Source organism: Triticum aestivum, chromosome 7A (genome assembly GCF_018294505.1).
Source record: "Triticum aestivum cultivar Chinese Spring chromosome 7A, IWGSC CS RefSeq v2.1, whole genome shotgun sequence".
NCBI classification, from domain to species: Eukaryota; Viridiplantae; Streptophyta; class Magnoliopsida; order Poales; family Poaceae; genus Triticum; species Triticum aestivum.
In genome coordinates this window covers 716,537,445-716,609,533 of record NC_057812.1, presented here as the reverse complement: position 1 = coordinate 716,609,533, position 72,089 = coordinate 716,537,445, and positions in this window count along the sequence as shown.

Sequence of the window (72,089 nt, the reverse complement as noted above, 5' to 3'; positions counted from 1 at the left end):
GAAGCGTGTCATAACAAACGGAAAGGTAGAAAGTTGCTTGGCAATATATCTCGGAATGGCTATGGAAATGCCATAATAGGTAGGTATGGTGGCTGTTTTGAGGATGGTATATGGTGGGTTTATGGTACCGGCGAAAGTTGCGCGGTACTAGAGAGGCTAGCAATGGTGTAAGGATGAGAGTGTGTATAATCCATGGACTCAACATTAGTCATAAAGAACTCATATACTCATTGCAAAAATTTATTAGTTATCGAAACAAAGTACTACGCGCATGCTCCTAGGGGGATAGATTGGTAGAAAAAGACCATCGCTCGTCCCCGACCGCCACTCATAAGGAAGACAATCAATAAATAAATCATGCTTCGACTTCATCACATAACGGTTCACCATAAGTGCATGCTACGGGAATCACAAACTTTAGAACAAGTATTTCTCAAATTCACAACTACTCAACTAGCATACTCTAATATCACCATCTCCATATCTCAAAACAACCATCAAGTATCTAACTTCTCATAGTATTCAATGCACTTTTTATGATAGTTTTTATTATACGATCTTGGATGCCTATCATATTAGGACTAAATTCACAACCAAAGCAAATTGCCATGCTGTTTTAAAGGACTCTCAAAATAATATAAGTGAAGAATTAGAGATCAATAATTTCTATAAAATAAGACTACCGCCGTGCTCTAAAACATATAAGCGAAGCACTACAGCAAAATTATCTAGCTCAAAAGATATAAGTGAAGCACATAGAGTATTCTAATAAATTCCGATTCATGTGTGTGTCTCCCAAAATGTGTGTACAAAAAGGACGATTGTGGTAAACTAAAAAGCAAAGACTCAAATCATACAAGACGCTCCATGCAAAACACATATCATGTGGTGAATAAAAATATAGCCCCAAGTAAAGTTACCGATGGACGAAGACGAAAGAGGGGATGCCTTCCGGGGCATCCCCAATCTTAGGCTTTCGGTTTTCCTTATATTTTACCTTGGGGTGCCTTGGTCATCCCCAAGCTTAGGCTCTTGCCACTCCTTGTTCCATAGTCCATCAAATCTTTACCCAAAACATGAAAACTTCACAACACAAAACTTAAAAGAAAATCTCGTGAGCTCCGTTAGTAAAAGAAAACAAACCACCACTTCAAGGTACTGTAATGAACTCATTATTTATTTATATTGGTGTTAAACCTAATGTATTACAACTTTTCTATGGTTCATAAACTCTATTACTATCCATAGATTCATCAAAATAAGCAAACAACACACGAAAAACAGAATCTGTCAAAAACAGAACCGTCTTTAGTAATCTCTAGGTTTGGAATACTTATGGAACCCCAAAAATTCTAAAATAAATTGCTGGACGTGACGAATTTTTATATTAATCATCTTCCAAAATAATTAACTAAATATCACTCTCCAGTAAAAAATGGCAGCAAATCTCGTGAGTACTAAAGTTTTTGTTTTTTACAGCAAGATCGCAAAGACTTTCCCCAAGTCTTCCCAAAGGTTCTACTTGGCACAAAAACTAATTAAAAGAATAAAACCAAATCTAAACAGAGGCTAGATGAATTATTTATTACTAAACAGAACCAAAAATCAAGGAAAAAAATTAAATAGGGTTGCCTCCCAACAAGCGATATTCTTTAACGCCCCTAGCTAGGCATAAAAGCAAGGATAGATCTAGGTATTGTCATATTTGGTATGCAACCCATATGTGGCCCTCATAATAGATTCATAAGGTAATTTAATTTTCTTTCTAGGAAAGTGTTCCATGCCCTTCCTTAATGGAAATTGGAATCTAATATTCCCTTCTTTCATGTCATTAATTGCACCAATTGTTCAAAGGAAAGGTCTACCAAGAATAATAGGACATGAAGGATTGCAATCAATATCAAGAACAATGAAATCTAAGGGCACATAATTCATATTTGCAACAATAAGAACATCATTAATTCTTCCCATAGGTTTCTTAATGGTGGAATCCGCAAGATGCAATTTTAAAGAACAATCATCAAATTCACGGAAACCTAGCAAATCAGACAAAGTTTTAGGAATCGTGGAAACACTAGCACCCAAGTCACATAAACACCATAGCCTCTCTGATGAATTGTGAGTAGTTTACCTCAGAACTTCGGGTCCATAGTTATTAGCTAGATGGCTTCTTATCTCTTTTTGGATCTCAATACAAAGTTCTCCCCCTCTCTTGTGGAGATATATTCGATGTAATCTTCTGTTTGAAGTGTGTTTGTTGAGACTGATGAATTGTGGGTTTATGATCAAGTTTATCTATGAACAATATTTGAATCTTCTATGAATTCTTTTATGTATGATTGGTTATCTTTGCAAGTCTGTTCGAATTATCAGTTTGGTTTGGCCTACTAGATTGATCTTTCTTGCAATGGGAGAAGTGCTTAGCTTTTGGTTCAATCTTGCGGTGTCCTTTCCCAGTGACAGCAGGGGAAGCAAGGCACGTATTGTATTTTTGCCATCGAGGATAACAAGTTGGGGTTTTCATCATATTGCATGAGTTTATCCCTCTACATTATGTCATCTTGCTTAAGGCGTTACTCTGTTCTTATGAACTTAATACTCATGCTGGATAGCGGTCGATGTGTGGAGTAATAGTAGTAGATGCAGGTAGGAGTCGGTCTACTTGTCTCGGACGTGATGCCTATATACATGATCATACCTAGATATTCTCATAACTATGCTCAATTCTGTCAATTGCTCAACAGTAATTTGTTCACCCACCATAAAATACCTATGCTCTTGAGAGAAGCCACTAGTGAAACCTATGGCCCCCGGGTCTATCTTCATTGTATTAAATCTTCCAATACTTTGCTTTTTTACTTTGATTTTATTTTACTTTGCATCTTTATCATAAAAATACCAAAAATATTATCTTATCATATCTATCAGATCTCACTCTCGTAAGTGACCGTGTAGGGACTAACAACCCCTTATCGCATTGGTTGTGAGGATTTATTTGTTTTGTGCAGGTGCGAGGGACTCGCGCGTAGCCTCCTACTGGATTGATACCTTGGTTCTCAAAAACTGAGGGAAATACTTACGCTACATTGTTGCACCACCCTTTCCTTTTCAAGGGAAAACCAACGCAAGTGCTCAAGAGGTAGCAAGAAGGATTTCTGGCGCCGTTGCCTGGGAGGTCTACGCAAAAGTCAACATACCAAGTACCCATCACAAACCCTTATCTCCTGCATTACATTATTTGCCATTTGACTCTCGTTTTCCTCTCCCCCACTTCACCCTTGCCGTTTTATTTGCCCTGTCTCTCTCTCTATCCTCCCTCTCTTTCTCTATTTACCTCTTTTTGCCCGTTTCTCGTTTCCTTGCGTGTTGGATTGCTTGCTTGTCGCGATGGCTCAAGATAACACTAAATTTTGTGACTTTACCAATACCAACAACAATGATTTTATTAGCACTCCGATTGCTCCTCTTACCGATGCCGAATCTTGTGAAATTAATGCTGGCTTGCTGAATCTTGTCATGAAAGATCTGTTTTCTGGCCTTCCTAGTGAAGATGCCGCTACCCATCTAAATAGCTTCGTTGATTTGTGTGATATGCAAAAGAAGAAAGATGTGGACAATGATATTGTTAAATTGAAGCTATTTCCTTTTTCGCTTAGAGATCATGCTAAACTTGGTTTTCGTCTTGATCATGAACATGTTGATTCGTGGAATAAGTGCAAAGATGCTTTTATCTCTAAGTGTTTTCCTCCTGCTAAGATCATCTCTCTTAGAAACGATATTATGAATTTTAGGCAACTTGATCATGAACATGTTGCACAAGCTTGGGAGAGGATGAAATTAATGATACATAATTGCCCAACACATGGTTTAAATTTGTGGATGATTATACAAAACATTAATGCCGGGTTGAATTTTGCTTCTGGAAATCTTTTAGATTCGGCCGCGGGAGGCACTTTTATGGAAATCACTTTAGGAGAAGCTACTAAACTCCTAGATAATATTATGGTTAATTATTCTCAATGGCACACTGAAAGATCTACTAATAAGAAAGTGCATGCGATAGAAGAAATTAATCTTTTGAGTGGAAAGATGGATGAACTTATGAAATTATTTGCTAATAAAAGTGTTTCTTCTGATACTAATGATATGCCTTTGTCTACTTTGATTGAGAATAATAATGAATCTATGGATGTGAATTTTGTTGGTAGGAACAATTTTGGTAACAACGCGTATAGAGGAAACTTTAATCCTAGGCCTTATCCTAGTAATTCCTCTAATAATTATGGTAATTCCTAGAACAATTCTTATGAAAATTTTAATAAGATTCCCTCTGATTTTGAATCTAATATTAAATAATTTATTACTTCTCAAAAGAATTTCAATGCTTTGATTGAAGAAAAATTGCTTAAGATTGATGAGTTGGCTAGGAACGTTGATAGAATTTCTCTTGATGTTTATTCTTTGAAACTTAGATCTATTACACCTAAGCATGATATCAATGAGTCTCTCAAATCCATGAGAATTTCCATTGATGAGTGCAAAGAAAGAACCGCTAGGATGCGTGCTAAGAAAGATTCCTTTATAAGAGCGTGTTCTTCTAGTTTCCATGATAATAAAGATGAAGATCTAAAAGTTATTGAAGTGTCCCCTATTAAATCTTTCTTTTGCAATATGAATCTTGATAATGATGGGACTGAATATGATCCAACTTTACCTATAAGGCATTCCAAAAATTCAGAGTTTTTAGATCTTGATGCTAAATTTGATAAAAGTGGGATTGAAGAGATCAAAACTCTAGATGTTAATGAACCTACTATTATGGATTTAGAGGAATTTAATTATGATAATTGATCTTTGATAGATTGTATTTTCTTGTTGCAATCCGTGTTAAATTCTCCTCATGCTTATAGTCAAAATAAAGCTTTTACCAAACATATCGTTGATGCTTTGATGCAATCTTATGAAGAAAAACTTGAGTTGGAAGTTTCTGTCCCTACAAAACTTTATGATGAGTGGGAACCAACTATTAAAATTAAAATTAAAGATCATGAATTCTATGCTTTGTGTGATTTGGGTGCTAGTGTTTCCACGATTCCAAAAACTTTGTGTGATTTGTTAGGTTTCCGTGATTTTGATGATTGCTCTCTAAACTTGCACCTTGTGGATTCCACTATTAAGAAACCTATGGGAAGAATTAATGATGTTCTTATTGTTGCAAATAGGAATTATGTGCACGTAGATTTTATTTTTCTTGACATAGATTGCAATCCTTCATGTCCTATTATTTTTGGCAGACCTTTCCTTAGAACGATTGGTGCAATTATTGATATGAAGGAAGGAAATATTAGATTCCAATTTCCGTTAAGGAAAGGCATGGAACACTTTCCTAGAAATAAAATTAGATAACCTTATGAATATATTATGAGAGGCACTTATGGATTGCCTACCAAAGATGGCAACACCTAGATCTATCCTTGCTTTTTATGCCTAGCTAGCGGCGTTAAACGATAGCGCTTGTTGGGAGGCAACCCAATTTTATTTTTATTCCTTGATTTTTGATCCTGTTTAGTAATAAATAATTTATCTAGCCTCTGTTTTGGTTGTGTTTTCTGTGTTAATTAGTGTTTGCGGCAAGTAGAACTGTTGGGAAGACTTGGGGAAAGTCTTGTTAATCTTGCTTTAAAAAACAGAAACTTTAGCGCTCACGAGAACTGCTGCCATTATTATTTGTAAAGTGATATTTAGTTAATTATTTTTTCAGATGATTAATAGATAAATTCCTCACGTCCAGAAATTTATTTTAGAATTTTTGGGGTTCCAGATCTGGCGCTAGCTACAGATTACTACAGACTGTTCTGTTTTTGACAGATTCTGTTTTTCGTGTGTTGTTTGCTTATTTTGATGAATCTGTGTCTAGTAAAATAGTTTATAAACCATAGAGAAGTTGGAATACAGTAGGTTTAACACCAATATAAATAAATAATGAGTTCATTACAGCACCTTCAAGTGGTGTTTTGTTTCCTTTCGCTAACGGAGCTCACGAGATTTTCTACTTTAAGTTTTGTGTTGTGAAGTTTTCAAGTTTTGGGTAAAGATTTGATGGATTATGGAACAAGGAGTGGCAAGAGCCTAAGCTTGGGCATGCCCATGGCACCCCCAATATAATCTAAGGACACCTAAAAGCCAAAGCTTGGGGATGCCCCGGAAGGCATCCCCTCTTTCGTCTACTTCTATCGGTAACTTTATTTGGAGCTATATTTTTATTCACCACATGATATGTGTTTTGCTTGGAGCATCTTGTATGATTTCAGTCTTTGATTTTTAGTTTACCACAATCATCTTTGCTGTACACACCTTGTAAGAGAGACACACATGATTCAGAAATTATTAGAATACTCTATGTGCTTCACTTATATCTTTTGAGTTATATAGTTTTGCTCTAGTACTTCACTTATATCTTTTAGAGCACGGTGGTGGATTTGTTTTATAGAAACTATTGATCTCTCATGCTTCACTTGGATTATTTTAAGAGTCTTAAATAGCATGGCAATTTTCTTAAATAATCCTAATATGCTAGGTATACAAGATTAATAATAAATTGAATACTATGAGAAGTTTGATACTTGATAATTGTTTTGAGATATGGAGATGGTGATATTAAAGTGGTGCTAGTTGAGTAGTTGTGAATTTGAGAAATACTTTTGTTAAAGTTTGTGATTCCCGTAGCATGCACGTATGGTGAACCGTTATGTGATGAAGTCGGAGCATGATTTATTTATTGATTGTCTTCCTTATGAGTGGCGGTCGGGGACGAGCGATGGTCTTTTCCTACCAATCTATCCCCCTAGGAGCATGCGCGTAATATTATGCTTTGATACCTTGTAGATTTTTGCAATAAGTATATGAGTTCTTTATGACTAATGTTGAGTCCATATTATACGCACTCTCACCCTTCCACCATTGCTAGCCTCTCTAATACAGCGCACCTTTCACCGGTATCATACACCCACCATACACCTTCCTCAAAACAGTCACCATACCTACCTATCATGGCATTTCCATAGCCATTCCGAGATATATTGCCATGCAACTTTCCACCGTTCCGTTTACTATGACACGCTCCATCATTGTCATATTGCTTTGCATGATCATGTAGTTGACATTGTATTTGTGGCAAAGCCACCGTTCATAATTCTTTCATACCTGTCACTCTTGAGTCATTGCATATCCCGGTACACCACCAGAGGCATTCATATAGAGTCATATCTTGTTCTAAGTATCGAGTTGTAATTCTTGAGTTGTAAGAAAATAAAAGTGTGATGATCATCATTATTAGAGCATTGTCCCAGTAAGGAAAGGATGATGGAGACTATGATTCCCCCACAAGTCGGGATGAGACTCCGGACGAAAAATAAAAAAATAGAAAATAAAAAGAGTCCATAAAAAAGAGAAAAGGCCCAAATAAAAAGTGAGAGAAAAAGAGAGAAGGAACAATGCTACTATCCTTTTACCACACTTGTGCTTCAAAGTAGCACCATGATCTTCATGATAGAGAGTCTCCTTTGTTATCACTTTCATATACTAGTGGGAATTTTTCATTATAGAACTTGGCTTGCATATTCCAATGATGGGCTTCCTCAAAATGCCCTAGGTATTCGTGAGCAAGAAATTTGGATGCACACCCACTTAGTTTCTTTTTGAGCTTTCATATACTTATAGCTCTGGTGCATCCGTTGCATGGCAATCCCTATGTCGGTGTCAAAACCGGCAGATCTCGGGTAGGGGGTCCCAAACTATGCGTCTAAGGATCGATGGTAACATGAGACAGGGGACACGATGTTTACCCAGGTTCGGGCCCTTAGGTAATATCCTACGTCCTTCTTGATTGATATTGATGGATATGAGTGTTACAAGAGTTGATCTACCTCGAGATCGTATGTTGTGGTCTAAACCCTACAACTATGATGAGTAATGTCATAATCCTCTATTGACTAGCCTGGCCTCGGCTTATATAACATACCAGAGGCGTAGGATAACCGGAGTCCTAGTCGAATACGTCGGTGGAGAGGAGTCCTTGTCTTGATTAGCAAGTCTTGTGGAATCTTCCTCGTATATGTCTTCGGCTGTCTGAACTGGCCCATGAGTAAACGGCCATGGGGGTCCTCGGCCCAATCCAACTGATCGGGAGACGATGTGGTGAGTACCCCCTAGTACAGGACACCGTCAGTAGCCCCCTGAACCCGTCTTCAAGTCGGGGACGCTCCTCGGTTCTTCCGAACTATTCTTCATCTTCGGTCGTCGGTCTTGAAAACTGGTTCAACAAATCTTCACATCTTCTATCTTGAGGATTGCCGAGCTAAATCTGAAGATCTCACATGTCGGGTATCCGAGGAGCCCTTTAATTCTTCGGCCTTTATCAATGCCTTGTTATTTTTATGCCACACCTCGGGTTTGAAGTTGTTCCAGGCGGTAGTGTCCTCTTGCGTCCGAGCTCCAACGCCAGACTATATTCGAGGTATCTTTTGCAGACGAGCACCAACGCCGGACCGCTTCCGAGCTCCAACGCCGGAATGTATCCGAGCTCCAACGCCGGACTATATCCGAGGTGTCATAGATCACCTTGGTTCAAAAAAGTTGAAAGAGTTTAGCCGAGCTTAATATCGGGAATGCCCTCTATGGAGCCAGCCACTGGCGCCCGAGCTTTATGCCGGACTGCTTCCAAGGTGGTGCACCATCCCGACCGTGGGCCGATTTTTTGTCAATATTTTTGATTGGTGCAATTTATTCTCTGCCGGGATATATAGCCAGTAGCCCTCAAGGTGTGTATCGGTCTAAAACCCGAGATGCGCCTGAAGGATGACATGAGACCGCTGATCCCAGTAGCTGTTGAGACTCAGGTTGATTTGCAAAATCGGTCTGAGGATCAACTCCTAGCTCGGCAGAATACTTCGGAACACAAAAAGCGGTGTGCAGAGTCCTCGAGACTCAGGTTGGGTGTGGCCGACCAACCTGAGGATCACAATCTCCTCGAAAATTATATTGCACTGAAATTTTCTGCACTGGATTGCCAATGCAGTAGCCCCCGAGACACTGGTCGGGTGGCAACACCAGATCAATGTGCCCCTTTAATATTAGTAAATGATAAGCCCAGAGCCCAGTAGCCCCCGAGCCTTAATGCGGCCACGGGTGGCCGAATTAAGCATCGATATCCAGAGTAAAATCACAAATTATGTGTAATGATTCTATGTATCCAAGTACTTTACATCATTAATGCTCGGATCCGCATTGTACAAAACTTTGTTGACCGACCATCGGCTTCCACCTCCTCGGCCAGTAGCCAAGGAGTGTTTGTCCTACTTTATAAAGCCTTTATGAGTGCAAAGATTTACGACAAACAAGGCAATCTGGCCATACGGTTTTATAAGCAAAGGTATGCACAGAGATATGTTATATTATTGTTTAACATAAGAAATGTCTTCCGAAGAAAATAGTCCCGCTATCGGTTCCTTTCTTTGGGTTGTCATGCTAAGCATGATCATGAAACCTCAGCTCTAATGTAAGGGAAAAATACTGAGGATTTTGTTTGGGAGGCCACTTACTAGCCCCCGGTAGTGTTCGGCGACAGTCGAGGTCGAGCCGTAAACACTTCGGCCAATGTTATGGCCCGTCATTTAACACAGTCATCGGATCGCTGACCAGTTTACGCTTATTGTGACAGTCAGTTTTCGGCTTTCTCCACTGAGGTGCTTAACCATGTGAGCTGGAAGCACAATCGCAGTGGTTCTCCCTTTGCACACCTAGCCGAACAAAGCGGAACGTAGGAGGCAAGCGCAGGAGCCGGGCAACCCAACTATTGACCGAAGACACAATTCGAAACCGATGCATATATAGCAATATCCGAGAATGTTTTTGCCGAATCTCTAAAGGTGACCGGCGTTGCACTGTGAGACTTGTGCTGAAAACACACAAATAGTTTGAAAGTGCCATAAGCTTGGAAAACCAAAAAACGTCAGTAAAAACTTGACGTCCGAACAAGATCAAGTGTCCGGTGCCAATCCAAAAATTGGAAAAAAAAATTGTGCTTCTGTCGTGCTTTAACATGACACATCCGATCTCAAGACTTCACGCGGGTCAGCCTACGGCTTCAAGCTCCTCATCCCAAAGGCGGAGTACTTCTCCGAGGTCAGATTAGCAAACTAAACTCAAGCGGCTTTCAGAGAGAAGACATCCTATCCGGCTATTGACCATAAACTCGAGTCAAAAAAGGAGCGGTAGAAAAAGACTTTGCAACGACCAAGAAGAAAACACATTTACTATAAAACAGCTCATATAAATTTTAAGAGCCCCCAAGTGACTTGGGTAAAAGAATTTTATGTATAATGATTGTATGTACCGAAGTACTTATATCATATATGTGTTCACCCGAACTTTAAACGCGTCTTAACCGACCGTCGGCTTCTCCCTCTTCAGCCAAGGGCCGAAAAGTGTCATGTACTCCACCTGTCGAGAGTATTGACGGTGTTTCCGATGACCAGGCAATCAGGCCATAAGGCTGTAACAGACAAAGCGCGCTCAGGGAACTTATGCTATATTACTGACGAAGTGTAAGAAGCATCTTCGAAGAAAATAGTACCCCCACCGATACCTTTCTTTGGTGCTCATTATTACTATGAGACTTGTGCAATAGATTTTTTATACTCATGAGTTCCGTTGTGTGCCGACCATGATTGAAAACAATAAGAGCGCTAGCTTTCGGCTTCACCAAGTTTGAGGTCAGAGCACGGATGACCCGGTCGTGACAATCATAGAGGTTCTCCCTTTACTCCCTAGCCGAACAATCGGGAACGTAGGGGCAAACACAGGAGCGAGGCAACCTAGCTTGCAGATCACTTAGGTCAATATGGTGCATATTGTGGCGTAATACACGAATAAGGAACGAAGCCGTGCAAGTATAATCATATGCAAGAGGAAAAGCTCCATCAAGGGAGCCCCCAAATAAACGGGGTATTTGAATATGCCCGTCACAAACAAAGTTTTGACAAGGAACTTTGTCACAAACAACTTTGTGCCGAAAAGTATAATGCCTGGTCGAACCGAACAAAATTCAAAACTAAAAGTTTTTGAGCATGAAAGCAACTTAGCTGGTTAATGTGCTCGGTGTTGATGACGCGATTCGGGCTTGTGGCGGGACGAAGACGCCCATTGATCTGTGACAGATCCGACAAGGTTTGCAGTCCTCGGCATGGCCGAGGTCCCAGCCCCTGGGCCTGAGGTGTCCAGGCAAGGAGATCGGCACTCCGGAGTAGTGACCACCTAATGGAGTCAAAATCGATTACCTGCACACATAAAACAGTGCGGTCCACTAAATAATAATAATATATATATAATCCTTGCATAATTGCTTTACGCCAAAATAATTTATTTAAAGAAATGTGGCATGGCACCGAAGCAATGTCGATGCAGGGTGTCAGCGTGACGCAGTGAAGGCGTGAGAAAGCCTGAATTTGCAGGGCGGTCCGGGCCCCCAATGCGGCGTTTGCCGAACTATGTATGGAAACCGACCAGACCACCACGCGACCGTTTTTAATGTGGCCGCCATTTGATAGACCTGTGTACAGATGATGGAACAAACCAGAGTAATAATTTCTTAAGAAAAATAAACCCAACAAGAAAAAATTGTTAGGATTAATAGCACCTGGTTTATTTGTTGTAGCATTCCGAAGAAAAGCGACTCCCAACATTGGGAATCGATCCGCACACCCATTGTCTGATGGGCGATAGAGCGATGGCCTAGTGATGCTGGCAAAGCTTGGCTTGCCGAGGCGAAGCCCTCGGCCCAACTAACGTGACGAAGTTGGTCGGCTGGTGACGCCGAAGTCACCGGAGTATGTTGATGAAGAAATAGCCAAGTCCCCGGTCTAGCCGAGGTGACGGAGCAGGCCGGTGAGGAGTTGTTGTAGCTGCTATGTCAGCCGAGGTATTGAAGTAGTTCGGCGTGATGGACATTGGCTCGAAGAAGCAACAGTGCGGCCATGCCGACCCAGGTCGTAACTTGTGACGCAACCAACGCTGATTTGATGAAGTGACCATGCGGCGATGCCGGTGTGCCTGCTCCGTGTAATCCGTGGGGCAGTGATGTTGGTGATGATTTATCCTTGGCGATTCCGAACTCTTATTCGGCTTGCCGAGGCGAGGATCCAAAGAAGTTGAGCTCAGCTTAAAAAGCGACGAAATGTCTAGCGCAGGTCGGCAGTCGTGGAGCTATATTGCCGGACTGGTTTGACACCAGCGTGATGGCGAAGATTACCTCAGAGGAGGATTAAAATTTTATGGGCGCGTGTTAAAAACAATGCACAATACCTTAGAAGAAAATTCATTTTAAAAAGGTTTTCAAATATCACGTTCATAAAGAAACGTGAATTGGGGTCGGATCTGTATTCGCGCAGGAAACACATATGAAAAGTGATGCACTCATCGGAAGGTTCCCAGAGTTTGGATGGTCGGATCGAGCTGAAATTTTGAAGGGTGGTAGATATGGGAATTCTGCAGCAGATGAACGGTTGGATCTTCCAAAGGACTTCCGAGCTGGGCTCTGGACACCACGCCCTAAACTCATCCAGATTCCCATCTTAATTTGACAGGGCTCCAGTATATCGTAGATTGTCAGAGATTCCTCCATCGGAACTCGACGAAATTTTCCAGGGTTGTTGTAGACTCGATTCCGCACAATTCGACCAAAGTGATCGTTAAAACCACACTCGAGGAGGCGGTGGCGGAGGATACGCGTTCATTGTCCAGAAAAACAGCACGGTCGCCCGAGGGTAATGTTGACGTTGAGCCTCCGAGCTCTATGGACGATTCCTCCATGATCTTGATAGAGATCGGAGTTGGTGTTGATGAAGTCCCTCGTCCGAACATGACGATCGGAGGTAGGGCACAGTCCTCGGTCAAGCCAAGGTGACCAGTCGAGCCGGTGATGAAGATGTCAACGTCGCAGTTAATCTGCGGACGAGCCATCGATCCTTTTGCCGATCACACAGCAGAACTCTCAATGAAAGCACCATTATCGGTGTCAAAACCGGTAGATCTCGGGTAGGGAGTCTCGAACTATGTGTTTAAGGATCGATGGTAACAGGAGACAGGGGATAGGGGACACGATGTTTACCCAGGTTCGGGCCCTCTTGATGGAGGTAATACCCTACGTCCTTCTTGATTGATATTGATGAATATGAGTGTTACAAGAGTTGATCTACCTTGAGATCATATGTTGTCGTCTAAACCCTATAACTATGATGAGTAATGTCATAATCCTCTATTGACTAGCCTGGCCTCGGCTTATATAACATACCAGAGGCCTAGGATAACAAGAGTCCTAGTCGAATACGTCGGTGGAGAGGAGTCCTTATCTTGATCACCAAGTCTTGTGGAATCTTCCTCGTATGTCTTCGGCTATCCGAACTGTTGGGGAACGTTGCAGAAAATTAAAACTTTTCCTACGGTTTCACCAAGATCCATCTATGAGTTCATCTAAGCAACGAGTCAAGGGAGAGAGTTTGCATCTACATACCACTTGTAGATCACGAGCGGAAGCTAGCCAAGGGAATGGTGATGATGGAGTCGTACTCGAACGTGATTCGGATCACCGATGTCCAAGTGCTGAACGGACAGCACCTCCGCGTTCAACACACGTACGGGACGGGAGACGTCTCCTCCTTCTTGATCCAGCAAGGGGGAAGGAGAGGTTCAGGAAGATTGCTCCAACGGCAGCACGACGGCGTGGTGTAGTTGGTGCAGCAGTACTCCGACAGGGCTTCGCCAAGCATATACGGAGGAGGAGAGGTGTTAGGGAGGGGAGGGGCTGCGCCTTGGCTTGTGTTAAGCTCCCATGCGCCTCCCCACTACATATAGGGGTGGAGGGGCTGGTTTCTTGCCCTCCAAGTCCATTGGGGCGTTGGCCAAGGTGGGAGGAAAGAAATCCCATCATTTCCTTCCCCACCGATTGTTATCCCCCCTTTTTAGGGATCTTGATCTTATCCCTTCGGGATATGATCTTATTCCTTCTAAGGGGGGATCTTGGTGCGCCTTGACCAGGGGTGTGGGGCCTTTCCCCCACTACTCACGTTCATGTGGGTCCCCCCATGCAGGTGGGCCCCACTCCAGAACCTTCTAGAACCTTCCCGGTACAATACCGAAAAATCCTGAACATTTTCCGGTGGCCAAAATAGGACTTCCCATATATAAATCTTTACCTCCGGACCATTCCGGAACTCCTCGTGACGTCCGGGATCTCATCCGGGACTCCGAACAACATTCGGTAACCACATACAAACTTCCTTTATAACCCTAGCGTCATCGAACCTTAAGTGTGTAGACCCTACGGGTTCGGGAGACATGTAGACATGACCGAGACGTTCTCCGGTCAATAACCAACAGCGGGATCTGGATACCCATGTTGGCTCCCACATGCTTCTAGATGTTGTCATCGGATGAACCACGATGTCGAGGATTCGATCAAACCCTGTATACAATTCCCTTTGTCAATCGGTACGTTACTTGCCCGAGACTCGATCGTCGGTATCCCAATACCTTGTTCAGTCTCGTTACCGGCAAGTCACTTTACTCGTACCGTAATGCATGATCTCGTGGCCAACACTTTGGTCACCTTGAGCTCATTATGATGATGCATTACCGAGTGGGCCCAGAGATACCTCTCCGTCATACGGAGTGACAAATCCCAGTCTCGATCCGTGTCAACCCAACAGCTACTTTCGGAGATACCTGTAATGCACCTTTATAGTCACCCAGTTACGTTGTGACGTTTGATACACCCAAGGCACTCCTACGGTATCCGGGAGTTACACGATCTCATGGTCTAAGGAAGAGATACTTGACATTGGCAAAGCTCTAGCAAACGAACTAAACGACCTTTGTGCTATGCTTAGGATTGGGTCTTGTCCATCACATCATTCTCCTAATGATGTGATCCCGTTATCAACGACATCCAATGTCCATAGCCAGGAAATCATGACTATTTGTTGATCACAACGAGCTAGTCAACTAGAGGCTCACTAGGGACATATTGAGGTCTATGTATTCACACATGTATTACGATTTCCGGATAATACAGTTATAGCATGAATAAAAGACAATTATCATGAACAATGAAATATAATAATACTTTTATTATTGCCTCTAGGGCATATTTCCAACAATCTCCCACTTTCACTAGAGTCACCAATCTAGTTACATTGTGATGAATCGAACACCCATATAGTTCTGGTGTTGATCATGTTTAGCTCGCGAGAGAGGTTTAGTCAACGGATCTGCGACATTCAGATCCGTATGTACTTTGCAAATTTCTATGTCTCCATCTTGAACATTTTCACGGATGGAGTTGAAACGACGCTTGATGTGCCTGGTCTTCTTGTGAAACCTGGGCTCCTTGGCAAGGGCAATAGCTCCAGTGTTGTCACAGAAGAGTTTGATTGGCCCCGCTGATGAACTCCTTCACCCAAATCGCTTCATGCGCTGCCTCCGAGGCTGCCATGTACTCCGCTTCACACGTAGATCCCGCCACGACGCTCTGCTTGCAGCTGCACCAACTTACTGCTCCACCGTTCAACATATACACGTATCCGGTTTGTGACTTAGAGTCATCCGGATCTGAGTCGAAGCTAGCGTCGACGTAACCCTTTACGACAAGCTCTTCGTCTCCTCCATAAACGAGAAACATGTCCTTTGTCCTTTTCAGGTACTTCAGGATATTCTTGACTGCTGTCTAGTGTTCCTTGCCGGGATTACTTTGGTATCTAGCTACCAAACTCACGGCAAGGTTTACGTCAGGTCTGGTACACAGCATGGCATACATAATAGATCCTATGGCTGAAGCATAGGGGATGACACTCATCTCTTCTTTATCTTTTGCCGTGGTCGGTGACTGAGCCGAGCTCAATCTCACACCTTGTAACATAGGCAATAACCCCTTCTTGGACTGATCCATTTTGAACCTCTTCAAAATCTTATCAAGGTATGTGCTTTGTGAAAGACCTATGAGGCGTCTCGATCTATCTCTATAGATCTTGATGCCTAATATGTAAGCAGCTTCTCCAAGGTCCTTCATTGAAAAACACTTATTCAAGTAGGCCTTAATGCTGTCCAGAAATTCTATATTATTTCCCATCAAGAGTATGTCATCTACATATAATATGAGAAATGCTACAAAGCTCCCACTCACTTTCTTGTAAACGCAGGCTTCTCCATAAGTCTGCATAAACCCAAACGCTTTGATCATCTCATCAAATCGAATGTTCCAACTCCGAGATGCTTGCACCAGCCCATAAATGGATCGCTGGAGCTTGCATACTATGTTAGCGTTCTTAGGATCGACAAAACCTTCTGGCTGCATCATATACAGTTCTTCCTTAAGATGCCCGTTAAGGAATGCTGTTTTGACGTCCATCTGCCATATCTCATAATCATAGTATGCGGCAATTGCTAACATGATTCGGACGGACTTTAGCTTCGCTACGGGAGAGAATGTCTCGTCGTAGTCAATCCCTTGAACCTGTCGATAACCCTTAGCAACAAGTCGAGCTTTATAGATGGTGACATTACCATCCGCGTCTGTCTTCTTCTTAAAGATCCATTTGTTTTCTATCGCTCGCCGATCATCGAGAAAGTCTGTCAAAGTCCATACTTTGTTTTCATACATGGATTCTATCTCGGATTTCATGGCTTCAAGCCATTTGTTGGAATCTGGGCCCGCCATCGCTTCTTCATAGTTCGAAGGTTCACCGTTGTCTAACAACATGATTTCCAGGACGGGGTTGCCGTACCACTCTGGTGCGGAACGTGTCCTTGTGGACCTACGAAGTTCAGTAGCAACCTGATCCGAAGTACCTTGATCATCATCATTGGTTTCCTCTTCAGTTGGTGTGGGCATCACAGGAACATTTTCCTGAGCTGCACCACTTTCCCGTTCGAGAGGTAGTACTTCATCGAGTTCTACTTTCCTCCCACTTACTTCTTTCGAGAGAAACTCTTTTTCCAGAAAGCATCCGTTCTTGGCAACAAAGATTTTTCCCTCGGATCTTAAGTAGAAGGTATACCCGACAGTTTCCTTAGGGTATCCTATGAAGACGCATTTTTCCGACTTGGGTTCGAGCTTTTCAGGTTGAAGTTTCTTGACATAAGCATCGCATCCCCAAACTTTTAGAAACGACAGCTTAGGTTTCTTCCCAAACCATAATTCATACGGCGTCGTCTCAACGGATTTAGACGGTGCCCTATTTAAAGTGAATGTAGCTGTCTCTAGAGCGTATCCCCAAAATGATAGCGGTAAATCAGTAAGAGACATCATAGACCGCACCATATCCAATAGAGTGCGATTACGACGTTCGGACACACCGTTTCGCTGAGGTGTTCCAGGCGGCGTGAGTTGTGAAACGATTCCACATTTCCTTAAGTGTGTGCCAAATTCGTGACTTAAATATTCTCCTCCACGATCTGATCGTAGGCACTTTATCTTTCGGTCACGTTGATTCTCCACCTCATTCTGAAATTCCTTGAACTTTTCAAAGGTCTCAGACTTGTGTTTCATTAAGTAGACATACCCATATCTACTTAAGTCATCAGTGAGAGTGAGAACATAACGATATCCTCCGCGAGCCTCAACGCTCATTGGACCGCACACATCGGTATGTATGATTTCCAATAAGTTGGTTGCTCGCTCCATTGTTCCGGAGAATGGAGTCTTGGTCATCTTGCCCATGAGGCATGGTTCGCACATGTCAAACGATTCATAATCAAGAGACTCTAAAAGTCCATCGGCATGGAGCTTCTTCATGCGCTTGACACCAATGTGACCAAGGCGGCAGTGCCACAAGTATGTGGGACTATCGTTATCAACTTTACATCTTTTGGCATCTACACTATGAACATGTGTAATATTACGCTCGAGATTCATTAGGAATAAACCATTGACCATCGGAGCATGACCATAAAACATATCTCTCATATAAATCGAACAACCATTATTCTCAGACTTAAATGAGTAGCCATCTCGTATTAAACGAGATCTAGATACAATGTTCATGCTCAAACTTGGCACTAAATAACAATTATTAAGGTTCAAAACTAATCCTGTAGGTAAATGTAGAGGCAGCGTGCCGACGGCGATCACATCGACTCTGGAACCATTCCCGACGCGCATCGTCACCTCGTCCTTCGCCAGTCTCCGTTTATTCCGCAGCTCCTGCTGTGAGTTACAAATATGAGCAACGGCACCGGTATCAAATACCCAGGAGTTACTACGAGTACTGGTAAGGTACACATCAATTACATGTATATCAAATATACCTTTGGTTTTGCCGGCCTTCTTATCTGCTAAGTATTTGGGGCAGTTCCGCTTCCAGTGACCCTTCCCCTTGCAATAAAAGCACTCAGTCTCAGGCTTAGGTCCATTCTTTGACTTCTTCCCGGTAACTGGCTTACCAGGCGTGGCAACCTCCTTGCCGTCCTTCTTGAAGTTCTTCTTACCCTTGCCCTTCTTGAACTTAGTGGTCTTATTGACCATCAACACTTGATGTTCTTTCTTGATTTCAGCCTCTGCTGACTTCAGCATCGAGAACACTTCAGGAATGGTCTTTTCCATCCCCTGCATGTTGTAGTTCATCACAAAGCTCTTGTAGCTTGGTGGGAGCGACTGGAGGATTCTGTCAATGACCGCCTCATCTGGGAGGTTAATGTTCAGCTGGGTCATACGGTTGTGCAACCCAGACATCTTCAGGATGTGCTCACTGACAGAACTGTTTTCCTCCATCTTACAACTGGAGAACTTGTCGGAGACATCATATCTCTCGACCCGGGCATGAGCTTGGAAAACTAGTTTCAGCTCTTCGAACATCTCATATGCTCCGTGATGCTCAAAACGCTTTTGGAGCCCCGGTTCTAAGCTGTAAAGCATGCCGCACTGAACGAGGGAGTAATCATCAGCGCGAGTTTGCCAAGCATTCATAATGTCTTGGTTCTCTGGGACGGGAGCGTCACCTAGCGGTCCTTCTAGGACATATTGTTTCCTGGCAGCTATGAGGATGATCCTCAGGTTCCGGACCCAGTCTGTATAGTTGCTGCCATCATCTTTCAGCTTGGTTTTCTCTAGGAACGCGTTGAAGTTCATGTTGACATGAGCGTTGGCCATTTGATCTACAAGACATATTTGCAAAGGTTTTAGACTAAGTTCATGATAATTAAGTTCTAATAAAATTATGAACTCCCACTCAGATTAGACATCCCTTTAGTCATCTAAGTGTTACACGATCCGAGTCGACTAGGCCGTCCCCGATCAACACGTGAGACGGACTAGTCATCGTCGGTGAACATTCTCATGTTGATCGTATCTTCCATACGACTCGTGTTCGACCTTTCGGTCTCCGTGTTCCGAGGCCATGTCTGCACATGCTAGGCTCGTCAAGTTAACCCTAAGTGTTTTCGCTGTGTAAAACTGTCTTACACCCGTTGTATGTGAACGTAAGAATCCATCACACCCGATCATCACGTGGTGCTTAGAAGCGATGAACTGTAGCAACGGTGCACAGTTAGGGGAGAACACTTCTTGAAATTTTTGTAAGGGATCATCTTATTTACTACCGTCGTCCTAAGTAAACAAGATGCATAAACATAATAAACATCACATGCAATTATATAGTTGTGACATGATATGGCCAATATCATATAGCTCCATTGATCTTCATCTTCGGGGCTCCATGATCATTCTGTCACCGGCTTGACACCATGATCTCCATCATCATGATCTCCATCATCGTGTCTTCATGAAGTTGTCACGCCAACGACTACTTCTACTTCTGTGGCTAACACGTTTAGCAATAAAGTAAAGTGAGTTACATGGCGTTCTTCAATGACACGCAGGTCATACAAAAAATAAAGACAACTCCTATGGCTCATGCCGGTTGTCATACTCATCGACATGCAAGTCGTGAATCCTATTACAAAGAACATGATCTCATACATCACAATTCATCATTCATCACAACTTCTGGCCATATCACATCACATGATCAATCGCTGCAAAAACAAGTTAGACGTCCTCTAATTGTTGTTGCATCTTTTACGTGGCTGCAATTGGGTTCTAGCAAGAATGTTTTCTTACCTACGAATAACCACAACGTGATTTTGTCAACTTCTATTTACCCTTCATAAGGGCCCTTTTCATCGAATCCGCGCCAACTAAAGTGGGAGAGACAGACACCCGCCAGCCACCTTATGCAACTAGTGCATGTCAGTCGGTGGAACCGGTCTCACGTAAGCGTACGTGTAAGGTTGGTCCGGGCCGCTTCATCCCACAATACCGCCGAAGCAATAAAAGACTAGTAGAGGCAAGTAAGATGACAAAATCCACGCCCACAACAAAATTGTGTTCTACTCGTGCAAAGAGAACTACGCATAGACCTAGCTCATGATGCCACTGTTGGGGAACGTTGCAGAAAATTAAATTTTTTCCTACGGTTTCACCAAGATCCATCTATGAGTTCATCTAAGCAACGAGTCAAGGGAGAGAGTTTGCATCTACATACCACTTGTAGATCACGAGCGGAAGCTAGCCAAGGGAATGGTGATGATGGAGTCGTACTCGAACGTGATTCGGATCACCGATGTCCAAGTGCTGAACGGACAGCACCTCCGCGTTCAACACACGTACGGGACGGGAGACGTCTCCTCCTTCTTGATCCAGCAAGGGGGAAGGAGAGGTTGAGGAAGATTGCTCCAGCGGCAGCATGACGACGTGGTGTAGTTGGTGCAATAGTACTCCGACAGGGCTTCGCCAAGCATATACGGAGCAGGAGAGGTGTTGGGGAGGGGAGGGGCTGCGCCTTGGCTTGTGTTAAGCTCCCATGCGCCTCCCCACTATATATAGGGGTGGAGGGGCTGGTTTCTTGCCCTCCAAGTCCATTGGGGCGTTGGCCAAGGTGGGAGGAAAGAAATCCCATCATTTCCTTCCCCACCGATTGTTATCCCCCCTTTTTAGGGATCTTGATCTTATCCCTTCGGGATATGATCTTATTCCTTCTAAGGGGGGATCTTGGTGCGCCTTGACCAAGGGTGTGGGGCCTTTCCCCCACTACTCACGTTCATGTGGGTCCCCCCATGCAGGTGGGCCCCACTCCGGAACCTTCTAGAACCTTCCCGGTACAATACCGAAAAATCCCGAACATTTTCCGGTGGCCAAAATAGGACTTCCCATATATAAATCTTTACCTCCGGACCATTCCGGAACTCCTCATGACGTCCGGGATCTCATCCGGGACTCCGAACAACATTCGGTAACCACATACAAACTTCCTTTATAACCCTAGCGTCATCGAACCTTAAGTGTGTAGACCCTACGGGTTCGGGAGACATGTAGACATGACCGAGACGTTCTCCGGTCAATAACCAACAGCGGGATCTGGATACCCATGTTGGCTCCCACATGCTTCTCGATGTTGTCATCGGATGAACCACGATGTCGAGGATTCGATCAAACCCTGTATACAATTCCCTTTGTCAATCGGTACGTTACTTGCCCGAGACTCGATCGTCGGTATCCCAATACCTTGTTCAGTCTCGTTACCGGCAAGTCACTTTACTCGTACCGTAATGCATGATCTCGTGGCCAACACTTTGGTCACCTTGAGCTCATTATGATGATGCATTACCGAGTGGGCCCAGAGATACCTCTCCGTCATACGGAGTGACAAATCCCAGTCTCGATCCGTGTCAACCCAACAGCTACTTTCGGAGATACTTGTAATGCACCTTTATAGTCACACAGTTACATTGTGACGTTTGATACACCCAAGGCACTCCTACGGTATCCGGGAGTTACACGATCTCATGGTCTAAGGAAGAGATACTTGACATTGGCAAAGCTCTAGCAAACGAACTAAACGACCTTTGTGCTATGCTTAGGATTGGGTCTTGTCCATCACATCATTCTCCTAATGATGTGATCCCGTTATCAACGACATCCAATGTCCATAGCCAGGAAATCATGACTATCTGTTGATCACAACGAGCTAGTCAACTAGAGGCTCACTAGGGACATATTGAGGTCTATGTATTCACATGTGTATTACGATTTTCGGATAATACAGTTATAGCATGAATAAAAGACAATTATCATGAACAATGAAATATAATAATACTTTTATTATTGCCTCTAGGGCATATTTCCAACACGAACTGGCCCATGAGTAAACGGCCATGGGGGTCCTCGGCCCAATCCAACTGATCGGGAGACGATGTGGTGAGTACCCCCTAGTCCAGGACATCGTCACCCTACTCACTCACATTGATATCTATTGATGGGCATCTCCATAGCCCGTTGATACGCCTAGTTGATGTGAGACTATCTTCTCCCTTTTTTGTCTTCTCGACAACCACCATTCTATTCCACCTAAAGTGATATGTCCATGGCTTACGCTCATGTATTGCGTGAAGATTGAAAAAGTTTTGAGAATGTCAAAAGTATGAAACAATTGCTTGTCTTGTCATCAGGGTTGTGTATGATTTAAATATTTTGTGTGGTGAAGATAGAGCATATCCAGACTATATGATTTTGTAGGGAAAACTTTCTTTGGCCATGTTATTTTGAGAAGACATAATTGCTTAGTTAGTATGCTTGAGGTATTATTATTTTTATGTCAATATTAAACTTTTTTCTCGAATCATTCGGATATGAATATTCATACCACAATTACGAAAAATTACATTGAAATTATGCCAAGTAGCATTACACATGAAAAATTCTGTTTTTATCATTTACCTACTCGAGGACGAGCAGGAATTAAGCTTTCGGATGCTTGATACATCTCCAATGTATCTATAATTTTTTATTGCTCCATGCTATATTATCTTCTATTTTGGAAATTATTGGGCGTTATTATCCACTTTTATATTATTTTTGGGACTAACCTACTAACCGGAGGCCCAGCCCAGAATTGTTGTTTTTTTGCCTATTTTAGGGTTTCAAAGAAAAGGAATATCAAACAGAGTCCAAACAAAATGAAACCTTTGGGAACGTAATTTTTGGAACGAACAAGATCCAGGAGACTTGGACCCTATGTCAAGCAACCAACAGGGAGGCCACGAGGTAGGGGGCGCAACTACCCCCCTAGGCGCGCCCTCCACACTTGTGGGTCAACTGTTGCTCCACTGACGTACTTTTTCCTCCTATATATACCTACATACCCCCAAATGATCAGATACGGAGCCAAAACCCTAATTCCACCGCCATAACTTTCTGTATCCACGAGATCCCATCTTGGGGCCTGTTCCGGAGCTCCGCCGGAGGGGGCATCGATCACGGAGGGCTTCTACATCAACACCATAGCCTCTCCGATGAAGTGTGAGTAGTTTACCTCAGACCTTCAGATCCATAGTTATTAGCTAGATGGTTTCTTCTCTCTTTTTGGATCTCAATACAAAGTTCTCCCCCTCTCTTGTGGAGATCTATTCGATGTAATCTTCTTTTTGTGGTGTGTTTTTTGAGACCTATAAATTGTGGGTTCATGATCAAGTTTATCTATGAACAATATTTGAATCTTCTCTGAATTCTTTTATGTATGATTGGTTATCTTTGCAAGTCTCTTCGAATTATCAGTTTGGTTTGGCCTACTAGATCGAGGATAACAAGTTGGAGTTTTCATCATATTGCATGAGTTTATCCCTCTACATCATGTCATCTTGCTTAAGGCGTTACTCTGTTCTTATGAACTTAATACTCTAGATGCATGCTGGATAGCGGTCGATGTATGGAGTAATAGTAGTAGATACAGGCAGGAGTCGATCTACTTTTCTCGGACATGATGCCTATATACATGATCATACCTAGATATTCTCATAACTATGCTCAATTCTGTGAATTACTCAACAGTAATTTGTTCACCCACCGTAAAATACCTATGCTTTTGAGAGAAGCCACTAGTGAAACCTATGGCCCCCGGGTCTATATTCATCATATTAAACCTTCCAATACTTTGCTTTTATTTACTTTGCATCTTTATCATAAAAATAACAAAAATATTATCTTATCATATCTATCAGATCTCACTCTCGTAAGTGACCATGTAGGGATTGACAACCCCTTATCGCGTTGGTTGTGAGGATTTATTTGTTTTGTGTAGGTGCGAGGGACTCGCGCGTAGCCTCCTACTGGATTGATACCTTGGTTCTCCAAAACTGAGGGAAATACTTACGCTACTTTGCTGCACCACCCTTTCCTCTTCAAGGGAAAACCAACGCAAGTGCTCAAGAGGTAGCATTTGACACTGTGAAAATGACCATTTTGCCCTTGCACGTAAACAGCCCCTCCGAGAGAGAACTGTTTCCGGCAAATCTTTCCACGGCTTCACCGCACTTCTCCCAGTGCCTTCTTCATCCCCAGGCAAGCCACAATACTCACTTGCATGATAGTCATGCAGTAGCCATGGTTTTCAACTTCAATATTTATTAAATGATTGCTTGTTTAAAATATGGTTATCGTTGTTTCAGTAATGCTTCTAGGTTAGTGCTTACTTTCTTGCTATGTTGTTATGCACCTTGTTATCATGCCCTGCTAGTTGCTAGTATTCCTTTCATATGCTTATGCTTGCTAGTAGTACATGTTGATATTGGTGATGGTCTTCGGTGCATGACTGCCGTCTGTCCCGAGTACCATTGTTATGCATGATCCATTGCATCCAGTTGGTTAAATGATTGCATGGTAGCATTGTTGATATATCTTGCATGATATTTATTATTGATGCTAGTGGTCATGCTAGGTTGCAATGAGTAGTGTTGTACTTGTGATCTTCATGCTCGTCATTATACTATGTTCAGTTGGATATGATTCATTGTGGATATGGTGGATAATTATGTTGCACCCCGTGCTTATGTTGATATCATGTTTATGCATTATCGCATCATGTTATTTTATCATGGATTAGCATATTGCATTCAAGTTTAACCGGATTAAATTGAACTTGAACAACTGTTGGCTGAGTCATAGTGCCACCATATCGAAACTGACCAGTGCAACCACGCTTACCTTTATAAGAAGGTCCTAACTGGGTCTATTGTCGTGTCTCTCACCGGTGCCTCCAACTAGGGAAGGTTATGGGCGTGCTTACCCGGATCAGGTAGGCAGACATAACCTTGTGTGCCTGTAGATTTGATGATAAGCGCTTTTGTCCCTGTTTGGGACGGGCCACGACAGTGGCCGTTGTGTCTTTGGTGGACACGGGGCCACCCATGACTTAGCCCAAAGGGGAGTTGGTCGGAGTGGCCGAGAGAGTGTCATGACAGTAGATCGGTTTTGTCGGAACGCCGTTGGTCCACCCGAATGGGAGTGCGAGGCCATGGGTTTCATGGTGTGGGTACAGTGTACTAAGCTCTGTAGAGTGTATATTAAATCTATCGATAGCCGCGCCCACGGATAAGGGCCCAGTTCATAGTTGGTCACACTATGTGTCAACAGTATAATAATAACTTTATTAATGACAACCCCGGTTCGATGATGAGATAAGTTGGTTGTGATCGTCGGAATGATCACCGTTTGAGACCAAGTGTTGGTCATGGTTGTGATCGCCGGAATGATCACCGTGGTATCGAGGATACCGAGTTGTTGGATATTCGTGATGTTGTGTGAGAATCGTGGGTAAAGATCAAGCTCCTTGTGGTCATTTAATGATTACTAGGGTATTGTTTATAACAAGCTTGATTTGATCCTGAGATAATCGTGTGATGTCCGAGGTTGGTAAGTGATGCATGTGATGGTTACGTAGTAACCCGAGCGGAATAAATAGTGCATATAGTGTCATCATGTTGCATGCTAGTATCGTCAGATTCATATGTTCATGCCATGCTCATGTTGTTCTAGCTGTATAATGTTCAGGTTGCTCATGTCATGTTGTCATGAGGATCTCATGTTAATTCCTGCTTAACCTATAAATTGCCATGCTATTGTTTGTCTTGAATGCTTCTGGTTATTGTGAGCTTGCAAGTACATTCAATGTATTGACCTGGCGTGTCATGCCAGTTTGCAGGTCGTGCAAGGATTGCTTGCTTGTTTGGTGTTGTTCCTGTGTTCGCGAGCTAGGATAAGCGTTCTAGCCAGAGTCCCTGCGGAGTGGAGTTCACCACTGTCGTCGTTGTTCCGCTGCTAGAAGTTTTTCCGCTGCTTCGAGTTGTTTTGCTGCTTGCATAGAGCAACTGAGGATGGCGTAGTGTCGCTGTGTCGATGTTATTCATTGTAATATCGGAGACCTTGTATTCCTATACGTGTAATAATAGAAAGCTGGTTTGTTCTATGCTAAGCAGTGCCGTATTCCAGAAGACTTCTCCTTGATCTCTGGGCTGGAATACGGGGCATTCCGGTTTATCTGAGCCGGGGTGCCACACACACAAACGAGTAAAAGGCAAACAAAAAGAGACGGACTAGAAAAGGGAAGGGGAACGGAAAGAGAGGGCGAATAAAACGGAAAGGGTGAAGTGGGGGAGTGGAAAACGAGAGGCAAATGGCAAATAATGTAATGCGAGGGATAAGAGTTTGTGATGGGTACTTGGTATGTCTTGACTTGTGCGTAGACTCCCCGGCAACGGCGCCAGAAATCCTTCTTGCTACCTCTTGAGCATAGCGTTGGTTTTCCCTTGAAGAGGAAAGGATGATGCAGCAAAGTAGCGTAAGTATTTCCCTCAGTTTTTGAGAACCAAAGTATCAATCTAGTAGGAGGCCACACGCAAGTCCCTCGTACCTAAACAAACAAATAAGAACCTCACAACCAACGCGATAAAGGGGTTGTCAATCCCTTCACGGTCACTTACGAGAGTGAGATCTGATAGAGATGATAAGATAATATTTTTGGTATTTTTATGATAAATATTGAAAGTGAAGATTGCAAAATAAAATAGATTGGAAACTTATATGATAAAAGATAGACCCGGGGGCCATAGGTTTCACTACTGGCTTCTCTCAAGATAACATAAGTATTACGGTGGGTGAACAAATTACTATCGAGCAATTGATAGAAAAGCGAATAATTATGAGAATATCTAGGCATGATCATGTATATAGGCATCACGTCCGTGACAAGTAGACCGACTCATGCCTACATCTACTACTATTAATCCACACATCCACCGCTATCTAGCATGCATCTAGAGTATTAAATTCATAAGAACAGAGTAATGCATTAGGTAAGATGACATGATGTAGAGGGATAAACTCAAGCAATATGATATAAACCCATCTTTTTTATCCTCGATGGCAACAATACAATACGTGTTGTTTCCCTTTCTGTCACTGGGATCGAGCACTGCAAGATTGAACCCAACGCTAAGCATTTCTCCCATTGCAAGAAAGAGCAATCTAGTAGGCCAAACCAAACTGATAAGTCGAACAGACTTGCAAAGATAACCAATCATACATAAAAGATTTCAGAGAAGAATCAAATATTGTTCATCGATATACTTGATCATAAACCCACAATTCATCAGATCTCAACAAACACACCGCAAAAAGAGTTACATCGAATAGATCTCCAAGAAGATCGAGGAGAACTTTGTATTGAGATCCAAAGAGAGAGAAGAAGCCATCTAGCTAATAACTATGGACCCGAAGGTCTGAAGGAAACTACTCACACATCACCGGAGAGGCCATGGAGTTGATGTAGAGGCCCTCCATGATCGATGCCCTCTCCGGCGGAGCTCTGGAAAAGGGCCCAAGATGGGATCTCTTGGGTACAGAAGGTTGTGGCGGTGGAAATAGGGTTTCGTGGTGCTCCTGGTATTTTTCAGGGTATATCTATACCTACTATTAAAGGGAATAGGTATTCTTGGTTTGGTTCAGTCCAACTATTAAAGGGAATAGATATTCTTGGTTTGGTTCAGTCATTTTCAATTCGATGGGCCTTTTATGGGCTTCATGGAGTCCGCGAAAAATAATTAGGTCAAAACAAATTAACATTATGGGAATTTAAACAGGACCTCCTGTCTGGATCTTCGATGCAACAACCTATGCGTCATTCACATTTACTAAATCCCAACTCGCTCTAAATATATGAGTGGCCGTCCTCGTGTTTAAACGAATGAGCTAATTAAAGAAAGAATTTTGGACTTAAATAAAATATTTAAATGGATGTGGTTAATTAAAAAAAGGACTATGGGTAAACTGGTGGACTAATTAAAAGAAAGATTGTGGTCTTAATAAATAGAATTTTCAAATAGATGAGGCTAATTAAAGGAAGGACTTGAGGTAAAAAGGTAGGATAGTTAAAAAGAAGGCTATGTATGCTTGAATGTGTTGGGATATTAAATTAGAGAAGGAAGGATTTGATTCCCGACTAAAACGGGTGAGGACGTCACGGTAACTAAAGGAAGGATTATACTTAGATGGAACCAGTGGGAGATTATGCCCAAAAAAGAAAATATGAACACGAGTAAATTGCGTCGTATTTTTTATGTTCATTTGTAGAAGGAGTGTCGAAACAATTTTTTTTCATAGTGAATCCGGTGCTGTGGGACATTATACTTGCACAAAACATCAATTTTTCCCGTTGCAACGCACGGGCATATGTGCTAGTGAGTATATATAGGAGGAAGAAGTAGGTCGGTTGAGCCACGAGGGGGGAGGGCGTGCCCAGGGGGTAGGCGTGCCCCCTACCTCGTCGACTCCTCGTTTGTTTGTTGACGTCCACTCCAAGTCCTCTGGATCACGTTTGTTCCAAAAATAACTCTCCCGAAGGTTTCATTTCGTTTGGATTCCGTTTGATATTCCTTTTCTGTGAAACACTAAAATAGGCAAAAAAATAGCAATTTGCACTGGGCCTTGGGTTCGTAGGTTAGTCCCAAAAATAATATAAAAGTGTATAATAAAGCCCATTAACATCCAAAACAGATAATATAATAGCATGGAACAATCAAAACTTATAGATACGTTGGACACGTATCAAAGTACTATTGTTTTTTATGTCAATATTAAACTTTTGTTTTGAATCTTATGGATCAGAACATTCATACCACAATAAAGAAAATTACATTGATAAATATGTTAGGTAGCATTCCACATCAAAAATTCTGTTTTTATCATTTACCTACTCGAGAACGAGTAGGAATTAAGCTTGGGGGTGCTTGATACGTCTCCAACGTATCTATAATTTTTATTGTTCCATGCTATTATATTATCTATTTTGGATGTTTTATATGAATTAATATTCTATTTTATATTATTTTTGAGAATATCTTGTCAACCTAGAGCCAAGTGCCAGTTTCTAATTTTTCCTTATTTTTGAGCTTCGCAGAAAAGGAATACCAAACGGAGTCCAAACGGAATAAAATCTTCACGATGATTTTTCTTGGACCAGAAGACACCAAGGTACTTGGAGTCCAAGTCAGAAGAGCCGCGAGGCGGCGGCTAGGGTGGGAGGCATGCCCTAGGGGAGCGCGCGCCCCTAACTTGCCACCTCCTCAGGACTCCTCTGACCTAGCCCTTCCTCCTATATATTCACATATATTCCAGAAACACCTGAAGCATCCATGAAAACATTTTTCACCGCCGCAACCTTCTGTTCCCATGAGATCCCATCTTGGGGCCTTTTCCGGCATACTGCCGGAGGGGGATTCGATCACGGAGGCCTACATCAACTCTATTGCCCTTCCGATGAAGCATGAGTAGTTTATCATAGACCTACGGGTCCATAGCTAGTAGCTAGATGGCTTCTTCTCTCGCTTTGATTCTCAATACCATGTTCTCCTCGATGTTCTTGGACATCTGTCCGATGTAATCTTTTTTTGCGGTGTGTTTGTCGAGATCCGATGAATTGTGGATTTATGATCATCTTATCTATGAATGTTATTTGAATCTTCTCTAAATTCTTATATGCATGGTTTTGTATCTTTGTATTTCTCTTCGAATTACCGGTTTGGTTTGGCCAACTAGATTGGGTTTTTCTTGCAATGGTAGAGGTGCTTAGCTTTGGGCTCAATCTTGCGTGATTTCACCCAGTGAGAAAGTAGGGGTAGCAAGACACGTATTGAATTGTTGCCATCGAGGATAAAAAGATGGGGTTTATATCATATTGCATGAGTTTATTCCTCTACATCATGTCATCTTACTTAAGGCGTTACTCTGTTCTTTATGAACTTAATACTCTAGATGCATGCTGGATAGCGGTCGATGTGTCGAGTAATAGTAGTAGATGCAGGCAGGAGTCGGTCTACTTGACACGGACGTGATGCCTATATTGCATAATCATTGCCTTGGATATCGTCATAACTTTGCGCTTTTCTATCAATTGCTCGATAGTAATTTGTTCACCCACTGTATTATTTGCCTTCATGAGAGAAGCCTCTAGTGAAACCTATGGCCCCCGGGTCTATTTTCCATCATATTAGTTTCTGATCTACTATTTTGCAATATGTTATTTTCAGATCTATAAAGCAAAATACCCAAAAATATTTTATCTTTTGTTTAGTTTTATTTATCTATCTCTATCAGATCTCACCTTTGCAAGTGACCGTGAAGGGAATGAAAACCCCTTTATCGCGTTGGGTGCAAGTGTTTGTTTGTTTGTGTAGGTATTGGTGATTTGCGCGTTCTTCTCCTACTAGATTGATACCTTGGTTCTTAACTGAGGGAACTACTTATCTCTACTTTGCTGCATCACCCTTTCCTCTTCAAGGGAAAAACAACGCAAGCTCAAGAAGTAGCAAGACAGAACAAATCCAGGGATCAAATTCAACAAAACATCATAAAACCAACAAAATCACAAAAAAATTGGGGCTCTTTTTGGTGGGGATTTTTGAAATTTAGGACGAAATCAAACAAAACTAGGCTAGAAAACGGTGGGGGGGCTCCAAATTCGTGATCAACGTGGCTCATGGTACCAAGATGATGTAGGGTGGAACCCTAGGGGCTGATCTTTCACGAAATGGAGGGAATCCCGCGAAGAACATGAATAACCCGAGGGAAATCACGAGAGGAACACTCAAGAACATGTCCAATCACACATCAACTAGACAATCAAGCACACAAGATCCACAAGGGTACATGGACAACAAAGAGAAAGATATAAGGTAGAGTTCATCCCAATCCTTGGAGGAGTTGAGGTCTTGAATCCTAGAAGGATCTTCCCTAGATGGGGTCTTGAATTCACTAGGGATCTTCTAACATGGAGGTCTTGATCTCCATGGGAGTGGTCTCTCTCTCTCTCTCTCTCTCTCTCTCTCTCAAGTGGAGGAGGTAGGAACAAAGCTCACATACAAATGAGCTATCATGTTTGCTCCCCTAGAAAGGAAAAGGTGGAGTTCTATTTATAGTCTAAGCCACGAAGGGGTAAGTGGGAGTGGAATACTAGGCCAAAGGCCCGGCTGTGCACTGGCAGGCGTTGGACGTCCGAGGGACGTCGGTCGTCCGGTCGCTCACGGGCTCCGGTTGTCCGAAGGGCGTCGGACTTCCGACATTTCTTCTCTGGACTGGTGGCACCGGATGTCCGGTTGGCGTCGGTCGCCCAGTAGCAAGCCCAAGGACACCAGTACCGTTCTCACAGTCTTCGAGACTTTCGCATCAAACAATGTGCGAAAAAGAACACTCCGCAGCCTCGCCGAAGTCTATCAAGTTGCAACGATACATCCATGGAGCGACACTGCCATTACCTTCAACGCAAGTGATGAACCTAGATTCCGAACAGCCCGAGCACCAGCCACATTGGTCCTCAGTCCCATAGTGGACGGCTTTCGCCTCACCAAGGTGCTCATGGATGGAGGCAGCGGACTGAACCTCATTTATGAGGAAACCCTTCAAAAAAATGGAAATAGACTGGAACCGCGTCGAGCGAAGCAGCACAACCTTTAGAGGAATAATCCCCAGTCGGGAAGCGCGCTGCACAGGAAAAATCACACTAGATGTGGTGTTCGGCACGCCGGATAATTACAGGTGCGAAAAAGTCACGTTTCAGGTGGCCCCGTTCAAAAGCGGATATCACGCTTTACTAGGGAGGGAAGCATTCACAATCTTCCAAGGAATACCCCATTACGGGTACATGAAGCTTAAGATGCCCGGGCCGAACGGAATTATCACTCTAGCTAGTGATCCGGACATAGCACTCCGCGCCGAAAACAAGACGGCTGCATTAGCCCTTGAGGCACTATCTGAAGCCTTAGCGGCCGAGGAACTGACTGCACTGCGCTCCACAGTTAACAGGGATGATGTGATACTCAACAAGTGATCCAAATCCACATCCTTCAAGCCAGCTGACGAAATAGTCAAATTCCAGGTCCATCCAACGGACCCCAATAAAAAAGCTTCCATTGGGGCACGACTGAACCCTGATGTAGACGCCGCACTGTGAGAGTTCCTACGAGAGAACTGGGACATTTTCGCCTGGCACCCTTCAGACATGCCAGGGATCCCACGCAGGCTGGCCAAACACAGCTTAAATATCCTAAAAGGATTCAAACCTGTCAAACAAGCCCTTCGGCATTTTTCCGAACCCAAGAGACAGGCTATGGGAGAGGAGCTAGCCAAGTTATTGGAGGCCGGATTCATTAGAGACATAAAACATCCGGACTGGCTAGCAAACCTGGTGATGGTACCAAATAAGGACAAATCCTGGCGCCTGTGTGTCGATTTTAAAGACCTTAACAAGGCTTGCCCAAAGGATCCCTTCCCCCTCCCCCGTATTGATCAAATTATCGATGCCACCGCAGGACACAACTCGTTGTGTTTCCTCGACGCATACTCCGGTTACCATCAAATCAAGATGGCAGAATCAGACCAAGCCGCAACAGCATTCATCACACCATACGGCCCATTCTGCTTCAACACAATGCCCTTCGGGCTGAAAAACGCCGGCGCAACATATCAGCGCATGATCCAGACATATCTGGCAAACAAGATCAGCAAAACAGTGGAGGCATATGTGGATGATGTGGTCGTCAAATCAAGACATGTCGAATCTCTAGTAGACGACTTGAGGCTTGCATTCGATAACCTCCAAAAATATGACATCAAGCTCAACCCGGAAAAATGCGTCTTCAGCATTCCAGCCGAAAAGCTCTTGGGCTTCATTGTATCTGGTAGAGGAATTGAAGAAAATCCAGCCAAAATCCGAGCTTTGTTACAATTGGATATCCCAAAGGACCTCAAACAAATACAAAAATTACCGGATGCGTGGCGGCTTTAAGCCGCTTCATCTCCCGCTTGGGAGAAAAGGCACTACCCCTCTATCGCCTCCTTCGGCGCACCGAACACTTCGAGTGGACGGATGCCTCCACGGCCGGACTTGATGAAATAAAAGCCATATTGTCAACAAACCCAGTCCTGGCCGCGCCAAACACCGGCGAACCTATGTTATTGTACATTGCAGCAACACATCAAGTTGTCAGTGCAGTGCTCGTTGTCGAGCGGGAAACGGATGGACACAAATTCCCCCTTCAAAGGCCGGTCTACTACGTATCCACTGTCCTCACTCCATGCAAATCAAGGTACCCGCATTATCAAAAGATTGCATACGCGGTATTCATGGCATCCCGGAAGCTACGACACTACTTTCAAGAGTGTTCCATAACAGTAGCCTCGGAAGTACCACTCAACAATATTATCAACAACCGCAATGCAACGGGCCGGATTGCAAAATGGGCCATCGAGCTTCTCCCGTTCGATATAACCTATAAGCCACGACGAGCTATTAAATCGCAAGTTTTGGCTGACTTTATCGCAGAATGGACGGAGGCCGAGCTCCCTAAAGAGTACGACACATATTCAAACTGGATTATGCATTTCGACGGCTCCAAAATGTTGGCCAGACTGGGGGCTGGCGTCGTCCTGACGTCCCCCACAGGAGACACAGTCCAATATGTGCTCCAGATCATGTACACGGATTCCAACAATGCAGCCGAATATGAGGCCCTCCTACATGGTCTCCAGATAGCAGTATCCATGGGTATCCAACGCCTAGAGGTACGCGGGGATTCAAACCTTGCGATATCCCAAATAAATGGAGACTTTGATGCCAAGGACCCAAAAATGGCAGCTTACCGCAACGCTGTCCTAAAAATGTCAGCTCGGTTCGAAGGGCTGGAGTTTCACCATATAGCCCGAGAAAACAATCAAGCAGCGGACGTCCTGGCACGCATTGGAGCGAAGCGCGATGCAGTCCCCCCCAACATATTTTTGGAAAGATTGTTCAAGCCATCCGTAGCATGGGAGGGGGAACCCGCAAATAATAGCCCGGACCTAGCCGCACCACTCGACGCGGAACAATCTGACACAATTGGAGGCTCTGCCAGTGAAATTACACCTTCAGCCCACGTAATCATGGCGGTTATCGCCCCGTGGACAGAACCATTCCTAGCCAACCTTACTAGGCAGGAACTCCCGGAGGACCAAAACTAGGCCCGCTGCATAGTGCGGCGATCTAAAGCCTATAGAGTCCATGAGGGAGAGCTTTATAAGAAAAGCACTACCGGAGTCCTTCAAAGGTGCATCTCCGAAGAGGAAGGGCGGAACCTTCTGGCTGAAATTCATGCCGGACTTGGTGGTCACCATGCCGCTGCTCGGTGCCTTGTTAGCAAGGCTTTCCGTACAGGCTTTTATTGGCCGACGGCCCGGGCAGACGCTCAGGACCTCCAACGATGCGCTGGTTGCCAACTTTTTGCCAACCAAAGCCATATGCCACCCACCGCACACCAAACTATACCCATCACCTGGCCTTTTACGGTCTGGGGGCTTGACATGGTCGGACCCCTTAAAGGTGGGACCGATAGGAAAAAATACTTACTGGTCATGGTGGATATATTCACCAAATGGATAGAAGCCAAGCCTGTTAAAAGGGCCGAATCCGGACTTGTGATAGACTTCATATCTGGGGTTGTACACCGTTATGGCGTCCCCCACAGCATCATAACCGATAACGGTACAAACTTTACCGCCGACGAGGTAAAACTCTGGTGCAAAAACATGGGCATCAAGCTCGATTATGGTTCCGTCTATCACCCACAAACCAACGGCCAGGTCGAACGTGCAAATGGTCTTATCATGAGCGGCATTAAACCCAGACTGGTGCGGTCCCTCAAGGAATCTAACACGCACTGGGTAGAGGAGCTCGACTCCGTGCTATGGGGGCTGCGGACCACGCCAAATCGCACCACCGGATACACACCATTTTTTATGGTGTACGGCGCAGAGGCAGTTCTGCCCTGCGACATAATTCATGACTCACCTAGAGTGCGCATGTACGAAGAAAGAGAAGCCGAGCTCGATCGGCAGGACAACTTGGACGCCTTGGAGGAGGAGCGTGACGTGGCAAAAGCCCGTTCCGCATTTTATCAACAGCAGGCCCGAAGATATCAAAGCAGAGAAGTACGGGCCAAAAATTACAATGTTGGCGAACTAGTTCTACGCCTGCCGGATAAGAAAAAGGACAAACTCAAGCCCAAGTGGGAAGGTCCATTCATAATCGACCAAGTCCTGACTGGTGGGGCGTACCGCCTGCGAGATGCGTCGGATAACCGACTCGAGCCGAACCCGTGGAACGCCACCCGTCTCCGAAGATTCTATGCCTAGCGCCGGACTCTGTGTTCGTCTCCTTCCTCTGTCCATTTTTTGCATTTTTCTGTCTTACATTTCTCTCCTTCCCCTCTTTTCTTTTATAGCCCTTAAAGGCTCATCTAGTGACGCGCCACTCGCGCTCATTAAACCTGGGGGCTTCTTTAACAGAAGCTTATTTATACGGGCTTCACGCCCAACACATGCGTCAAACTTCCGCATGTACCCTTTTCTTCACCATTATATGCATCGATATGACTTAAGTTTTGGCCAAGCTGGGTTGCCTGGCTCCTGTGCTTACCCCTACGTTCCCGATTGTTCGGCTAGGCGGTAAAGGGAGCACCTCTGCGATTGTTACTGTCGGGTCAGCCGGATGTGTACCTCAGACTGGGTGAAGCCGAAAGCTAGCGTTCTTAAGGGAATATTCGGTCGGTGAAATAAAAGATGATCTTTTTACTCATTTTATGCGCCCCCAGATGCTTTTTTTCTGCGTCTTTTCACGCAGTCCGGACATGCACTTTAGGGCATGCCTCCCAGCGAAAGGAACCCCTAACGGAACTATTCTCTCTGGAAGATGTTTCTTACTAACCATGTAATATAACATAACTAGTTGGGCACTTGTCTGATAAAGCACTAATGACCCCTACGCCTGGTCTCCACGCATACCCCAGTTCTTATATAACCGCTATGGTATTCGGACACACTCCGGACCGTCAGGTCCCGAGGTTGAAGCGAAAAGGTCGGCAACGACAAACGATCTACAATCCGGCTAGAAGGCATTACACATGTCAATTCAAAATTACATAGTCATTCTGACTGATTGTATTCCTCTTCTATACCATCTAACAGGCTGTCTAATTTACAGTCCTGCTGGGAATACTTCGCGGCCAACTCTACTTGGCCGTATACTAAGCTCACAGGGATCTCCTTCCCGTCAGGCCCCACTGGTCCGACCTCGGCCATGTGGTTTGGGTCAGACTTCGTAAAACGGGTCTTCACCATGGCCCAGGCCTCCCTAGCGCCTTGTCGGCAGGCCGATATCTTCCACAACCGGAAGCGCCGCCGAGCTCCCTTCAGCTTCTCCGCAAGCTCTCCAAGGCCCTCGGGCACGGAGTGGGCAGGCCATAAGGCTTGGGCAATACCCCGCATCGCCTGCCGAATTCGCTCGTGCAGTTGCAAGAGTTCGGGAAGAAGGTCACCCGTAGAACCGGGCATCTCCTCTGCAGGACGACCTGTGAGCATACCTACAGACATTACTCTGTTAGTCGACTTCCTCGCCGAACTTTTTTTCGAAGTTCGTTCAAGCACTTACTAAAAATGCCGCGTCGAAGCCGCTGATTCTCCTTCGTGGAGTCCGACAGCTGGCCACGAACATCTTTAAGTTCGACGTCCAGCTTGGTGTTGGCATCCTGAAGATCATTCTTCTCTCGCCTCACCTTTGTCAACGTACTCTCACCGGCCTTTAGCCGGCGTAAGAGTTGTTGCTTGTCCGGATCGAGTCCGGCGCCATCTGCAATATGATTTGTCAGATTTGCACCCACACCGCACAATACTAATCTTTCGAAGTGTATCTTACCTGAGGGGGTCTCTTTGGGCTCCCCTGCTGCGGCTAGTGCGGCCTCTAGTTGGGCCTTGCACTTTTCCAGCTCCTGGGACAGTACGGTATTCTTCTCTGTAAGAACCTGCATATTAAATGATCCTTAAATCAGTTGCTCTAACTGCTTCAAGTCTCGGGGGCTACTGGCATATATATTTTAACCAAAATTTTCTTACCCGTATGTCTTTTACATACTGCTCCGTGGCTCTGGCTAAACCATTTTGAGCGGCACGGAGGTACGCATCTCCCGAATTAAAGGCATCTAAAGCCTCTTGGGAGAAACAAGCGTCGCGTAGAACTGTCCGGCGACGCCTGTGGTTCATGGCACTCTCCACTTCAGAATTTGTGGCAGACAGCCTGTCCGCATCCTCTGTCGGAGGAGCGTCCGGTGCGCGCCTTGTGCTCGCCTCCGCTTCCTGGCCAGACGTTGGAGCCTGGCTGGTGGAGGCGCGATTGGCAACCTCTCCGGATGTAGTCCGGCGAGGTCTCTTCGTTCTGAAGATAGCACGAACGTTAATATGCCCTGACAGAATAACACCAGGGAAACAGAGGGTGCGCTATACCTTTGCGCCGGCATCTCAGTCCGGACTGCATTCCTTTTTGTCCCACGGGGCCCTGCGGCCCCTCGTTGGCTAGCCGCCGCAGGTTCGGCCTCCTGCCTCGGAAATCTCCCCTGCAAAACACGGTTGTCGTCAGAAACACCGGAATACGTGAGAGTGGAATCTCTCTCAAGGGAATGAGACTCCGGTTTCTGTCACCTGGGAGGCCGGGATTAACCCTGGGTAATCAGCCGTGATGGCTACCAAGGTATTGTCCTTGCTTAGCTGATAGAACACCCCGTCGATAAGCTCCACCGATATGTCCGGATCCTCTTCGGAGTCCGGATCGAGGGACCGTTCTGGGTCCTCGGGCTGTGGAGGGCGGCTGTTTATATCCTTTACCTCCTGTCGCAGTTCCTGCACTGAAGTCGTTAGACTACATATCTAACCGTGGGAGTATAAAACAAACGGGCAAGCGCAATTGTTCACTTACCCAACTTGGAGGATCGTACATAGTAAATCCGGCCTGCGGGTTGACGCGGAGGAATTCCTCCTTTTCTCCCTTGTACAAAGAGGATAAGATCTTTACTAGAGCGGCAGCTGAGGCCGGCCCCTTACGACCGTAACGGGTGGCGTCATCCTCCCCGTTGAAATCCCACATGGGGTGGCCTCTATATTGAAGCGGCTGCACCCCCCGCATAATGCATGCGGCCATGACTCCAATCATGGTTAGTCCGGAATGAGCCAACAGTCTTATCCGGCCCATCAGGTAAAGGACGTCTCTGTCGCTTTCTCTCTGAGAGCTCCGCGGACGCCAGCTCAAGCGTTTCTTCAATGGAGCACTGTTGAACTCAGGGAGACCGACCCGGATAGGGTCCGGTAGCGGGACGTCATCTATGTAAAACCATTCCGAAGGCCAGTCCTCGGACGCCTTCTTTGGGGTTCCGGATAGGTATCCGGTCCCGGCGATGCGCCATACTTCGGCTCCGCCCACTTGGTATATAGACCCCTCTTGAGAACGGGGCACCAGGCAGAATAACCTCTTCCACAGCGCGAAATGAGCCTCAACGCCTAAAAATAGCTCGCAAAGGGCGACGAAACCCGCAATATGCAATACGGAGGCGGGCGTGAGATTGTGCAGCTGGAGGCCGTAGAACTCCAGAAGCCCGCGGAGAAATGGATGAATTGGAAATCCCAGTCCCCTTATTAGATAGGGGACGAGGCACACCCGCTCTCCTTTAGAAGGATTGGGGGTGCTCTCCGCTTGTTTTCCGCCATTGTAGGTGGCGAGACCGGCTCGGACCGGGACCATGTATGCCTGAGGGAGAAATCCCTTGGCTTGAAGCGACACTAACTCGCTATGCGGGATGCTGCAACTCTCCTAGTCCCCGGGCTTGGGACCAGAGGGGCGAGGGGAGGAGCTGCGACGGCTAGTCGTGTTGGAATGGACCTTTGCTGGAAGCGCTCTGATGATAACTCGCGGAAAGGAGAAGATGTGGTTTGGACCTAAATCCCCATCCCGTTAAATAGGCGGCTCGTTTATACGGCTAGGGGTGTGGATGTAAAAACGCCTCGGCTTTTCGCATTCGTTTGACATGTGGAAGACAGCCATTATTGGGCGTGGAAGCCGAGGAGCACTACATTACAAAAATCGGACATTATTCCTACAGGTACACAAGATTTGGAGAGGAACCCGCCTTGCAATGCCGAACAATCTGCGCGCCGGACTCGTCGTCATTGAAGCCTGGTTCGGGGGCTACTGAGGGAGTCCTGGATTAGGGGGTGTTCGGGTAGCCGGACTATACCTTCAGCCGGACTCCAGGACTATGAAGATACAAGATTGAAGACTTCGTCCCGTGTCCGGATGGGACTTTCCTTGGCGTGGAAGGCAAGCTTGGCGATGCGGATATTCAAGATCTCCTACCATTGTAACCGACTCTATGTAACCCTAACCCTATCCGGTGTCTATATAAACCGGAGGGTTGTAGTCCGTAGGCAATCAACTCCATACACAACAATCATACCATAGGCTAACTTCTAGGGTTTAGCCTCCTTGATCTCATGGTAGATCTACTCTTGTACTACCCATATCATCAATATTAATCAAGCAGGACGTAGGGTTTTACCTCCATCAAGAGGGCCCGAACCTGGGTAAAACATCGTGTTCCCTGCCTCCTGTTACCATCCGACCTAGACGCACAGTTTGGGACCCCCTACCCAAGATCCGCCGGTTTTGACACCGACAACAGGCCTACAGGCGGGGCCCACCACTACCGTGCCTCGGCATGCGAACGGATCCGTTGCGGCCGCGTGTACGGTTGGGGTTCTCGCGCGGTTATTGCACGTGGTAACTTCGTGTGGTAAATCGTGGGGGTTGTGGGGTCCCGGGCGGAGTTAATCCCACGTCCGCCCCTCGACTTCTCAACCCACGAGCCTACAAGTAGGCGGGGGGAGGGGGGCGGCGAAGCGCGCGCGCCCATTCTACCCACTTCCTTTTGCTCCTTCTTGCTTCTTCTTCTTCTTGCCGCTGCTGCTCCGAACCACACCGTGCTTGCAGCGATGAGCTCCACCGCCGCTGCCGTGCCTCCTGCTGTTCGCTCTGGAGTGTGGGACGGCTCTGAGGTTGACGATGACGACATCGAGATCCTCCGCCAGACACGGCGGCTGCCTGGCAGGGACTTAGTGTGGGCCCGCCTCGCGCCGGAGGGAGAGATATTGCCGGCGCCGGAGGAGGGCGAGCGGGTCATATTCCACTCGCACCTCATGCGTGGCCTGGGACTACCGGCGAGCGGCTTCTTCCACTCCTTCTTGGAGTTCCACGGGCTCTAGCCGCACCACCTTACTCCGAACACGGTGGTGCTGCTGGCTGCCTTCGCCACCCTGTGCGAAGGCTTCCTCGGCGTTCTTCCCACCATCGAGCTCTGGGGGGAGTTCTTCCAATCCAAGCTTGGCACACACGTTGCCGGCGTGTCGGCCCAGTGCGGTGCATTCATCGCGATGCGGAGATCAGTGGCCGACAATCCGTTTCCCACCATCGCACTGATTAAGTCGGTGAAGATGTGGCAGCGGTCATATTTTTATATGAAGAACGTCGCCCAGAAGGTGACTGGGTCAACCTGCCGGCTTATGAAGCCGGAGCGCCGCCTGGAAGGCTCCCCAGCTGGTCACACCGAGCCAGGACGCTGTCTCCCGCAGGTGCCGCCGCCGTCACGCGACTCCGAGTGCTGACGCAGTTGGAGGGCCTGACCGAGACCGACTTGCTGGCCGCCTTCGTGGCGCGCCGAGTCCTCCCACTCCAAGGCCGACCTCACCTGATCTGCCAGATGAGCGGTCATCGGGACCCGAGTCGGATGTGCTCCAAGGACATGCCTCACACGGAGGTGGCGAACACGGTGAACTACATTACGAACTGCGGTCTCTCGGTGGACTGGCAGTTCGGCAAGGAGCCGTATTCGCGCGCCAACCCCCCGCCTCTTGTAAGTCGTTTTCCTTCTTCTTCTGTTTCTTTTGCTGCCGAGTTCGACTTGTGAAGTCTGACTGTTTTTTTGAATCAGAATCCTCTCGTCCCTCCCTCGGCCGGCACCGCGGGGCCGGCTCGTCAGTTTGTCCCCGATCGGGCGGAGAGCGATGTCGACGATCCCGACTTGGGGGCGGTAGCCATGGAAGCCGACGCCAAGGGAGGAGGGGTAGAGGCAGGCGGCTCCAGGCCTTCGGCCACTTTCGCCGACTGGCCTGACGACAAGGCCGAGGGAGAAGTCGCCCCGCGTCGCCAGCCAAAAGCTAGCCAGCCAAGCGCGAGTTCCTCCGCCGGCTTGGACGCTCAAGGCGGTGCGAAGAAGCGCCGGGCCGGGCCGAGTATGCTTGGTGGCCGGTCCAAGAAGTTCAAGGGAGCGGCCGCCGTGACCAAGCGGGAAGAGGCGGCCGCGAAAGCCAACCGCTTCCGCAAGGATGTGAAGAAGCCGCCGCTGGTCTCTACGTAAGCGCCTCCGTCCCTTATCTTTATTTTCTCTTTGTTAATCTTGTCTGAGTTTTTCATATGCTTTTCTCGCCTCAGGGCTCCCCTCACTCTTGAGAGGGTTGCCGCCGCCTCCATCATGGGGTCGGTGGAGACGTCTGCCACCACTCAGCGGATTGACCCCGCCGCCAACCTTCGGGAGGCGACGGAGCGGAACGTGCGGGAGAAGCGCAAGGAGGACGAGGCCACCCGCTGGGAGAAAGCGGAGGACGAGAAGGCGGAGGCCTCCGCCCTGAAGAAGCTGGAGGTGGCCGAGGCCGCCGTTGCGGCAAAGCAGCCGGCTAAGGAAGTCGCGCCCCGGCGGTCGGCGGTGTTCGTCACCCCTTTGAACTCCGCGCCGCTGCCCCAGAGTTCACGGGGCAGTCGGGGGAAGCCGGCGGCAAGTTCCCGATCGTGGAGAGAGGCGGCGGCGACGCCCCCGTGCCGGACATGGTCGCTGAGGGAGTCCTGGATTAGGGCGTGTTCGGATAGCCGAACTATACCTTCAAGCCGGACTCCTGGACTATGAAGATACAAGATTGAAGACTCCGTCCCGTGTCCGGAAGGGACTTTCCTTGGCGTGGAAGGCAAGCTTGGCGATACGGATGTTCAGATCTCCTACCATTGTAACCGACTCTATGTAACCCTAACCCTATCCGGTGTCTATATAAACCGAAGGGTTTTAGTCCGTAGGACAACATACACATCAACAATCATACCATAGGCTAGCTTCTAGGGTTTAGCCTCTCTGATCTCGTGGTAGATCAACTCTTGTAATACCCATACAATCAATATCAATCAAGCAGGACGTAGGGTTTTACCTCCATCGAGAGGGCCCGAACCTGGGTAAAACTTCGTGTCCCCTGCCTCCTGTTACCATCCGGCCTAGACGCACAGTTCGGGATCCCCTACCCGAGATCCGCCGGTTTTGACACCAACATTGGTGCTTTCATTGAAAGTACTGTGTGATGGAAAGCGCCCGGAAAACCGAAACAAAATTTTGGGACAATCCGCCCCTTAATGCAAGCCCAGTCCGAAACAAGAGGGTGCATCATCGCCAGACACCCGGGTCAAACACCAAAAAGCAAAAACCCTCTCCAGGGCATGGAACCGTACTGGAAGGATGGCTTAATGGACCCTGTAAAATTCATAGCACAAAGGACTCCATACCAACTCACAGCCTTAGAGCATGTTGGATACTCCAGCAGGTGGCCAAGATCGGCGAGAACCTCCTAATCACGGAGACCACAGAAAGCCACCACAGAGACTCCAATACGGTACTAACAGTCTTCGAGACCTTCGCATCAAATAATATGCGAAAAAGGACACTCCGCAGCCTTGCTGAAGTCTACCAAGTAGCAACAGTAAACCCGTGGAGTGACACGGCCATTACCTTCAACGCCAATGATGAACCTAAATTCCAAACAGCCCGAGCACCAGCCGCATTGGTCCTCAGTCCAATAGTGGACGGCTTTCGTCTCACCAAGGTACTCATGGACGGCGGCAGCGGATTGAACCTCATCTATGAGGAAACCCTCCAAAAAATGGATATAGACTGGAACCGCGTCACGCAAAGCAGCACAACCTTCAGAGGAATAATCCCCAGTCGGGAAGCGCGCTGTATAGGAAAAATCACACTGGATGTGGTGTTCGGCACGCCGGACAATTACAGGTCCGAAGAAGTCACGTTCCACGTGGCCCCATTCAGCAGTGGTTATCACACTTTGCTAGGGCGGGAAGCATTCACAATCTTCCAAGCAATACCCCATTACAGGTACATGAAGCTCAAGATGCCCGGGCCTAATGGGATCATCACTCTCGCTAGTGATCCGGATGTAGCACTCCGCGTCGAAAACAAGATAGCCGCACTGGCCCTTGAGGCACTATCCAAAGCCCTAGCAGCCGAGGAACTGACTGCGCTGCGCTCTACCGTGAATAGGGACGACATGGTACTCGACAAAAGATCCAAGTCCACCTCCTTTAAACCAGCGGACGAAATAGTCAAATTCCAAGACCATCCAACGAACCCCAACAAAACAGCTTCCATCGGGGCACAGTTAAACCCTGATGTCGACGCCGCATTGCGAGAGTTCCTACGGGAGAACTGGGACATTTTCGCCTACCATCCTTCGTACATGCCAGGAATCCCACGCAGGCTGGCCGAGCCCAGCTTAAATATCCAAACAGGATTCAAACCTATCAAACAGGCTCTTCGGCGTTTTTTCGAACCTAAGAGACATGCTATGGGAGAGTTGCTAGCAAAGCTATTGGAAGCCGGATTCATCAGAGATATAAAACATCTGGACTGGCTAGCAAACCTGGTGATGGTACCAAAGAAGGACAAATCATGGCGCCTGTGTGTCGATTTTAAAGACCTCAACAAGGCTTGCCCAAAGGATCCCTTCCCTCTCCCCGCATCGATCAAATTATCGATGCCACCGTAGGACACGATTCGTTGTGTTTCCTCAACGCATATTCTGGCTACCATCAAATCAAGATGGCAGAATCAGACCAAGCCTCAACGGCATTTATCACACAATATGGGCCATTCTGCTTCAACACAATGCCCTTCCGGCTCAAAAACGCCAGCGCAACATATCAGCGCATGATTCAGACATGTCTGGCAAGCCAGATCGGTAAAACAGTGGAGGCATACGTAGATGATGTGGTCGTCAAAACAAGACATGTTGAATCTCTAGTAGATGACTTGAGGCTCACATTTGATAATCTCCGAACATACGACATCAAGCTCAACCCGGAAACATGTGTTTTCGGCGTTCCAGCCGGAAAGCTCTTGGGCTTCATTGTATCCAGTAGAGGAATTGAAGCCAATCCAGCCAAGATCCGAGCTCTGTCGCAATTGGATATCCCAAAGGACCTCAAACAAATACAAAAGTTAACCGGATGTGTGGCGGCTCTAAGCCGCTTTATCTCCCGCCTGGGAGAAAAGGCCCTCCCCTTTACCGCCTCCTTTGGCGCACCGAACACTTCAAATGGACGGACGCAGCCACGGCCGGACTCGACGAAATAAAAGCCATACTGGCAACAAACCCAGTCCTAGCCGCGCCAAACATCGGCGAACCAATGCTATTGTACATCACAACAACACATCAGGTTGTAAGCGTAGTGCTCATCGTCGAACAAGAAGCGGACTGACACAAATTCCCCCTTCAAAGGCCTGTCTATTATGTGTCAACTGTTCTCACTCCCTGCAAATCACGATACCTGCATTATCAAAAGATTGCGTGCGTGTTATTCATGGCATCCCGGAAGCTACGACACTACTTCCAAGAGTGTTCAATAATAGTAGCCTCGGAAGTACCACTTAATGACATTATTAACAACCGTGACACAATGGGCTGGATCGCGAAATGGGCCATCGAGCTCCTCCCATCCGACATAACTTATAAGCCACGACGAGCCATCAAGTCACAAGTTTTGGCCGATTTCGTCGCAGAATGGACGGAGGCCGAACTCCCTAAAGAGTACGGCACATATTCAAATTGGATCATGCATTTCGACGGCTCCAGGATGTTGGCCGGACTGGGGGCTGGTGTCGTTTTGACATCCCCCACAGGAGACACAGTTCAATACGTACTACAGATTATGTGCACAGACTCCAACAATGCAGCCGAATATGAGGCCCTTTTACATGGTCTTCGGATGGCAGTATCCATGGGCATTCAACGCCTAGAGGTGCGTGGGGACTCAAACCTCGCAATATCCCAAATAAATGGAGACTTCGACGCCAAAGATCCAAAGATGGCAGCTTACCGTAACGTCGTCCTAAAAATGTTAGCTCGGTTCAAAGGGCTTGAATTTCACCACATAGCCCGGGAAAATAATCAGGCGGCAGATGTCCTGGCATGCATCGGCGCAAAACGCGATGTAGTCCCCCCCAACATCTTCTTGGAAAGGCTATTCAAGCCATCCGTAGTATGGGAAGGGGAGCCGCACAACAATAGCCCGGACCCAACCGCACTGCCCGACATCGAACATTCTGACACAATCGGCGGCTCTGCCAATGAAATAACACCCTCAGCCCACGTAATAATGGCCGTCATAGCCCCGTGGACAGAACCATTCCTCGCCTACCTTACTAGGCAGGAACTCCCCGAGGACAAAAATGAGGCACGCTGCATAGTGCAGCGATCCAAAGCCTACAAACACTAGTAGAAAACAGGGCTATGGTCCAGGCCGACTCAGCCCATTAGTCTCGGTTCAGTGTAGAACCGGGACCAATGTGGGCATTGGTCCTGGTTCGTGAGCCCAGGGGGCCGGCCAGGCCACGTGGGCCATTGGTCCCGGTTCGTCTGGACCTTTTGGTCCCGGTTGGTGGAACGAACCGGGACCAATGGGCCTCGCTCCTGGCCCACCACCATTGGTCCCGGTTGGTGGCTTGAACCGGGACCAAAGGCTTCCCTTTAGTCCCGGTTCATGTTATCAACCGGGACCAATGAGGTGTCTATATATACCCCCTCGCGCAAGAGCACAGCACAGTGCTGTGTTTTTTCTGGCCGAGGGGGAGAGGGCTTTGTGGTGCTCTAGCTCACCTCCTATGCACATGAGGTGTTCGATGGAATGCCCGAGCCACACTACTTAAGCTTTCTCCTCTCGATGATGATGAACTTCTATTAATTTGGACACTTAATTATATATAATGCACGCAGATGAACCGGCAATGGATGTACGGTGACAGACACACCCGCGAGTACATTAAGGGCGTGCATGAGTTTCTCGGTGCGGCTAAGGCAAACAAGCAGAATGGTTTTATGTGTTGTCCATGCACTGAATGTGGGAATACGAGGTCTTACTCTAACCGGAAAATCCTTCACTCCCACCTGCTTTACAAGGGTTTCATGCCACACTATAATGTTTGGACGAGGCACGGAGAAATAGGGGTTATGATGGAAGACGGCGAAGAAGAAGAGTACGATGACAACTATGTGCCCCCTGAATACGGTGATGCTGCAACGGGGGGAGCTGGTGAAGATCAAGAGGAACCAGATGATGTGCCCAATGATGTTGCCATGGATGAAGCTGCTGAAGATCAAGAGGAACCAGACGATGTGCCCGATGATGATGATCTCCGCCGGGTCATTGTCGATGCAAGGACGCAATGCATTAGTCAAAAGGAGAAGCTGAAGTTCGATCGCATGTTAGAGGATCACAAAAAAGGGTTATACCCCAATTGTGAAGATGGCAACACAAAGCTCGGTACCGTACTGGAATTGCTGCAGTGGAAGGCAGAGAATGCTGTGGCTGACAAAGGATTTGAGAAGCTACTGAAAATATTGAAGAAGAAGCTTCCAAAGGATAATGAATTGCCCGACAGTACATACGCAGCAAAGAAGGTCGTATGCCCTCTAGGATTGGAGGTGGAGAAGGTACATGCATGCCCTAATGACTGCATCCTCTACCGCGGTGCATACAAGGATCTGAACGCATGCCCGGTATGCGGTGCGTTGCGGTATAAGATTAGACGAGATGACCCTGGTGATGTTGACGGCGAGCCCCTCAGGAAGAGGGTTCCTGCGAAGGTGATGTGGTATGCTCCTATAATACCACGGTTGAAACGTCTGTTCAGAAACGAAGAGCATGCCAAGTTGATGCGATGGCACAGTGAGAACCGAAAGAAAGATGGGAAGTTGAGAGCACCCGCTGATGGGTCGCAGTGGAGAAAACTCGAGAGAAAGTACTGGGATGAGTTTGCAAAGGACCCAAGGAATGTATGGTTTGCTTTAAGCGCGGATGGCATTAATCCTTTCGGGGAGCAGAGCAGCAATCACAGCACCTGGCCCATGAGTCTATGTATGTATAACCTTCCTCCTTGGATGTGCATGAAGCGGAAGTTCATTATGATGCCAGTTCTCATCCAAGGCCCTAAGCAACCCGGCAACGAAATTGATGTGTACCTAAGGCCATTAGTTGAAGAACTTTTACAGCTGTGGAATGGAAACGGTGTACGTACGTGGGATGAGCACAGACAGGAGGAATTTAACCTTAAGGCGTTGCTGTTCGTGACCATCAACGATTGGCCCGCTCTCAGTAACCTTTCAGGACAGACAAACAAAGGATACCACGCATGCACGCACTGTTTAAATGACACTGAAAGTATATACCTGGACAAATGCAGGAAGAATGTGTACCTGGGCCATCGTCAATTTCTTCCGACCAACCATCAATGTCGAAAGAAAGGAAAGCATTTCAAAGGCGAGGCAGATCACCGGAAGAAGCCCGCCATGCGCACCGGTGATCACGTGCTTGCTATGGTCAATGATTTACACTGCGTCATCTTTGGAAAGGGTCCCGGTGGATTAGCTGTTCCGAATGACGCTGAGGGACACGCACCCATGTGGAAGAAGAAATCTATATTTTGGGACCTACCCTACTGGAAAGACCTAGAGGTCCGCTCCTCAATCGACGTGATGCACGTGACGAAGAACCTTTGCGTGAACCTGCTAGGCTTCTTGGGCGTGTATGGGAAGACAAAAGATACACCTGAGGCACGAGAGGACCTGCAACATTTACACAAAAAAGACGGCATGCCTCCGAAGCAGTATAAAGGTCCTGCCAGCTACGCTCTTACGAAAGAAGAGAAAGAAATCTTCTTTGAATGCCTGCTCAGAATGAAGGTCACGACTGGCTTCTCGTCGAATATAAAGGGAATAATAAATATGCCAGAGAAAAAGTTTCAGAACCTAAAGTCTCATGACTGCCACGTGATTATGACGCAACTGCTTCCGGTTGCATTGAGGGGGCTTCTACCGGAAAACGTCCGATTAGCCATTGTGAAGCTATGTGCATTCCTCAATGCAATCTCTCAGAAGGTGATCGATCCAGAAATCGTACCAAGGCTAAGGAGTGATGTGGCGCAATGTCTTGTCAGTTTCGAGCTGGTGTTCCCACCATCCTTCTTCAATATCATGACGCACGTCCTAGTTCATCTAGTCGATGAGATTGTCATCCTGGGGCCCGTATTTCTACACAATATGTTCCCCTTTGAGAGGTTCATGGGAGTCCTAAAGAAATATGTCCGTAACCGCGCTAGGCCAGAAGGAAGCATCTCCATGGGCCATCAAATAGAGGATGTTATCGGGTTTTGTGTTGACTTCATTCCTGGCCTTAACAAGATAGGTCTCCCTAAATCGTGGTATGAGGGGAGACTGACTGGAAAAGGCACTCTTGGAAGAGACTCAATAATATGCAGGGACGGATATTCTTGGTCTCAAGCACACTACACAGTTCTGCAGAACTCTACCTTGGTGACCCCGTATGTCGATGAACACAAGAACAGTTTGCACTCCAAACACCCGGAGCAGTGCGACGACTGGATTACATGTGAACACATCAGGACTTTCAGCAGTTGGTTGGAAACACGTCTCAGAGGTGACAACATTGTTTGTGATGAGTTGTACTTGTTGTCAAGGGGACCATCTTTGACTGTATTGACTTACAAAGGATACGAGATAAATGGGAATACATTTTACACGATCGCCCAAGATCAAAAGAGCACCAACCAAAACAGCGGTGTCCACTTTGATGCAGCAACCAAGAGCGGAAAGGACACATATTATGGTTACATAGTGGACATATGGGAACTTGACTACGGACCTGATTTTAAGGTCCCTTTGTTTAAGTGCAAATGGTTCAATCTGTTAGGCGGCGGGGTACAGGTAGACCCACAGTACGGAATGACAACAGTGGATCTGAAAAATCTTGGGTACACTGACGAACCGTTCGTCCTAGCCAATGATGTGGCACAGGTTATCTATGTGAAGGACATGTCTACCAAACCGAGAAAAAGAAAATATAAGGAAGCCAATGCATCATATGATGAGCCAAAGCGCCACATAGTTCTTTCAGGAAAAAGGGACATCTTGGGAGTGGACGGCAAGACAGACATGTCTGAAGATTATGAAAAGTTTCATGAAATTCCTCCCTTCAATGTCAAGGCTGACCCAAGCATCCTGATAAACAATGAAGATTATCCATGGTTACGGTGCAATAAGCAAATGACACAAGCGAAGAAAAAGTGAAGACTTTCTCCTGCAACTATTATGATGATACCATGCCAAATTTGTAACAGACGAACATGCTACCATTGTCCATTTTGTACATGCACATGCTATGTGGGTGAAATTATGATACCATCCCAACTTTCAACTTTTTTAGAGTTCATTTGAAATGCTTTCATGTCTTATGGTTCGAAACTTTGATACTTCGAAAGTGATTGTCCATTTTGTACACGAAATGCATCAAGTTTTTGTCGTAACCCTCTCTACTTTTTGGAACATGCTATGTGGGTGAAATGATGATACCATGCCAACTTTCAACCTTTTCAGAGTTCATTTTCAAATGCTTCCCAATTTCAGAGTCATTTAGCTCAAAGAATGAATTAATAGCAAACAGAATGAACTACAAAACTTTTATGAAAATAAAAACAATCAATTAAAATATTATGTTATGATCAACTAAAATAAAACTATAATATTCTTCAATAGCAAAAAGAATATAATTTTTGTGACCTAAAATCAAACTATAAGTATTTAATTGTAAGTATAAATAAAAAATAAATAGCAAAGAAGAAAAAAAATTCTATTTTTATAGTAAAGTTATTCATAAACTAGTGATTCACACAAATTTTTAAAAATTCAAATTTAAACTATTCAAAATTTAAAACTAATGGCACTAACAGAAAGTTTATAATTTTTGTGACCTAAAATCAAAAAGAAAACACTAAAAACTATAAGTATTTAGTTGTAAGTATAAATAAAAAATAAATAGAAAAAAAATTCTATTTTTATAGTAAAGTTATTCATAAACTAGTGATTCACACAAATTTTTAAAAATTCAAATTTAAACTATTCAAAATTTAAAACTAATGGCACTAACAGAAAGTTTATAATTTTTGTGACCTAAAAGCAAAAAGAAATCACTAAAAAACTGTAAGTATTTAGTTGTAAGTAGAAATAAAAAAGAAAAAACCAAAAAAAATGCCTCCTACTGGGCCTCCACGGCCTGAATATGACTAGAAACCCTACATGGGCCAGGATTCAGGCCCGCAGAAGGCCCAATAGGCCCACAGGCAGTAGCAAGTTTAGGCCCGAAAGCCTGCATTAGAGAGGAGCTCGAATGGGGAGGCACACCAGCGCTTATAAACCGGTGCCGGCGCCCTTCAGCTAGCGATGTGGGACTAAACTTTTGGGCGCGGGGCAGCAAAGGCCATTGGTCCCGGTTGGTAGAACCAACCGGGACTAAAGGGGGCATTGGTCCCGGTTCGTGGCAGCAACCGGGACCAAAGTGTGCCATTAGTCCCGGTTGGTGCCACCAACCGGGACCAAAGGCCGCCGCTTCCCGCCCTTTGGGCTGCCGAAAATTGGCCTTTGGTCCCGGTTGGTGGCACCAACCTGGACTAATGCACACCTTTGGTCCCGGTTGCTGCCACGAACCGGGACTAAAGGCTCTGCTATATAAGCCCACACTTTGGACATTTTCGCCAACTGCTCCATTCCCCATCGCCGACTCCGCCAGGCTGCTCGTCCTCCTCGTCGCCGTCGCCGCGCCCTGCCCCATCGCCGTCGCTGCGCCCTGCCCCATCGCCGTCGCCGCGCCCTGTCGCTGTCGTTGTCGTCGCGCCCTCCTGCCCGTCGCCGGCCGCCCTGCCCCGAGCTTGCTGCCGTCCGCGCGCCCTGCCCCGAGCCCCGCCTCCTCGATCGTCCCCGTCGCCGTGTGCCGCCCCGAGCCCGCGGCTGTCCCCGTCGCCGTGTGCCACCCCGAGCCCGTCGTCCCCGTCGCCGTGTGCCGCCCCGAGCCCGCGGCCGTCCCCGTCGCCGTGTGCCACCCCGAGCCCGTCGTACCCGAGCCCCGCGCACGCCGTCCCCGAGCCCGCCGTCCTCCTTCCCGTTGCTGGCCTCCTCTCCCCGTCGCCACCCGCCCCCAGTGAGCTCCCCCCTTTCCCATCCCCGTCGCCGACGATGCCACCCATTGCCGCCGCTGCTCTCCTGTTCATATATGCAAAAGTTACATTTTTAGAAAATCATCTATATATGTTCAGAAAAGTTTATATGAATGTGGCTATATATATGTGTGGCTATGTATGTGTATATGAATGTTCAGAAAAGTTTATATGAATGTTCAGAAAAGTTCTATATGTATGTGTGGCTATGTATGTGTATGTGGCTATGTGTATGTGTGGCTATATATGTTCAGAAAAGTTCGAACATGAGAGGGGGGATGATAGATGATGATGAGGGGGGGAGGGGGAGGGGGACGTTGGACATTCATGAGAGAGGCGGGGAAGAAGGGGAAGAAGAAGAGGGGGTCGAGAGGGGGTCTAGGGTCGCCGAGGGGTCGAGGGTCGTCGAACATGAGAGGAGGAAGAGGATAAAAAAAGAAGAGGAATAAGAAAAGAAAAAAGAGGAGAAGAAAGAATAGAGGAGAAGATCTCCTCTATTCTTTCTTCTCCTCATTTTTTTCTTCTTCTTCCTCTTTTTTTTATCGGGAACGAGGGTCGTCGAGGGTCGCCGAGCGGTAGAGGAAGAAGAGGATAAAAAAGAAGAGGAAGAAAAAAAGAGAGGGGTCGACGGTCGCCTAGGGGTCGAGGGTCGAGAGGGGGTCTAGGGTCGCCGAGAGGGGAGAGGAAGACGAGGAGAAATAAATAAGAAGAAGAAAAAAGAAGAAAAAGAAGAGGAGAAGAAGAAAGGAATAGAGGATAAGAAGAGAAAAATAGAATATATATTCTATTTTCTCTTTTCTCCTCTATTCCTTTCTTCTTCTCCTATTTTTTTCTTGTTTTTTTCTTCGACATGTGGGGGGGGGGGTTGAGAACGTCGGACATTCATGAGAGAAGCAAGGAAGAAGGGGAAGAAGAGGAAGAAGAAGAGGAGAGGAAGAAGAGGAAGTCTTCTCCTCTATTCTTTCTTCTCTTCTTTTTTTTTCTTCTTCTTCCTCTTTATTTTATCGGGAACGAGGGTCGTCGAGAGGGTCGCCGAGCGGTAGAGGAGAAACCCTAAATAGAAAGTATCGTCGGTGTGAGATACATGTACCGTCGGTGTCGGACACTACACCCACATCCCATAAGTGGCGCGGGCTTCGACGCCCACGTCACTTGTGGGACGTGGATGTAGTGTCCGACACCGAAGGCCACATGTATCTCACACCCACGATACTTGCTAGCTATTTAGGGTTTCCTCTACCGAAAAGAAGAGGAGAAATAAATAAGAAGAAGAAAAAAGAAGAAAAAGAAGAGGAGAAGAAGAAAGGAATAGTGGAGAAGAAGAAAAGAATATTCTATTTTCTCTTCTTCTCCACTATTCCTTTCTTCTTCTCCTCTTTTTTTCTTCTTTTTTTCCTATAGGGTCGAGGGTTCCAGCAGGGTCGTCTAGGGGTCGAGGGTTCCAGGGTCGTCGAGGGTTCGAGTGGTCGAGGATCGCCGAGGGGTCGAGAGAGGTTTCCTAGTGTCAAAGTATTGAACAAATCCATGCCTTCATCATTAGCCGGAAGTAACCAGGGCATGTTGGTACGAAGTTCTGCAAAGTTGTTCCGGAATGGAGTCCCGGATAGAATAATCCGCCTTTTGGTACGAATTCAGCAAAGGCCTTCCAAATAGCGATATTCGGAAGGCTCTGGCTAAACTTTGTACCAAAAAAGCGAATTATCCTATCTGGGACTCCGTTCCAGAACAACTTTGAAGAGCTTCGTACCATCATGCACATGTTACTTTCGCCTAATGATGAAGACATGGTTTTGTTGAATCCTTTGACACTAGGCAACCTCCCGACCCCTCAGCGATCCTCTCGAACATGAGAGGAAGAAGAGGGTCGTCTAGGGGTCGAGGGTTCCAGGGTTCTTCTCCTCTATTCTCGATATATACCCCCTCCCGATAGCTTACTATGATTAGGTAGCTAGTTCTACGTTTGGCACTAATATATCCATCTGTCATGTTTGAATAATAATTGCCATGTTGTAAATATTTGTAGAAACTATGGACACCGCCCTAGACGAAGCAACAAAAGAAGCGTTGTTGAGGGACATAATCGCAGAAGGAAGTGATGACATCTCGTTGTTTCTCAACGAAACCGATGGTCTGGAAGGAGAGGGTGAACAAGCTGGCTACGGTGACCTAATGCCGGTGCAAGAAGAAGAACATGAGGACGACTCCGGTGACCGAACCGAGTCCGGCCAGGTATATATATTAGTTAAGCCTATGCTGACTAGCTGATTGATGCATTCATTGTTTTGGTATGTACAAATATTAATTAAGTCTTTATTCTTTTTTCTAGCCCTCTGGATCTAGCACAACTTCGGTAAAGAGACGAGGACCGAAGAAAAAGTTGAGCTCGGATGAAAAGTTTGAGATCATAGCAATCGCGCCCGACGGCCAACCTATTGAACCCCTCCGAACAAAGAGCGCATTTGTTGCTCAGTGCGGGGTTCTAGTTAGGGACAAGATCCCGATAAGCATCCAGCAATGGTTTAAGCCGGCTACAGAAGACCCTGAGGTCTCTTATGTCAATGATATGCAGAAAAATGATCTTTGGACTGAGCTGAAGTCAAATTTCACCCTACCGCCTGAGGATAATCCAGAGAACTCAGTTAAAGAGAAATTAATCAAGTCTTTTGCTCTGAAGAGGATGGCAGAATTATTCAGGAGGTGGAAGAAAGAGATGAATAAGTTTGTCGAAAATAATGAGACACCAGAATTCAAGGGCAGATATGAGAAGATCAGAGATCACTGGCCCGCATTTGTGGCCCACAAGACATCGGAAAAGAGTCAGAAGATGTCGGCGACAAACAAGCAAAATGCTGCGAAGAAGAAGCTTCACCATCGCACGGGGTCAGGTGGCTACCTCGTAGCCCGGCCTAAGTGGTCCAAGACTGAGAATGATCTGGTTCATAAAGGGATCGAACCAGAGACAATTAACTGGCCAGACCGTTGCCGGACTTGGTTCTTCGGGGCTGGCGGAACCCTGGACCCTGTAACAGGGAAGTGCATTTGGACGAACGATCAAATGGACATACCAGTCAGTAAGCTTAAGCAGTATATCGAAGCAGCGCAGGAAGGGACGTTCTTTCCAGACAGAGAGAACGACGAGCTCACAATGGCCCTCGGGAATCCTGAGCACCCTGGACGGACACGAGGCACGCCAGGCTCCATTCCGTGGAAGGTTGGGTTTCCGGACGCAGGCGGTTACAAATCCCATGAGAGGAGGAAAAAAGTGCAGCAGACCCAAATGCAGGCGCTGCAAGCAAGGGTAGACGCGATAGAGGAACGAGAAGCAAATCGCAGCAAACGTACTGCCGAAGCCTCCCCCGAAGCTACCCCGCCATCTCAGCGCAGAAGCAGCGTGGCTTCCACCGAGCTGCTTCAGCCAGAGCATGCCTTGACGGCTCCTGCCAGCTATCCCGTGGATGCTATAACGGAGTCTCAAAATTGCCACCTTATGACGCAATGGATGAATTTGAAGGTCAAGGCGGCTGTTGGCTCTGTTTATCCTACTGAACCCGGCGCAACTTTTCACTGCCGGCCGATTCCAGAAGGATATGCTAGGGTGATGGTGGATGAGATAACGGAGGGATTTGAGGACCTCCAGCTTGACCACCCTACCGGTGAAGGGGAGACTCGGCTGGGGTCTGCTCTAAAGACTACATGCCTATGGCGGAAGGAGCTCATCAACCTTCCGAACTGGACGCCACCGCCTCCTCCTCCTCCTCCGGCGAGTCAGGGCACTCCGCCTCCACCGCCTCCTCCTCCGGCGAGTGACGATCAGGGCCCTCGGCCGGCTCCTTCTCCGGCGCGTGGCGGCACTCCGCCTCCTTCTCCGCCTGCGCCGACGCGCCCGAGCAGCCAACCTCCTCCTTCTCCGCCTCGTCAGCAAGGGCGGAAGAGACCTGCCGCCGCTCCAGCTGCTCCGGCGCGTCGTAGTCCTTCTCCTCCGCCTCTTAAGCAAGTAAAGAAGACAACCGCTACGTCTGCTCGGTCGGCGTCTAGCAGTACAACCAGAGGCGGGAGGACATACAGATTCGGTCCTTCTCTGAAGACTCCAGAGAAGTTACCATATGAGAGGACCCTGGAGGAGAACGCCGAGATCGCGCGAGAAGAAGTGAGGAACTTCTTTGAAGGGGTGAAAGCAAAGAAACATCCACCTCCGGAGGAGAAGGTAGATCGGGTGAAAGTGAAGCGCACTCTGGCTGCCCTGACAAAACCACCGAAGTCTGATCCGCCGAAAGGAAACTATGACCGCATTATTGGAAAGGAATTTGCCGAAGCGGAGCGGTCGGGAAGTACTGTCAGTGATCAAAGGCTGAAAGAACGACGAGCTGGGAAACAAATTGCCCAGCTCGGCGAACAAGCGAAGCAATCGTGCCCCCCGCTCAAGGTGCCTAGCCACAACGTCGCTAATGATCCGAGGATGGTGCCCGGTTATAGCAATCTTGCAGATTACCTGCCCGACGAAGTACATTATGAACCCATGGACGTGCAGATACAAAGATACGAGTACGGGAAGCCTCTCGTCAAAGATGAAAGATCTCTATCAACGATGATGCGAAGATTGCATGATTGGTACTTGAAAATCTGCAGAGACTCTGGGGGGAGGAGTACTTTGTATGTGAAAGTTAAAAAGGAGCATGACCTCGTTGGAATTGATCTGTTGCCTGTTCCATTTGAGGAGTTCTATCAGTTTTTCAATCAATTGGCCCTCGATAAAACAACGGTCGCCTGCTACTGTCTGTAAGTAGTACTACTTCTGTCATTAAGTTTCTCTATATAGCTTAGCTCTTTCATTGCATGTATTTATAATCATCCTCACTATATTATGCAGATTGAAGATCGCCGAATTGAAGAAAAGACAAGTCGGTGATATTGGGTTCATTAACACATATCTCATAGATGCAACTGAGGTTAAACTTCATGCCGCAGCTACCGAGGCCAACTTGCTACGATCGTTCGTAATAAATCAAAACAAAGATATAATACTCTTTCCTTACAACTTCAGGTGAGTGTTACTGTCTTGTGCGTATTCGGTTTCCCTTATATATTAGTCAAGGTTATAGTAATGTAATTGATGAGTTATGCATGTGTGTGCAGTTTCCACTATATTCTCCTAGAGATTAAGCTTGAGCAGGGAGTAGTAACCGTCTTAGACTCTAAACGAAAAGATCCCCAGGACTATGCAGACATGACTCAAATACTCCAGAAGTAAGTTAAATCGATCATTATCCACCATATCAGCAACTTTGTTCATTTCCTGATATCAAGTAATTGTTTTCTTTGTCCGGCAGGGTTTGGAGAAAATTCACCAAAACAGTTCCGGGACTGCCGAAGGAGCTGGAATTTAGACACCCGAAAGTAAGTACTATAGTAGCATGTTCCGCGCATCTCCTAGTGATTCAAGCGCTAGTTTCATCAATACCATTTAGCATTCTTGCTTATCAGTTTGATTGACCTCTATTTCTTGTAAAGTGGTTGTGGCAGGAACAAGGGAATGATTTCTGTGGATACTACATCTGCGAGTCCATCCGCCACACGACCTGTGAGCGGGGCGGGTACTCTAACGAACAATATGAAGTACGTAAATAACAACATTCACAATTTTATTTTATTACCATCATTTGTGTTGAGTTTCATTCATTCATATATATATGTATTGACCCCCTTCTTCAAATTAGATGTTTCGGAAGCGGGATGAACTCCTAGCACCAGCTCGCATGCGAGCAATTCAAGAGGAATTGGCGGCATTCTTTCTTGACCACGTGATCCCTGAAGACGGAGAATTCTATGTGGACCCTGAGTCTGTATGATTATATTTGTAAGAGATAATTATTGTATATATGTAGCCGGTAGTGTCAGATAGATATACGAGAACTTGTTGTTCGACCAATCTCTCGGAGAAGGAGAGGTGGTCGATATCACTTCTCTCTGTATGCATATATGTTCATGACGATCTTCTGTTTCCTTCGTTTGCTTACTAGCTAGCCAGCGTGTCTAGTCCTCTCTATACGTATGTATAGTACGTAGCGTCGACCAAGCACGGACATAAGAGAGGACACTTCTCTCTATTAATTATAGCTAGCTAACGCAATATATGAAACACCTAAATTAACCCCCCAAAACCCCCAACCCCCCCCCCTTTCAAAAAAAACAAAAACCCCAGCCACAGAAATGCTGACGCGTGGATGCCTATTGGTCCCGGTTGGTGCCACCAACCGGGACCAAAGGGTCTCCTGACTGGGCTCTGCGCACTGCCCACGTGGAGGGCCTTTAGTCCCGGTTCTGGATTGAACCGGGACTAAAGGGGGGAGGTATTAGTACCGACACTTTAGTCCCGGTTCCGGAACTGGGACTAAAGGCCCTTACGAACCGGGACTATAGGCCCTTTTTCTACCGGTGAAAGTCCATGAAGGAGAGATTTATAAGAAAAGCACTACCGAAGTCCTTCAAAGGTGCATCTCCAAAGAGGAAGGGCGGGACCTCCTGGCTGAAATTCATGCCGGACTCAGTGGTCATCACACTACAGCTCGGTCCCTTGTAAGCAAGGCCTTCCGTACAGGCTTTTATTGGCCGACGGCTCGGGCAGATGCCCAGGACTTAGTCCAAAAATGCACCGGTTGCCAGCTCTTTGCAAACCAAAGCCATATGCCACCTACTGCCCTCCAAACAATCTCCATCACTTGGCCTTTCGCGGTCTGGGGGCTTGACATGGTTGGACCGCTTAAAGGCGGAACCCACAAGCACAAATACTTACTGGTCATGGTGGATAAGTTCACCAAATGGATAGAAGCCAAGCCTGTTAAGACGGCCGAATCCGGACCTGTGATAGACTTTATATCCGGGGTTGTACACCGTTACGGCGTCCCCCACAGCATCATCACTGATAACGGCACGAACTTCATGGCCGAGAAGGTAAAACTCTGGTGCAAAAACATGGGCATGAAGCTCAATTATGCTTCCGTCTATCACCCACAAACCAACGGCCAGGTCGAACGTGCAAATGGTCTTATCATGAGCGGCATCAAACCTAGGTTAGTGCGGTCCCTCAAGGAATCTAACACGCACTGGGTAGAGGAGCTTGACTCCGTACTCTGGGGGCTGCGGACCACGCCGAATCGCACCACCGGATACACACCATTCTTCATGGTGTACGGCGCTGAGGCAGTTTTGCCTTGCGACATAATTCATGACTCACCTCGAGTGCGCATGTACAAAGAAAGAGAAGCCGAGCTCGATCGGCAGGACAGTTTGGACGCCTTAGAGGAGGAGCGTGATGTGGCAAAGGCCCGCTCCGCATTTTATCAACAGCAGGCTTGAAGATATCAAAGCAGAGAAGTACGGGCCAAAAATTACAACATTGGTGAACTAGTTCTACGCCTGCCGGACAAGAAAAAGGACAAACTCAAGCCCAAGTGGGAAGGTCCCTTCATCATCGACCAAGTCCTGACTGGTGGTGTGTACCGCCTGCGAAGTGCATCGGATAACCGACTCGAGCCGAACCCATGGAACGTCGCCCGCCTCCGAAGATTCTATGCCTAGCACCGGATCCCGTGTTCGTCTCCTTACTCTGTCCATTTTTTATATATACCTTCTGCCGTACATTTCTCTCCTTCTCTATCTCTTCCCCTCTTATAGCCTTTAGAGGCTCACAAAGTGACGCGCTACCCGCGCTCGGCAAACCTGGGGGCTTCTTTCGACAGAAGCTTATTTCTACGGGCTTCACGCCCAACACATGTGTCAAACTTCCGCATGTACCTTTTATTCACCACTATATGCATTGATATGACTTAAGTTTTGGCCAATCTGGGTTGCCTGGCTCCTGTGCTTACCCCTATGTTCCAGATTGTTCGGCTAGGCGGTAAAGGGAGCACCTCTGCGATTGTTACTGCCAGGTCAGCCGGACGTGTACCTCAGACTGGGTGAAGCCGAAAGCTAGCGTTCTTAAGGGAATATTCGGTCGGTGAACTAAAGACGATCTTTTTTATTTTTTCCACGTGCCCCCAGATGTTTTTTCTGCGTTTCTCTTTGCAGCATGGACATGCACTTTAGGGCATGCCTCCTAGGGAAAGGAACCCCTAACGAAACTATTCTCCCTTGAAGATGTTTCTTACTAACCATGTAATATAACATAACTTGTCGGGCACTTGTCTGTTCACGCCACAATGACCCCTACGCCTGGTCTCCATGCATTCCCCGGTTCCTATATAACCGCATGGGAATTTAGACACACTCCGGACCGTCAGGTCCCGAGGCTAAAGCGAAAAGGTCGGCCATGACAAATGATCTACAATCTGGCTAGAAGGCATTATAAATGTCAATTAAAATTACATAGTCATTTTGACTGACTGTACTCCTCCTCAATACCATCTAATAGGCTGTCTAATTTATAGTCCTGCTGGGAATACTTTGCAGCCAACTCCACTTGGCCGTATACTAAGCTCACAGGGATCTCCTTTCCATCGGGCCCTACAGGACCAACCTCGGCCATATGGTTGGGGTCGGCCTGTGAATATCGCGTCTTCACCATAGCCCAGGCCTCCCTAGCGCCTTGACGGCAGGCTGATATCTTCCACAACTGGAATCGCCGCCGTGCTCCCCTCAGCTTCTCCGCAAGCTCTCCAAGACCCTTGGGTGTGGAAACGGATGGCCACAGGACTTGGGCGATGCCTCGCATCGCCTGCCGAACTCGGTCGAGCAATTGCAAGAGCTCGAGAAGAAGGTCACCCGTAGAACCGGGCATCTCCTCTGCAGGACGACCTGTTAACATACCTACGGATATTGCTCTGTTAATCAATGGCACCGCCGAACTTTCTTTTAAAAGGTTCACTCAAGCACTTACTAAATATGCCGCGCTGAAGCCGCTGATTCTCCTTCACGGAGTCTGACAGCTGGGCACAAACATCTTTTAGCTCAACGCCCAGCCGGGTGTTGGCATCTTGGAGAACGTTCTTCTCCCCCATCACCTTTAACAGCACCCTCTCACCAGCCTTTAGTTGGCGTTCGAGGTGTTGCCTTTCCGGATTCAATCCGGCGCCATCTGCGATTTTATTTGTCAGATTCACACACAAGTCGTGCTTCACCACATACTTATCTTTTGAAATGAATATTACCAGAGGGGGTCTCCTTAGGCTCCCCTGACGCGGCTAGTGCAGCCCTCAGTTGGGCTTTGAACTCTTCCAGCTCCTAGGTCAGTAGGGAATTCTTTTCTGTAAGAACCTGCATTTCAAATGATCCTTAAACCAGTTATTCTAACTGTTTTCAGTCTCGGGGGCTACTGCTACATATATATTTATCAAAATTTTCTTACCCGTATGTCTTTTACATATTGCTCCGTGGCTCTGGCTAGACCATTTTGAGCGGCACGGAGGTGTGCATCTCCCGAATTGAAGGCATCTAATGCCTCTTGGGAGAAGCAAGCGTCACGAAGAATTTTCCGGCGACGCCTGTGGTTCATGGCACTTTCCACCTATGAGTTGGTGGCAGATAACCCGTCCGCATCTTCTGTCGGAGGAACGTCCGGCACACGCCTTGCGTTTGCTTCCGCCCCCGGACCAGGCCGTGGAGCCTGGCTGGTGGAGGCACGATTAGCAGCCTCTCCGGATATAGCCCAGCGAGGTCTCTTCGTCCTGAAAAGGGCACGAGTGTCAAGTGTGCCTCGAAGGTATAATGACTGGGATAAAGGGGCGCGCCATACCTTCGCATTGACGCCTCGGTCCGAACTGCACCACTTTTCTGCCCATGGGGCCCTGCGGCCCCTGGTTGGTTTGTCGCCGCAGGTTCGGCCTTCTACCTCAGAAATCTCCCCTGCAAAGTTCGGTGGCAATTAGGAAATTAAACACGCGTGGACGGATCCCTGTCCGGGGTACAAGGACTTCGGTCTTAAGTACCTGGGTTGTTCGGATTAACCCTGGGTAATCGGCCGTAATGGCCACCAAGGCGTTGTCCTCGCTCAATTGATGGAACACTCCATCAATCCACTCCACAGATATGTCCGGATCCTCCCGAGAGGCCGGGTCGAGAGACCGTCCTGAGTCCTCATGTTGTGTTGGCGGGCTGCTTATGTCCTTTATGGCCCGGCGCAGTTCCTGCGTTGAAGTCATCAGACTAAGTATTTAACAATGGGAACACTAAACGGATGAGCAAGTAAAAGCGACCACTTACCCATCTTGGGGGATTGTGCATAGAGAATCCAACCTGTGGGTTGACGCGGAGAAATTCCTCCTCTTCCCCCTTGTACAAAGTGGACAAGATCTTTAATAGAGCAGCAACTGAGTCTGGCCCTTTACGGCCATAGAGGGTGGCGTCGTCCTCCCCGTTGAAATCCCACATGGGGTGGCTTCTGTACTGAAGCGGCTGCACCCCACGCATGACGCATTCGGCCATAACTCCGATCATAGTTAGTCTGTAATGGGCCAACAATCTTATTCGGCCCATAAGATAAACGATGTCCCTGTCGCTTTCCCTTTGAGGGCTCCGTGGACGCCAGCTCAGGCGCTTTTTTAAAGGATCACTATCAAACTCTGGGAGGCCGATCCGGACAGGATCCGGCAGCGGGACGTCTTCTATATAGAACAATTCCGAGGGCCAGTCTTCGAACACCTTCTTTGGGGTTCCGGACAGATATCCAGTCCCGGCAATGCGCCATACTTCGGCTCCGCCCACTTGATATGTTGACCCTTTCTTGGAACGGGGCACGAGGCAAAATAGCACCTTCCACAGTCCGAAATGAGCTTCGATACCCAAAAATAGCTCGCAGAGGGCTACAAAGCCTGCGATATGCAATACTGAGGCAGGTATGAGATGATGTAACTGGAGGCCGTAGAACTCCAGCAACCCCCGGAGAAACGGGTGGATGGGAAATCCGAGCCCCCTTATTAAGTAAGGAACAAGGCACACCCGCTCTCCTTTAGATGGATTAGGGGCATTCTCTGCTTGCTCTCCGCCGTTATAGACGGCAAGGCCGGCTCGGACCAGGACCATATAGGCCGGGGGGAGAAATCCTTTGGTCTGAAGCGTCACTAGCTCGCTGTGCGGAGTAGAACATCTCTCCCAATATCCAGGCTTAGGGCTAGAAGGACGAGAGGAGGAGTTGCGGCGATTGGCCATGGTGGAATGGACTTTTGTCGGATGCGCTCTGATGAACACTCGTGGAGGGGAGAAGGTGTGGATTGGATCTAAATCCTCGTCCCCTTAAAAAGGGCAACTCATTCACGCAGCTAGGGGTAGAAAACGGCCATTATTCGAACAGGTGGAAAATGACCATTATTCGAATGGCCATTATTCGAACGGCCATTATTCGAACAACTCATTCACGTGGAAAACGGCCATTATTGGGCGTAGAAGCCAAGGAGCACAACATCTACACGAAATAGGACCTTATTCGAACAGGTACACAGAATTTGGAGGAGAACCCGCCTTGCAATGCCGAAGACAATCTGCGCACCGGACTCATCGTCATTGAAGCCTGGTTCGGGGGCTACTGAGGGAGTCCTGGATTAGGGGGTGTTCGAATAGCCGAACTATACCTTCAAGCCGGACTCCTGGACTATGAAGATACAAGATTGAAGACTCCATCCCGTGTCCGGAAGGGACTTTCCTTGGCGTGGAAGGCAAGCTTTGCGATACGGATGTTCAGATCTCCTACCATTGTAACCGACTCTATGTAACCCTAACCCTATCCGGTGTCTATATAAACCGGAGGGTTTTAGTCCGTAGGACAACATACACATCAACAATCATGCCATAGGCTAGCTTCTAGGGTTTAGCCTCTCTAATCTCGTGGTAGATCAACTCTTGTAATACCCATACCATCAATATTAATAAGCAGGACGTAGGGTTTTACCTCCATCGAGAGGGCCCGAACCTGGGTAAAAATTCGTGTTCCCTGCCTCCTGTTACCATCCGGCCTAGACGCACAGTTCGGGACCCCCTACCCGAGATCCGCCGGTTTTGACACCGACAGTCGCGCCGCCACAACCGCCCCTGCCGCCGTCTACAAGCGCGCCAGGCAAACAGCTGGCGGATCCGCCATTGCCGCCGACTGAAGACGAGGCCGTGGAGAGGCTACTCCTTCAAGTCGGCTCGCCAACGCGCCGCCGTCTTGGGAAGGCGACTTCGGCGCCACGCCCCTTGGAGACCGGTACCGCCAGCTCGACGATTCCGGACGTCGAGGCGATGAGTGCCGCGCCCATTGGGTGGGTGCGAGGAGGCGGCACGGGCCCACTGAACCAGGAGCTTCTGGATGTCCAAACGAAGCTGCGAGCCGAGAGCGACGCCATCCAGAACTGCACCAAGGCGCACCTGGCGTCGCGGGCAGCCATCCGGGTATGCTTTCTCCTTTGTCCCTGTTTTCTTGTTTCTCTCTGTGGGGGCGCGCCAGCGCACCCACTGGGTGTAGTCCCCAAGTTCTGGGCCGGCTACAGAGCAGGCGTCCCGGAACTCCAATTGGTAAGTTCCGGGTTCTAACCTTTGTTCTGAAATACTTGTTGCAGGACTATCACAACCTCCGTGTCACCGCCTTCAACCGCAACATTGAAGAGCTGGGGAAGTGGACTGCCGACTTGTCGGAGAGCCGGAGTGAGTCCTTTTTCTTCTTTGTGGGGGTGCGCTGGCGCACCCGTGGGCTGTAGTCCCCGAGATTCGGGCCGACTGCTGAGCAGTCGGGCCAGATCTCCCCGGCGACCTTCTTCGTTGATGACTTAACGCCTTCTTTCTTCTTTCTCTTCAGAGGCCAAAGCCGCTCTTCAACAGCAGTTGAGCGAAGCCAACTCCGCGTTGCGCGCCAAAGGGGAGGAGTGTAGCAAGCTCGCCGCTGAGCGCGATCTGCTGGCCGCACAATTGGCGGAGCAGAAGGAGCTGCTTACGAAGACGCAGAAGGAGGCGGAAGAGGCGGAAGCCGCCCTCCTGACCGAGTTCGCGAGCGAGCGCTCCTCCTGGACCGACAAGGAGGCAATGTTGGTCTCCGGCTTCCACGAGATCGAGGACCTTGTTGACAGTGAGCTTCTTTGCTTTCCTTCTTCAAACCACTGACTATAGGTCGAGCCGACTTCTGTTTTTTTTTTGACTTGCTCTTCGTTCTTTCCGTCTTGGCAGACTTCTTCCCCGGCCACTCGCAGGCCGCCATTCAAGCTATCGAGGCCGACCACGAGGAGCGGAGGGCGGGTGGCACGGAGATCGCCGCTGATGCCCCTCGGACTCTTGACGAGCATATTCTGAGCATTGGAGCTCGCCTGCGACCGGCCCACCAGATGTTGCGCCGGCTTCAACGTGTCGGCGCCCAAGCGATCGCCGCCCTGTGGCCAGATGTGCAGGCTCCGCGCACCCCCAGTCGGACTGCCGACTGGCTGGAGGTTGCGGCTGGCCGTCTTGAGTCCTGGAAGGGTTCCTCGGCCCGGGCCGGAGCGCGCCGAGCCTTGGAATTCGTTAAGGCGTGGTACCCGGGGCTGGACCTAGACCGGCTGGCCACACTCCGGTCAGAGGCCCAGCCGGAGCTGGCAGCCGCGGAAGATGCCCTTGTCAAGCGTGCGGCGGCGATCGCCGAGTACACCAACACCATCATCTTTGTCCCCGAGCAGGCTGAAGATGGCGAGGAGGTGCCGCCGGAGTGGTTTGGGATGAACCCCGACTATGGCGAGGACTCGGCAGAGGTGATCGACTCCAGCGTCGAGGAGGAAGACGAGGCGGAGGACACGAGCGAGACGGAGGCACCGGAAGACGGAGCGGGCGGCCAGCCTCAGCTCGACCGCGCCTCCAGCAACGAGTCGTGCCCGCCTGAGCCGACTACTGTCGGAGGTGATCAAGCCGAGACCGCCCAGCCTGCCGCCCCAACGTCCAACACCGCCGTCTCCTCCGATCCTCCAAACCCGTCTGCCGCCCCCTAGGCTGCCACCTTGTCTTTGTTTTATCTGTTCTAATAGTTTTTGAAGAACTTGTTATTTTGCACAATTCCACCCACGGGGTGTATTTTGAAATTCTGCTCGAAGATTCGGCCAAGGGCCTTTGTTATGTAAATATTCATCTGACTTCTATCCTTCTTGCTCATTGTTCTTTTGGCTTTTTCCTTTGTCGCCTTCCCTCAGTTGCCATTTTTGTCAGTCAGACAGCCGCTCCACGGACTGCTGCTGGATCAAATTCTTGGTCACTTTGGGAAGGCAAGTACTTAGCCGTTTTTAGGGTTGTTTTAACAAGTCGGATAGAAGGCGGCAAGCCGACTATTCAAGAGTCGGTTTGCGAAAAAAGGTTGGATGTCGGCTTTAAGCTATGTTTGTGCTTTGAGTCCTTAGCAATTTTTCATGTGGACGCCCATTCTTCCTCACTCCTTCCCACCAGACAGTCGCTCTGCGAGTTGCGGCTTCTGGCAGGAGACGGTTTATACGCCACACACTACTTGTCCGGTTGCAGGAAGCATTTGATAGCGCAGGTCGGCAAGTCCCCGAGCCGACTAGTCGAACCCGGTGCCAAACGGCATAACAAAGAGTAATATACTTGAAGGCATATTTCTTATCATATAGATAAAAGAGGGCAGTCCCCGAGCTCTTCTCGGGGGGCCCGAAGTCTTGGTACTTTTAATACAAAAGGTAGCGTGATACATACTGCGTTTAACTGTAAAATTTTCGGAGGAGATTTGCATTCCATGGCCGTTCTGTCTCTTTGCCGGAGTCGTCCCTCTTGCGTGCTCGGGGCTTTTGAGCGTCGATCAGGTAGTAGGAGTCGTTGCCCAGCACTTTGCTGATGATGAAGGGGCCTTCCCAAGGTGTCGATAGCTTGTGCTGGCCGGCTGTTCACTGGATTAATCGGAGCACGAGGTCGCCCTCCTTGAAAGATCTCGACCTGACCTTCCTGTTGTAGTATCTACGCAGGCTCTGCTGGTAGATGCTGGACCGGCTGAGTGCCAACAGCCGGCCCTCTTCCAGCAGGTCGACGCCATCTTGCCGTGCTTTTTCTGCTTCTTCCTCGGTGTACATGGTGACTCGCGGGGAATCGAACTCTATGTCCGTTCGGATGACGGCTTCAGCACCGTAGACGAGGAAGAAAGGCAGTGAACCCGGTTGACTTGTTTGGAGTCGTGCGCAGACTCCAGAGGATGGCTGGCAACTCGTCGAGCCAGCAGCCAGCCGAGCGCTCTAGAGGCTCGATCAGTCGGGGCTTGATGCCGGACAGGATGAGGCTGTTTGCTCGCTCCACCTGGCCGTTTGACTGTGGATGGGCGACGGATGCTAGGACCAGTCGGATGCCCTATGTCGCACAGAAACGGGCCAAGGCGCCTTTGGCAAAATTCGTGTCATTGTTGGTGATGATGCTGTGTGGTATGTCGTACCGAATTGTGATGTCGGAGATCAAAGTCACGGCGGTCGGACCGTTCAGTTTCTTGATTGGCTTCGCTTCTATCCACTTGGTGAACTTGTCCATCATGACAAGTAAGTGAGTTAAGCCGCCTCGTGCCATCTTGAATGGTCCCACCATGTTTAGACCCCAAACTGCGAAAGGCCAGGCAATGGGGATGGTCTTGAGTGCAGAAGCCGGCTGATGCGGCTTGGAGCGGAACTTCTGGCACCCTTTGCATTTTTGGACCAATTCCTTGGCCTCTTCTAAGGCCGTTGGCCAAAAGAATCCGTGTCGGAAAGCTTTGGCGACGAGTGCTCTTGAAGCCGCATGGTGGCCGCACTCGCCTTGATGGATGTCTTTGAGAATTGCTTGGCCTTGCTCTGGCTCTACGCAGCGCTGGTAGACACCAGTGACGCTGCGCCTGACCAGCTCTCTGTTGACTATGGTGTAGGGGGCCACTCGGCGTTGTACTTGCCGAGCTAAGGTCTCATCAGTCGGCAGCTCTTTGCTCACCAAAAATTTGAGGATGGGCTGAGCCCATGAGGGTGCTGCTATTTCTTCGACTGCCAGAACTACGACTTGGACGAGGGCGGTTAGGCTGGGAGGCGGCGGGTTGGAGTCAACAACCGCATGCTGGATTAATGAAGTCCCCGGGCTGACTGGCTCAGCTCTTGGGCTGAGTTCTGGAGTCTTCCGGCCGGACGCCGCAGTCCTTGGGCCGTGTTCTGCAGTCCCTGGGCCGGCCCCGACCGTGGCGGCTTTGGAGCCATCTGCCAAAATCCCCGTACAGTCTGCCGGGGCTCTAGAGTCGGATCTGACTTCTTCGGGAGGAGCCGGCACAAAAATGGAGTCTGATTCCGGTGAAGGCTTGACAGACGGCTTGAGGAGGCGTTGAAGGGCGACGCCGGATGGTATTGCTTGCCGGGTAGAGCCGATTCATGCCAAGGCGTCTGCTTGGTCGTTGTCGTTTCTTGGCACATGGAGGAACTCGCACCCCTCGAAATACCCACTGAGTTGCTGCACGAGGAAACGGTAACTCGCCATGTTTGCACCTTTGCCGTCCCAGTCGCCAGACGACTGCTGGACTACTAAGTCCGAGTCGCCATAACACAGGATCCGGCGAATGCCAAGTTCTTTGGCAAGCCGGAGCCCGTGAATGAGTGCCTCGTACTCGGCGACGTTGTTGGAGGCGGCAAAATGGATTTGCAGTGCGTATTTGAGCTTGTCGCCTTTAGGAGAAGTGAGGACAACGCCGGCTCCCAAGCCGGTACGCATCTTGGAGCCGTTGAAATGCATCCGCCAATGGGTGGAGTCGGGCGCTGGAGGTAGGTACTGGGTCTCAGCTGAGTCGACGAGAAAGTCGGCCAGTGCTTGTGACTTGATGGCGGTGCGGCGCTGGTAGTGGATGGTGTAGGGAGCCAGCTCTATGGCCCACTTGGCCACTCGGCCAGAAGCATCTCGGCTTCCAATGATCTCGGCAAGTGGGGCCGTGCAGACCACAGTGATTGGATGCTCTTGGAAGTAAGGCTTCAATTTCTTGGCGGCAAAGTGCACGCCATAGCACATCTTCTGGTAGTGGGGTAGTTCTGCTTGGAGGCCAACAGTACTTCGCTCAGGTAATATACCGGTCTCTGGACAGGTAGTGCCTTGCATTCCTCCTTGCGTTCCACTACAATGATTGTGCTGACTACCCGGCTGGTGGCGGCGATGTACAGGAGCATAGGTTCCTTAGGAGTCGGAGCCGCCAGAACGGGTGGAGTAGTCAGCATCTTCTTCAACTAGAGAAAAGCTTCATCCGCCTTGTGGTTCCACTCGAAAAAAGTGGTCTTCTTCATGAGCTGGTATAAGGGGAGAGCTTTCTCGCCCAGCCGACTAATGAATCGGCTGATGGACGCCAAGCAGCTGTTGGGTCTCGTAGTAATTTCAAAAAATTTCCTACGCACACGCAAGATCATGGTGATGCATAGCAACGAGAGGGGGAGGGTGTGATCTACGTACCCTTGTAGATCGACAACGGAAGCGTTAACTTGGTTGATGTAGTCGTACGTCTTCACGGCTCGACCGATCAAGCACCGAAACTACGGCACCTCCGAGTTGTAGCACACGTTCAGCTCGATGACGATCCCTGGACTCTGATCCAGCAAAGTGTCGGGGAAGAGTTCCGTCAGCACGACGGCGTGGCGACGATCTTGATGTACTATTGTCTCAGGGCTTCGCCTAAGCACCGCTACAATGTTATCGAGGACCATGGTGGAAGGGGGCACCGCACACGGCTAAGAATATGATCACGTGGACCAACTTGTGTCTCTAGGGGGTGCCCCTGCCTCCGTATATAAAGGTTCAAGGGAGGGGGGCCGGCCGGCCAGGAGAGGTGCGCCAGGAGGCGTCCTACTCCCTCTGGGAGTAGGACTCCCCCCCTTTCCTAGTTGGAATAGGATTCGTGGAGGGGGGGAGAGGAGAGAGAGGAGGAAGGGGGCCGCCCCCCTCTCCTTGTCCAATTCGGACCAAGGGGGGAGGGGCGCGCGGCCCATCTCTGGTCACCTCTCCTCTCTTCCACTAAGGCCCACTAAGGCCCATATACCTCCCGGGGGGTTCCGGTAACCTCCCGGCACTCCGATAAAATCCCGATTTCACCCGGAACACTTCTGATATCCAAACATAGGCTTCCAATATATCAATCTCTATGTCTCGACCATTTCGAGACTCCTCGTCATGTCCGTGATCACATCCGGGACTCCGAACAACCTTCGGTACATCAAAATGCATAAACTCATAATATAACTGTCATCGTAACCTTTAGTGTGCGGACCCTACGGGTTCGAGAACAATGTAGACATGACCGAGACACGTCTCCGGTCAATAACCAATAGCGGAACCTGGATTCTCATATTGGCTCCTACATATTCTACGAAGATCTTTTATCGGTCAGACCGCAAAACAACATACGTTGTTCCCTTTGTCATCGGTATGTTACTTGCCCGAGATTCGATCGTCGGTATCCCATACCTAGTTCAATCTCGTTACCGGCAAGTCTCTTTACTCGTTCTGTAATACACCATCCCGCAACTAACTCATTAGTTGCAATGCTTGCAAGGCTTAAGTGATGTGCATTACCGAGAGGGCCCAGGGATACCTCTCCGACAATCGGAGTGACAAATCCTAATCTCGAAATACGCCAACCCAACATGTACCTTTTGAGACACCTGTAGAGCTCCTTTATAATCACCCAGTTACATTGTGACATTTGGTAGCACACAAAGTGTTCCTCTCGCAAACGGGAGTTGCATAATCTCATAGTCATAGGAACATGTATAAGTCATGAAGAAAGCAATAGCAACATACTAAACGATCGGGTGCTAAGCTAATGGAATGGGTCATGTCAATCAGATCATTCAACTAATGATGTGATCCTATTAATCAAATAACAACTCTTTGTCCATGGTCAGGAAACATAACCATCTTTGATTAACGAGCTAGTCAAGTAGAGGCATACTAGTGACACTCTGTTTGTCTATGTATTCACACATGTATTATGTTTCCGGTTAATACAATTCTAGCATGAATAATAAACTTTTATCATGATATAAGGAAATAAATAATAACTTTATTATTGCCTCTAGGGCATATTTCCTTCAGTCTCCCACTTGCACTAGATTCAATAATCTAGATTACACGGTAATGATTCTAACACCCATGGAGCCTTGGTGCTGATCATGTTTTGCTCATGGAAGAGGCTTAGTCAACGGGTCTGCAACATTCAGATCCGTATGTATCTTGCAAATCTCTATGTCTCCCACCTGGACTAGATCCCGGATGGAATTGAAGCGTCTCTTGATGTGCTTGGTTCTCTTGTGAAATCTGGATTCCTTCGCCAAGGCAATTGCACCAGTATTGTCACAAAAGATTTTCATTGGACCCGATGCACTAGGTATGACACCTAGATCGGATATGAACTCCTTCATCCAGACTCCTTCATTCGCTGCTTCCGAAGCAGCTATGTATTCCGCTTCACATGTAGATCCCGCCACGACGCCCTGTTTAGAACTGCACCAACTGACAGCTCCACCGTTTAATGTAAACACGTATCCGGTTTGCGATCTAGAATCGTCCGGATCAGTGTCAAAGCTTGCATCAACGTAACCGTTTACGATTAGCTCTTTGTCACCTCCATATATGAGAAACATATCCTTAGTCCTTTTCAGGTACTTCAGGATGTTCTTGACCGTTGTCCAGTGATCCACTCCTGGATTACTTTGGTACCTCCCTGGTAGACTTATAGCAAGGCACACATCAGGTCTGGTACACAGCATTGCATACATGATAGAGCCTATGGCTAAAGCATAGGGAACAACTTTCATTTTCTCTCTATTTTCTGTAGTGGTCGGGCATTGAGTCTGACTCAACTTCACAACCTGTAACACAGGCAAGAACCCTTTCTTTGCTTGATCCATTTTGAACTTCTTCAAAATCTTGTCAAGGTATGTGCTTTGTGAAAGTTCACTTAAACGTCTTGATCTATCTCTATAGATCTTTATGCCTAATATGTAAGCAGCTTCACCGAGGTCTTTCATTGAAAAACTCCTATTCAAGTATGCCTTTATGCTATCCAGAAATTCTATATCATTTCCAATCAGTAATATGTCATCCACATATAATATCAGAAATGCTATAGAGCTCCCACTCACTTTCTTGTAAATACAGGCTTCTCCAAAAGTCTGTATAAAACCAAATGCTTTGATCACAGTATCAAAGCATTTATTCCAACTCCGAGAGGCTTGCACCAGTCCATAAATGGATCACTGGAGCTTGCACACTTTGTTAGCTCCCTTTGGATCAACAAAACCTTCCGGTTGCATCATATACAACTCTTCTTCTAGAAATCCATTCAGGAATGCAGTTTTGACATCCATCTGCCAAATTTCATAATCATAAAATGCGGCAATTGCCAACATGATTCGGACAGACTTAAGCATCGCTATGGGTGAGAAGGTCTCATCGTAGTCAACCCCTTGAACTTGCCGAAACCCTTTTGCGACAAGTCGAGCTTTGTAGACAGTAATATT